The sequence below is a fragment of the Telopea speciosissima genome, chromosome 7 (assembly GCF_018873765.1).
Source record: "Telopea speciosissima isolate NSW1024214 ecotype Mountain lineage chromosome 7, Tspe_v1, whole genome shotgun sequence".
Taxonomy (NCBI): Eukaryota; Viridiplantae; Streptophyta; class Magnoliopsida; order Proteales; family Proteaceae; genus Telopea; species Telopea speciosissima.
In genome coordinates, this window is record NC_057922.1 from 25,675,939 (window position 1) to 25,747,854 (window position 71,916).

The 71,916-nt window shown below is 43.8% G+C and overlaps 3 protein-coding genes and 2 pseudogenes across 4 annotated transcripts; 1 reads left to right on the forward strand and 4 right to left on the reverse strand.

Annotated features, from left to right (window-relative positions):
* Nucleotides 1-360: 360 nt before the first annotated feature.
* LOC122669805 (cytochrome P450 CYP82D47-like) lies at nt 361-7,487 on the reverse strand. 2 transcript variants are annotated; one of them, XM_043866658.1, is made up of 2 exons: nt 6,499-7,487; nt 361-1,047 (listed from the first exon to the last, which is right to left on the reverse strand). In XM_043866658.1, exons 1-2 carry the CDS (start codon nt 7,465-7,467, stop codon nt 424-426), a joined length of 1,593 nt encoding a protein of 530 aa, XP_043722593.1. In that variant the 5' UTR covers nt 7,468-7,487; the 3' UTR covers nt 361-423. The 2 variants fall into 2 exon arrangements, with proteins under 2 accessions (XP_043722593.1, XP_043722592.1); XM_043866657.1 differs by lacking the exon at nt 361-1,047 and adding an exon at nt 4,703-5,326.
* Nucleotides 7,488-23,546: 16,059 nt separating this feature from the next.
* LOC122669806 (cytochrome P450 CYP82D47-like) lies at nt 23,547-46,776 on the forward strand. Its single transcript, XM_043866659.1, has 4 exons — nt 23,547-24,542; nt 25,513-26,141; nt 46,670-46,676; nt 46,765-46,776. Exons 1-2 carry the CDS (start codon nt 23,595-23,597, stop codon nt 26,134-26,136), a joined length of 1,572 nt encoding a protein of 523 aa, XP_043722594.1. The 5' UTR covers nt 23,547-23,594; the 3' UTR covers nt 26,137-26,141; nt 46,670-46,676; nt 46,765-46,776.
* Nucleotides 27,399-38,302, reverse strand: LOC122669807 (annotated as a pseudogene).
* LOC122669804 (cytochrome P450 CYP82D47-like) lies at nt 40,945-43,711 on the reverse strand. The gene is made up of 2 exons (XM_043866656.1): nt 42,740-43,711; nt 40,945-41,568 (listed from the first exon to the last, which is right to left on the reverse strand). The coding sequence occupies exons 1-2, from the start codon at nt 43,709-43,711 to the stop codon at nt 40,945-40,947; spliced, it is 1,596 nt and encodes a 531-aa protein (XP_043722591.1).
* A 17,710-nt stretch (nt 46,777-64,486) lies between the features above and the next one.
* On the reverse strand, nt 64,487-67,176 carry LOC122667027 (annotated as a pseudogene).
* Nucleotides 67,177-71,916: the final 4,740 nt, after the last annotated feature.

Below are 71,916 nucleotides of genomic sequence, written 5' to 3' on the forward strand. Positions count from 1 at the left end.
TGACACCCCTAGAACCAGCTTTTTGGTTTTTTAAAAATTGACTAAACTCGTCGAGTTTGATATGACTCGGGTAAAAGTACTGAGTCTTATTTGACTCGAACGATTTATGACCAAGTCTCGTCATTTTTTACCCTGACCTAGTTTACATGACTCTTGACCAGATTTTTCACAATTTTGACTCGACTTGGGCGACTCGCCCCTAATCAAAACCCGTTTTCCAATTATGATGTGTACTTGAAAATTATACAAGACATTTACAATTTTTGATAAGGAGCTCAACAAACGTGAGCAGCCCCTCAACCATGGGCAAGCTTGGCTGCAAAGTTATTAACTAGTAACATGCAATATTGTATGTATAAACCATCAAAGTCATACACCGATAGATTGCACCACGCCCATCATCATAATAAGAACTACAAGCAACTATTCATAAAGCTTAGATGGAAGGCGTGGGGAGAGCAGGACTTCTAGAGGAGTTTTCTTGGGCAGGGTGAGCCCTAAGCCTTCACTCATGTCTATTGGTTCACATGAAGGGGTCTCTAAATTGAACCCATGAAGCAAACGAGCCAGTGTCAAGTGTAAGACCTGCATTGCGAAAGTGATACCTGGGCAAGATCGCACTCCAGAGCCAAAAGGAATGAACTCAAATTGCTGACCCCTCACATCAACATTAGCATGTGTAGTGAGAAATCTCTCCGGTTTGAATTCGTGAGGGTCTAACCAAACACGAGGATCTCTCTGCAATTTCCAAATGTTCACCAGTAACTGTGTGCCTTTGGGTACATCATATCCACCCACTTTACAGTCTTCCGTGGCTTGATGTGGTATTGCTAATGGTGCAGCAGGGTATAGACGCAATGTTTCCTTGACGATTGCATGCAAGTATACCAGATTTTTTATATCTGATTCGTCCACGTGTCTCTCTCTACTAACATGGTTATCCAACTCATCTTGGGCTTTTTTTAATACTTGGCGGTTGTTTAGTAGTAAGGAGAGGGCCCATGTCAAGGTGACTGATGTTGTATCCGAGCTAGCTGTTATCAATGCCTGTGGATTGTGAAAAAGAGAAGGAAACGAAATGCTATTAGTATTTTTATTATTCGAGAATGTGATATCGACTTAGAATGTATTCTAAGAATGCATACTAAACGCTGCCATAGTTTCTGAGCCAGTATTTTTTGTTAAATTATGTGAACAATTGCATATAACTACTCTTAAGTCCAACGAATGGTGAGAGAAAAATGAAAAAGTAATAAAAACAATGCAGACAAACTCAAGCAACCCTTGAGAAAGGGAACTGAAAGATTAAAAAAAACAAAATTATACATGAGAAACTAAAACCACCTTGAAAAGATTTGACTTGCTCAAGTCACCAAGTTTTGCTGATGCGAATGGAATAAAAATTTTTTGTTTTCCAATAATGCTCTTAATGTCAAAGAGAAAAGGCGAGAGGAATAAGCACATTGCTCGGATGCACCAATGGGGGCACAAGATGATGTATCATACATGAGGGGCATGGTGTCATTTCAAGGGAAAGAGAGAGATAGACACATCAGACACAACTTAAGAAACACCGGTGGTGTGCCCAGCCGATCTCAAGTGCAGTGCATTGCCCAACGCACCACACTTAAGAATTCAACCTTAAAAACATGGGCAATGTATTATAAAAAAAAAGGTAATTGGGCTTGGAACAATATTGTCTCAGTCATTCCCATTCTGAAACAGATAATTTTTGTTAAAATTGGTAAGGGGAACAAAGCCTCCTTCTGGTTTGACCCTTGGATTCCTTCAATCCTGGGATTTTTAATCCCATCGGAGACTAAAATTGTTCAATCTATTCATCTGGTTAGGGATATCATCTCTCATTCTGAGTGGACCATTGAATTGCTCACTAATTTTTGGCCATCTGCTTTTATTGGTGAAATTCTAAAGATCACACTTACATAATTTGATGATCAATGGAGTGGCTCCCTATCTAAAAATGGGTGTTTTACTACTCAGCAGGTTGCAAAGTTCATTACTACACCTATTTAGTCTAGCCCTAGCCACTCAAAACAGTGGCGGTTTTTCAGGAAACTTAATATTCATCCGAAATTTAAAATATTCTTTTGGCATGTTTTAAAGGACTATCTGTCAAAGCGACTCTCTCGGAATGGATGTCAACCGAGCCTACATGTGTTTTATGTGGTACTTGTGATGAATCCATTTAGCATATTTTCTTATCAAGTGATTGGACTAGCGTATATGGGTAATAGGCCCTCTCGGAATGAAAATAGAGCTTCTCTCCAGCCCCACCATGGTATACCGGTGTGCTTCCTTCTTTCTCTCAAGAGCCTTGGATAAACAATCTTTTATTTGGTTTTTCTCAGTTTTTATTATTTGTTATTATGTCTGACATGTTAGAAAAAGTTGTTAAAGGATTGACTAAGGCTAATCCTCGCTTGGTGTTCCGGTATGTAACTAAGTGGCTCTCAAAGCTGAACTTACTCCCTCACCCCTAGTTCCCACAAAATCTATATCCCCTATGCTCACCCCCTCCCAATCTTATGGCACATGCTTCTAACCAAGAATTCAACTTCCTTGTTTTAATGATCCTCAACCTAGATTAACCGATTGGACTTTTTGCATTTTACTAGATGGACATGGTGTTTTAACAACTACAGGTTATCTCACAACAAAAGATAAAATGGAAGCAAAACTATTCGAGATCTAGTAGGGGTGGAAACATGTTGCAAACCGGGCCCGTCCTACCATGTTGCATAGACACAAGGCGGCGTGCATTGACTGCCTTTCCCCTGCCCGAGCGGGGATAAGGTGGTCATTGCACGAGGCCCTATGTCTACGCAGCACAGGGCAGAACACCGTAGAAGATCTGCGTTGGCTAACTTAACCAAATTTTTTATTAATATTAAGTTCTCAATGCTAATGATAATTTCTACAGCAAGGTTAGGTTTTTGCCCTCCAAGGCCGTAATGGAACATTGTAGTACTCTTCAACATAGCCATGGTGTACTTTCTTCTTCCTAGTTATAATATTTTGCTTTTCAATAAAAAATTAAAAAAAAAAAAACAAAAAAACATGGGCCATCTTTTATCCTTTCAAGTGTTGGGTGGACGGTTGTATTCTTAAATCTTAAGTATGATGCAGTGGACAATACACCGCACTTGAGAGGATAAATTTCCTAGGTTAAATTGTGGTAAAATAGACATCATCATAATAAAGAAGAAGGAACATACCATTACAGTTGCCTTGATGATGGTATCTCCATCGTAACTGGACTTCAACAAATCATTATCATCAACATGAATGATCGATAGCATCACATCTATGAAGTCATGCTCTTCATCTCCTTCCTTCTTACCAAAAGATAGTGCCTTGCTACGATGTTCTTTTACCCAATTTCCCAATATAGAGTCTACTTCCTTTGCAACACACTTCATGGATCTCAAATATCCCCCCAAGTCTAACCATTTGAGATAAGGGAGCGCATCCGATATCACAAATTCCCCACTCAGATGTGCTATCTCATCAATCGCTTTTCGGAATCTCCGGGCCTCATCTTCATATCCAGAACCGACGTTGCCGAAATATCGTTTTCCGGCGATCATTTTGGTGATGACATTGAAGCTTAGATGCTCAAACCACTGCTTCATCTCCATTTTAACAAAATGGGTACCTTTCTTGTGCTTGGCCCAAAGAGAGTACAACTCTTTAATTGAATTACTAACCTTGGTGGTGAGACCATTAGGAGAAGAAAAAGGGTGATATTTTATTTTTAACATGAAATTACTAGTTTAACCATCAAATTAATCATATGCTCATAATAATAATAATAAACATAATAATAATTTATTATTATTATTATTAAAAATAAAGGAAATCTGTAACTTGCCTCACTTTCGTTTAGCTTGTTAATGGAGGAAAGATCAAACCACACCAGCATCAAATTAGAGGTAGGGAAAGGAACAGAGTCCCAATTATGACCATCAAGATGCATCAAATTAGAGGTGGAGGATGGAATGGAGTCCCAATGACCATCAAGATAGACTGGACAGTCGCCATAAATCGATTGAGTTACTGACTTCAAAAGTTGATTCATGGGCAATTTAAAGCGTATCTTTCCAATGGTAAAGGGAGAGAGAGAGAACCACTGCTGGGAATGGGCGAAGGCTGGGAGTGTAGCCCTCTCAACCATGGGCGAGTTTGGCTGCAAGTTGAAATGTTGGGGATACGATGTCTTGTATTCCTTGCTTGGATTTTTGTATTGATGGATCCCAAAGGGCCATTAAGAGGCCATATGCCTCAATGTCCGTAATCAACCCACTAATTTTTAGAGTTATATGGGGATTTTTGTAAAATTCCTGTATAAAATTTTGCTCTAAATTTGTAACGAAGTGTTTTTTTTTTTTTTTTTAATTTTTTTTTTTTTTTTTGTGTGTGTAAATGAAATCTGAGAGAGGTGTAATTAAGGAAGAAAATCCATAACCCTATTCTCCATTGATAGTGAAACAGATCTCATCTCACTGTCGACATATACTATCTTACCAAACCACGTAAATCCTTGTGTTGGATTATGTTTACTAGCAACATGCATTGTATATATAAATCATCAAAGTCATACCATGATAGATTGCACCCCTCCCACCATCATAATAAAAAGTTAAAAACTACAAGCAACTTCAATTCTTTCTGTGGACAAAGTCTATTCATAAAGCTTAGATGGAAGACGTGGGGAGAGCAGGACATCCAGAGGAGTTTTCTTGGGCAGGGTGAGCCCTAAGCCTTCACTCATGTCTATTGGTTCACATGAAGGGGTCTCTAAATTGAACCCATGAAGCAAACGAGCCAGTGTCAAGTGTAAGACCTGCATAGCGAAAGTGATACCTGGGCAAGATCGCACTCCAGAGCCAAAAGGAATGAACTCAAATTGCTGACCCCTCACATCAACATTAGCATGTGTAGTGAGAAATCTGTCCGGTTTGAATTCGTGAGGGTCTAGCCAAACACGAGAATCTCTCTGCAATTTCCAAATGTTCACCAGTAACTGTGTGCCTTTGGGTACATCATATCCACCCACTTTACAGTCTTCCATGGCTTGATGTGGTATTGCTAATGGTGCAGCAGGGTATAGCCGCAATGTTTCCTTGACGATTGCATGTAAGTATACCAGATTTTTTATATCTGATTCGTCCACGTGTCTCTCTCTACCAACATGGTTGTCCAACTCATCTTGGGCTTTTTTTAATACGTGGCGGTTGTTTAGTAGTAAGGAGAGGGCCCACGTCAGGGTGACTGATGATGTTTCCGAGCCAGCTGCTATCAGTGCCTGCATGTGGATTGTAAAGAAGATAACACAAAGAAATGCTATTAGTGCCGGGCTCAGAGATGTAGGCTGTGTTTGGTATACATTCTCAATCGCTAAAAATAATTATTTTATATCATCTGAGAATGTGAATAAACATAGACTGTATTTCAAAAATACATACCAAACGCTATCTATATAATTTCTGAGCCAGTAGTTTTGTTAAATTATGTGAACAATTGCTTATAACTATCCTTTTAAGTCCCACCAATGCATGGGAAAAGAAAAATAAATAAATAAAAAAAATAGAAACAATGGAGACAAATTCAAACGACCCTCAAGAAAGAGATCTGAAAGATTAAGAAAAAAACTATACCCCACACACTCAAACCACCCTGAAAAGATTTGACTTGCTCAAGTTTTTTTGTTTTTAATGCAAAGACTACATTGGAGCCAGAGAGAGACCCAAAAGCCGCCAGACAAGAGACCCACTAGGGCCACTAAGGGGCACTAGACCCACTTATATATTGATAAGTACCTAGCTACAAGTCTACAACTACTACTGCCATAGTCAAGAAGATGGCCCGGGGGGATAGGAGTGGTTGGATTTTTATCCTCTCAAGTATAATGCCGTGCCTAGTACACCTCACTTAGAAATCTAATATATCGTACACCCAACATTTGAGAAGATAAAAAGATGCCATTGCCCATGTTTTAACGGTTGGATTCTCCAATGTAATACACTAGACAGTGCACCACACTTGAGAGGATAAAAATCCGGAGTGGATCACTCGACCAACTAGACATACACCACTCCCACTAGGTGGAGACCTACCACTGAACTAGAAGCTCATCTCCAAGTTTTGTTGACGTGAATAGAATCAAGATTTTGGATTTACCAATAATGCTCTTAATATCAAAGAGAAAAGGAAAGAGGCATAGGCACATGGCTCGTGTGCGATAAACTAACGGGTGCACCAATGGGCCAGGACGCAAGATGAGGTATCATACATGAGGAGCATGGGGTCATTTCTGGAGGAAAGTGAGAGAGAGACATAGTGGGTGCTAATTTAAGGAACATTGGCGGTGTGCCCAGCCTTTTTCCAGGAGAAAGGGAGAGAGGAGAGGCACACTGCAGGCATGCGATAAACAAAGGGTAAAATAGACATTATCATAATAAAGAACAAGGAACATACCAATACAGTTGCCTTGATGATGGTATCTCCATCGTAACTAGACTTCAACAAATCATTATCATTAATATGAATGATCGATAGCATCACATCTATGAAGTCTAGCTCTTCACCTTTTCTCTTAACAGAAGATAGTGCGTTGCTACGATGTTCTTCTACCCAATTTCCAATTATAGAGTCTACTTCCTTAGCAACACACTTCATGGATCTCAAATATCCCCCCAAGTCTAACCATTTGAGATAAGGGAGTGCATCCGATATCACAAATTCCCCACTTAGATGTGCTATCTCATCAATCGCTTTTCGGAATCTCCGGGCCTCATCTTCATATCCGGCATCGACGTTGCCAAAATATCGTTTTCCGGCGATCATTTTGGTGATGACATTGAAGCTTAGATGCTCAAACCACTGCTTCATCTCTATTTTAACAAATTGAGTACCCTTGTTAGCATGCTTGACCCAAAGAGAGTACAACTCTTTAATTGAAACATCTATTTCATTGATTCTAACATGTTTGAGCATCTCAAGCCTTGTTTTGGAGAGGAGTTCAATTGTGGCTATCTTTCTAATCTCACGCCAGTATGGTCCGTAAGGGGCGAACCCGATATTCGCGTAATCGTAGCCGATATGCTTCCCAACTGCGGTGAGAGGGCGTGTGGCCAAAACTCGATCATTGATAGTGAAGCAGTCCTTCATCATCTCCCAACTACTTACCACTAAAGTAAGATTTGCACCAAGCCGAAGCATAAAGGCTGGCCCGTATTTATCGGCTATGGCACCAAGGGTTCGAGTAACTGTCTCTTGTCCTCCAAGCAAAAGCAGGTGACCAAGAATTGGGAAGGCACCGGATGGTTCAGGGGCCAACCTCCACTTGCTTTTGTGAGTGTTCGACTTTACTCTCCATTGTCTGTAGATCAAGATTAGGGCAACAAAAACTGCAACTGCTTGTATTTGAATAGCAGCAATCTCCATGGTTTAATTGATTGTGGGAATTGTTGGAAGCTAGGAAAGCTTTCTTTGTATTAAAATTAAGCCTTTTTCCTTGTCCATCTCTGCTTCTTTTGCTTTTTTTTTTGTCCAAGTGCATCTGTGTGTGGTACTGTGTCTACCTGCTTCCCTATTATAATAGTCCAATTCGTTGGCTCATGGGGTAAGATTTGTGAGGTAATAGAGACAAGTGATTTGTCTCTTCATGACTTTTAGGCTTTCGTCGGTGGAAAACTGTGCACAAAAAAATATTCGGTAGAACAGTGATACAAGTTATCTATGTATTTAAAATTAAAGATATATGAAGCAAGATAGGATTGAGAGAATGCGACTTATGTGGATTTATTATATGATATATATATATATATGGAGAGCATGAAATGATTTTATAATTGTGAGAAAGAGTTAGACCCCTTTTGATGTTATAGAAGCTACTCCTCACAAGGCTTATTTGAAATTTCTTCAAGCCCTCTAGGGCTTCTTTTATCTAGTTTAGATCTGTGATCATTTTAATACCAACTCTAATATTCAGCTTGGATTCCTCTTCCTTCTCCCTTTCAAAAACTAATTTTCAACTTAAATCATGCATGCCTAATGGACTAAGTGAAGATCGAGTCTCCAAATTGAATTCTATGTATCAGAACAGAAAGTGTCAACTTCAAGCCAAAACGGCAACAGCATACTGATACCCACCCACTTTGCCCAGCCTAGTCTATTTCTCTCCCAACCCAACCCCTATGAAAATGACCCTGTTTTTCTCATACCACCCCTTTCATTGGGTACAATTATTGATTGTACGTATAAATAGGAAAAAATAACTTTGTCCGGGAGTGTGACTTACGTCAACACTCATTATTCTATCTCTCTTCCTATATGAAAAGATACATCAATTCTTTTGTTCTGAGGAGGAGAGAGATAGACAAGTGGGAGTGCTGACGTAGGCCACGTTCTTGGGCAGAAAAATACTTTTATAAACCTTAACTTGTTTTTGTCTATTTTTGTTAACTCAAACATAAGGTGGACAGTTTTGTAAATGAAAATCCAAAAATAACTAATCATGTAATTTTTCCAAAGATTTTTGTGGAGGAGTGACCACCACGCCCAGACGCAATGAGGGTAAAATTACTACCCCACCCCTATAAAAGGTGAAAATCTGATCCCACCCTTCAAGATGCTTATGCGTGCTCTCTCATTAGTCCTGTGCACACAAGGGCCACGCTTCCCATATATATAATTCATCCACGTGGCTATCTCTGCCAACATGGATGTCCAGCTCATAAGCAAGGCCCTCTTCAAGAAATGGTTGGGTTGCTCAGCAGAAAGGAGAGGGGTCCATGTCAGGTTGAGGGATGTGGTTTCCAAATCACAGCTGCAATTAGTATTTTGTGTTTTCTTCACCACACCTCAAGTTGCATAGCTACACACTTCATGGCCATAGAAAAGATTAATTATAGCAACAAAGAGTCCGATCCCTAGTAATATTGGACCAATGAGGTGCAATGACAGGTTAGATTTTTGTAAGTTATTTTATTTATATCTGTGAGTTTTAGTCAGCTGCCGGTTAACCCATGTGGGTTGACCCTCGCCTATTGATCCATAAGGCCAATAGGTGGCTTAAAATCATTAATATTAAGAGCTCTAATCTCTTCAAATGTTGTCTATTACCGAAGTTAAAAGATGGTAGCCCTAAGGACCTACAAACATAGCAAATAGAAATACACCCATCTAAGGTCATAAATGCTCAGTCTATTGGGTTTTATGTTTTGTATTCTGTAAGTGGTCCACATAATTATTATTGTCGGGTTTATACATGTTTCAGATCCATTACCTATGCAAGTGTAAAATTATGATTGATTGGGATTAAGGTTTTTAGCGTTTCTTATGTCTTGTCTCCATGGAAAAACCCGAGACACAAGTAGAGATGATCTTTGTGAGGTGGAGAGTGGTATAGAAATTTTTTTTCTAGTTAGTGAAAAATTCTATGGTACTCTTTGGTGGATATAGGCATTCATCCCAAACCACATTAAATTTCACATGTTGTGTGTGGGATATAATTGTTTGTTTGGTTTCTTCCTAACACTTGCACATTCATGTCCAACAAATGGTATCAGAATGGTGTGTGATAGATTGTCGCAAGTGGTGCATGGAGTTCTAGAGAACAGATAATACGCAAGGAGAGCGGAAGAATGTATGATTCTAATATTTGGATATGTGGAGAGAAGAGTATTTACATAGTACGATTCGGATACATAAAGAAAAAGAGTTTCGAGATATGATTCCAACATGTGAAGGAGAGGGAAGAGGTTCCAAGGTACAATTCCAATACGTGAAGGAGAGGTAAGAAGGTTTTTGTGTGGGACAAAGGAAAGAATAAAACAAAAGAGGTAAGAAGGCAAAAGTGAGCCACACACAACCATAGGAAGGAGAGAAAGTGAAGAAGGAAAATTGCTTCATCATGTGGAAGGGATTAAAGAGGAAGAAAAAAAGTGAAAAGATCGTGTGGCGCCTGGTAGACCCCAGGAAAAAAGAAGAGGATTGAGGTGGACTTCAAGGCATGAAGAGTTTTTTCATGGGTGAAATTCAGTATCCTTAAGTTTTCTAGTACTACATGCGTAGTTGATGATGCAATCAGATAGATCGATCTTGTTCCGTTAGTATAGATCGTGCGAATTCGTGCAAAGATCAACAATGATCAGGTTTGCAGAGATTGATGACAAGTACCGGGGGGCAATGATCATGTAAATTGAATGGTTGTGAAGAGTTCAATATTCTCCATCGAACCTTTCAATGACCATAATGACTTTACTCTATAGAGCAATAGGTGAAGAATATTCCTACGCGGGAGGGGACAGTCAAGGCTCTTAGGAATAAATCAGAAAAGTCAAAGAATATAAAGAAAGATGAGTAGCTAGAGTTGAGGAATCCAGCAAACAAGATGATCAAATTGTATCCTAGGAAGGAAGTTTGGGCAAAGCAAACGAGCCAGTGTTAAGTGTAAGACTTGCATGGCGAAAGTGATACCTGGGCATGATCTCACCCCAGAGGTGAAAGGAATGAACTCAAATTGCTGACCCCTTACATCTACATTAGCATGTGTAGTGAGAAATCTCTCTAGTTTGAATTCGTGAGGGTCTAACCAAACACGAGGATCTCTATGCAATTTCCACATGTTCACCAGTAATTGCGTGCCTTTGGGAACATCATATCCACCCACATACATCTCAATGGCCAAATTTTAGTTCAACGTAACGAAAGTTGTGCAAACTCTGATTCAAAATTTTAAGAGAACTCTACTCCCTGGCTAGGAGGGCTCTGTCGATTACGTGTACGACAGTATGACCTAATTTCGATCCTTGGATTGTGGATTTGTGTTCCCAATCTTTGTGTACAACATGTTGATTATAATAAAGTCTCCTCTTATTACCAAAAAAGAAAAACAGAAAAGAAAAAGAAGATCAATGAAATCACTCCGGCAACCAATCGGAGCGCAATTGACCTACTCTTTCGTGATCAAAATTTCACAAAAACCATCATCATCCAAGCAAACGACCATATAAAAAGGTGATTATTAGGGAGAATGTTCTCTGTGCCGCAATGCAGGCTGCGCCCAGGCATATGGGTCTGCCACTCAGGGGGACAGGGTGGTCATTGCGCCTACCCCCATGTGCCTGAGCGCAGCCTGTGCTGCTGCGGCATAGAGAACAGTGCCCCTTAATACAGATAAGGCAAGCAAGAGAGATATGCTTCAATTGAAGTACAGTTCCAAGAATCTCTTCACCAGGGCTGAAGAAAACAAAAAAAATTCTTCTTTAACCCTGTGAAGTGTGAAGTGTGAAGTGTGAAGTGTGAACTCGTACTACCAGTATTTTACAACTGACTAAGGGCGTCGTTAACCTGTTACCCCATGAACAAAGTGTTGAACTGAGGTTTTCTACCATACGGACCAAGTCCACCAGTGACAGTCACAAGTCACCGGTCACCGGTCCACGGGTGACGGGGTGTGGTTCAAAGTTGAACAAAATAGAAACAGAGTCAAGCACTAGAAAAAAACAATGGAATGCTTACAACAGCAATTGATCTTTAAGTCCTTTTTTATCAAACGCGTAGAAATTATGAATTTTGGTAGCACTAGTACTAGTACTGTCGTCTGTCGTGGGGCTGTGAAATCATATTGCTGCGTCAAGAAATCGTCGAGCGGTCCTGCGAGTGCCGTCACCTGCAAGTGGACCAAAGGGGTCAACAGAGAGAACCGGTGTGGTCCCGGCCTAGGGCTCTCCGATGCCAAAGTTAGATCTCCTGGCGCAAACAGATGAATAGTGATTATTCAGTATGAGTTTAGCTGTCCCCTATGGGGTTGTGTACCTTGCCTTTTGTAGTAGCGTATGGCGGTGTGGAGAGTCCCAGTTTGATGGCGATTGTGCCGTTGAGTGGATAGAGACCCTAGGTGACGGGGCTCTATCTTGATTGATCATCTCCCTGCGGGGGGAGTGTCCTAGTGGTATCAAGATCCTTGGTGGATAGATACCGCGTATGGTGATAACGTCCTTGGTGCTTGAATCGCCGGATGACGTGACTTCTAAGCGGTGGCCTAGAGTCCTGGTGGTGACATGAGTCTTGTAGCGATACGATCGGGTCATAGGTGAGTGGCCCCCACCTCACGTTTGTGCCACGATCTTTGCGCTGGTGAGAGGTCGCTCTGGATGTGGCCGCGCCTGGGTGGTGGCCTCGCCGGAGTGGTGGCGCGCTGGGTGAGGCCGCGCTGAGTGGTGGCCGCGCTGGGTGTGGCGCGCTGGGTGAGGCCGTGCCTGGGTGAGAGGCCGCGCTGGGTGTGGCCGCGCCTGGGTGTGGCCGCGCCTGGGTGTGGCCGCGCCTGGGTGTAGGCCGCGGCTGGGTGTGGCCGCGCCTGGGTGAGAGGCCTCCTGGGTGTGGCCACGCCTAGGTGAGGCTGCGCCCGAGTGGAGGCCACGCCTTGGTGCTGGCCGCGCCCGGGTATTGGGACCCTGGTTCGTTTCCCTTGGTTCTGGAGCGGGTCGCCCTGTGACACGTGGCGGCCACTGATTGGCCCGATAAATATTGGATGTATCATTTGCCCCCCACTCTCTTGGGATAGGATGTCCAAGAGAGTAGATGCCTTTACATAGTGAGGGGTCCGCTGCAAACAGACTTTCCTTGCAGGGCTTGCCTGTAACTCTAGTAATGAGGTAGGAGAGGTTGGGGGTTCAAACCTTACCTCCTACACTTTTTCTTTTTGTTTTTTGTAGGTATATGTTCCTTTCTCTCCCTTCTTCTTTCACTTCTCATTTCTCTTTCTTACTTCTTGTCTCCCCTTTTGCTCTCCTTTAATTCCCCCTTTTTGTCTTTTGTCTTCTCTTTGGTGCCCACCATGTGCTTGTTTTTGGGTCACCTCCACTAGTATCTATTTTGCTTGATTTTGGGTCCTTGTGTTGAGGTTGTGTTGTCTTGGTGCCTTGGTTTGCTTGGAAAGCTTGGGTGGTGCTTGGCTTGAGTGCCTTCCCTCTTGTGATCTCTGTTACTTGACCGTGCCCCAGTGGTGTGGCCGCGTCGTCGTGTGCCTGTCTCCCAGTGCGATCGCCTTCCCCTTGAGGTAAGTTCGGGCCCCTTCTCTTTCTTTTTTCTTTTTTTTTTTTTCTTTATGCAGGGCTGCGCCTAGGTGAGGCCGCGCCTGGGGTGGCCGCACCTGCGGGCGTGAGGCCGCTGGGTCACCGCGCCTGCGTGAGGTAGCGCCTGGGTGGCCGCCGCCTGCGGGTGTGAGGTTGCGTCTGGGATGGCTGTGCCTGTGGGTGTGAGGCCGCGCCTATGGTGGCCACGGCGTGGGTGTGGGACCCTCATGCTTGTCCACTCCCCTTCTTCTTGTCTGTGATGGATCTGCTGTTTATACTTTGCAGGTGGTCTTCATTTCATTTTTCTTGCTGGCTTCTTGTCTGGGAGATCGTTGCTCTGAGCAAGTAGCTAGTCTGCTTCATTATTTTATCCATGTCATCACCTAATGACTCTGATCTGACTGCGGTCGTGGTTGGATCCCTTGAGGAGTCTTCTTTCCCCGCGGATACTTTTTCTTCTTTACCTTCCCCTGTTGGTAGTGAAGGGGAGGAGGAGGTTTCTGGAGATTCCACCCCTAGTAGGGGTCGTAGGGCCTCAGAGCTTCTATTTCTGTTGGTGACCTTAGGAGTAAGTTGGCTTTCATTCCTAGCGTCTTGACTTCTTCGGACTTGGCGGTTCGCATCTGGAGAAGACCGTGATTATGACTTCTCAAGGTTCCCGAGGTCACTCGTTGCTACCGAGACCGCTATAGTGGCTCGTGTCTCTCCTGAGGATGATGTTGTGGTGACAGAGGAGGGTGCGGTCTTACCAGAGGAGAGTGTTGCTTGTCCGACTGAGGCTGATATGATGTCTCCTTCTGGATCAGAGGCTGCTCCTCCATTAGATGCCCCCTGATTTTATAGATGTTCTTTCTGGATGTTGACTTTTTTGATGATAACTTTTGGATTGTGATGCTTACTTTTGTATGTACTTGACTCTTTCTTTAGATGTTGATATGGTTTGATCCTTGTCGTCTTGATATTGATTGCATTGTCTCCTGGTGATCGTTTGCGCGTTGATGCTTTCTGACCCTTGATAGTCACAGGATTTTGGTAGTGGCGTCGTGCCTTGGTGATCCTTGGACCTTGGTGGGTTAACGTCTTAGGCGTAGAGCCTCAGTGTTGGTATGACGCCTTAGGCATACAGCCTCAGTGGTGGCACGTCGCCTTAGGCATGAAGCCTTGGTGTTGGCATGTTGCCTTAGGCATAAAGCCTCAATGTTGGCATGTCGCCTTAGGCATGAAGCCTCGATGTTGGCATGTTGCCTTAGGCATAAAGCCTCAATGTTGGCATGTCGCCTTAGGCATGAAGCCTCAGTGTTGGCATATCGCCTTAGGCATGAAGCCTCAGTGTTGGCATGTCGCCTTAGGCATAAAGCCTCAGTGTTGGCATATCGCCTTAGGCACGAAGCCTCAGTGTTGGCATATCGCCTTAGGCACGAAGCCTCGATGTTGGCATACCGCCTCAGGCACGAAGCCTCGATGTTGGCATACCGCCTTAGGCACGAAGCCTCGATGTTGGCATACCGCCTTAGGCACGAAGCCTCGATGTTGGCATACCGCCTTAGGCACGAAGCCTCAATGTTGGCATATCGCCTTAGGCACGAAGCCTCAGTTGAGTAGTAGAAGAAGCCGAGTGTTCCCGAATTTTTTTCAATTCATCCTTGAAGCGTAATGCCATCACTGCTCTGTTGGTGGTGCCAAACTCATTGTTACTTGCCGATAGTACTTCTTCAAGTATAGTGAGTTCCAGTGCACGGTCTACCTTCTTGCCCCCGGAGTCTTCAAGCGGTAGGTCCCTGGGCGTATTTGCTTGGAGACTATGTAGGGTCCTTCCCGGTTGGGTGACGACTTTGCCCGTGGTGTGATGCACTTGCCCTCCGTAGTACTAAATCTCCCTGGTGGAATAGCCTTTCCTTGACCTGTTGCGTCATGGTACCTGGCGACGTTCTTCTGGTAGGCGGCGTTCCTTAGTAGTGCTCTTTCGCGGACCTCATCTATAAAGTCTAGGTTCGCCGCGATCGCGTCGACATAGGTGCGTTCATTGAAGTGCGAGAACCCTATGGGACATGGAGCGAGACTTCTACCGGCACCAATGTTTCGAGTGCCATATGCTAGGCGGAATGGGCTCTCTCCTGTGGGCGTCCGTACTGTTAGTTTGGTATGCCCACAGGACGCTTGGTAGCTCTTCTACCCACTTGCCTTTGGCTCCTTCTAGCCTTTTCTTGACTCCTTCGATAGCGTTACATTGGTGACCTCCACCGACCATTGGCTCGTGGGTATGCTACCGACACAGCCGATAGTCGATGTTGTAGCTGTGATGAATGCTTGGAATTTAGGGTTGTTGAATTGTTTTCCATTGTGAAGTAGTCGATCGCGACGACCAGTGTACTTTCTGTTTCCTGGTGCTGCGGTGAAGTTGCCTAAGATGTCTAGTTCCCACATGGCAAAAGGTATGGGGTTGAGGATTGATGTCGGCTTGGTGGCGGGTAGATGGGGTCTTGGGGTGAACAACCGACATTGCTCGCACTTCTTGGCATATTGGATGGCCTCCTCTTGCATTCGTGGCCAGTATAGTCCCTGGCGGAGGATTTTGTAGGCTAGGGCTCGTCCCCCCATGTGGCTTCCACCTATCCCCTCATGGACTTCGGCTAGGGCATACTCTGCCCCCTTGGGTCCTAGGCACCGGAGTAGTGGTGCTGTTGCCCCCGCTTGTACGATGCCCCGTCTAGGACGGTGTACTTTGCAGCTCTCATCCTGACCTTCCTTGCCCTCGGCCTTGTCTTCTGGTAAGACGTCGTCCTGTAGGTAGTTGAGTATAGGGTCCATCTAGCTAGGCCCCTCCTCAATCTCATTATCTTGCTTCTCCGGCATGTTAGCTCATGTAATATTTCCACGTACCTTTGCATTGGCCAGGTTTCAGAGTTCATCATTGGCTAGCCTGGGACGAGTGCATCAACGATTGCATTCTCGATCCTTAGAACTCGAACCATCTCGAACTTCCCGACCTCGGACCTCGAACCTCGAACCTCGAACCTTGAACTTCTACCATGGTTTTTCGATTGTGGTCCTTGGCCATGGCCAAAGACCCCCATTTTATTTTTCTTTCTTCTCTCTTTTCTTCTTTGCTTTTGGGCAGCGGCCTTTGACGGATGGCACCCAAAAAATTAAATTTTTTTTTTTTTCTTGATAGGTGACGACCATAGCCCTTTGGCCGTGGCCTCTTGGTCGTGGTCTTTTGGCCATGGCCTCTTGGCCGTAGCCACTTGGCCTCTCTCTTTTGATAGGTGACGTCCATTGATGACGACCATAGCCCTTTGGCCGTGGCCCCTTGGTCGTGGTCTTTTGGCCATGGCCTCTTGGCTGTAGCCACTTGGCCTCTCTCTCTTCCTTTTTTTTTTTTTTCCTGGCTCTGTCTCTGGTAAGGTGCATTCAACGACGAAGTCTGCCAAGGCTTGGCCTTTGATGGTAGTCCTGGGTTGGAACCTGATGTCATGCTCACTTAACTCCACCGCCCATGCTATCAATCTCCCGGAGACGTCCGGCTTGTGTAGTATCTTCTTCAGGGGTAGGTCTGTGAGGACTATGATGGTATGGGCTTGGAAGTATGGTCGTAGCTTCCTGGCTGCCATTACCAATGCATAGGCTACCTTCTCGATCCTAGTGTACCTGGTCTCTGCATCGATCAGGACATGGCTGACGTAGTAGATGGGCCTCTGGACTTTGTCCTCTTCCTTCAGCAGTACTGCGCTGACCGCGACAGGGGTGGCGGCCAGGTATAGCTGCAACTCTTCGTTAGGTTCCGGTCGCCCAAGCAGGGGTGGGCTCTCTAGGTACTCCTTCAATTCTCCGAACGCCTTTTGGCACTCTTCCGTCCATGTGAAGTCCTTAGGGCTTCGGAGGTTCTTCAATGTTTTGAAGAATGGTAAGCACTTATCACCTGATCGTGACACGAACCTGGAAAGGGCGGCGACCCTCCCATTCAACCTCTGCACTTCCCTGACCGTTCGAGGAGGTGCCATCTCTTGGATGGCCTTGATCTTGGATGGGTTAGCTTCTATTCCACGGACTGAGACCATGAACCCCAGGAATTTTCCTGACGTTACACCGAAGGCGCACTTTGCAGGGTTTAGCTTCATCTGGTTCCTCCTCAGTACTGCGAAGGCTTCCTCTAGGTCGGTCAGGTGTTGGTTGGTGTGGACGCTTTTCACAAGCATGTCATCCACATATACCTCCATGTTGCGCCCGATCTGCTCCTCGAACATCTTGTTGACCATTCTCTGGTAGGTGGCCCCTGCATTCTTTAACCCGAACGGCATGACGTTGTAGCAGTAGTTCTCTTTGTCCGTCCGGAATGCGGTGTAAGACTCGTCATCCTCATACATGAGGATCTGGTTGTATCCGGAGTAGGCGTCCATGAAACTCAGCATCTCATGGCCGGCGGTGGCGTCGATCAGTAGGTCGATCCGGGGCAGTGGGTACTCATCTTTTGGGCATGCCTTGTTCAGGTCGGTGTAGTCGACACACATCCTCCACTTCCCACTTGGCTTTGGTACCATGACCACGTTGGCGAGCCATGTTGGGAACTTCTCCTTTCTGATGAACCCTGATCGGCTTAACTTCTCGACCTCCTCCTTGATTGCTGCTTGTCGGTCAAGGGCGAAGTTACGCCGCTTCTGTTGAATGGGCTTCCTGGTTGGGTCGACATGTAGTCGGTGTTCCACTATGGAACGTGGTATTCCTGGCATGTCGGAGGTCGACCATGCGAAGACATCCATGTTCGCTTGGAGGAGGTGTCCAAGCCCTTCTTCTCGTTTCCTTGCTTAGCAATGAGCCGACCGAACGACCTTGGAGGGGTCATCCGGGTGAGGGGCCATGGGATGAGGTCTTCCACTGGCCTTCCCCTTCTCTCTGTCAGTTCATCTCTCTGGTCACTGATCATGCTCTCTAGGCAGAGTGCCATTCCACGGGTGTTGCCATTATTCTTTTTCATGAAGGTGGCGTAGCACTCCCTTGCTTTCTTCTGATCTCCTCGGACTTCGCCTACCCCATTCTCGGTGGGGAACTTCATCTTCAGGTGAAGTGGTGATATGACTCCTCTAAGGGCTGTCAGTGATGGTCGCCCTAAGAGGCCGTTGAAGGACACCACGGACTTGACTACCATGAAATTTACCATGATGGTTACTTGTTGAGGGTGTACCCCGAAGGTGACGGGTAGCTCTATGGTACCTCTGATGGAGGCGGTGGCACCTGAGAATCCATGGAGATAAGTGGGCTCTGGTTTGAGCTGGTCGTCCCCGAACCCGAACTGTCGATAGGCGTCCAAGGAGAGTACGTCAACGGACGCCCCTGTGTCTATCAATACCCTGTGTACAGGTCGATTGGCTACCTCCACCTGTACTACCAGGGCATCTTCATGCGGGAAGTTTAGTCCTTCCAAGTCTTCATCTGAGAAGGAGATCACCGCCTCAGTCTTGGCTATCTTGCTGGGCTTCTCTGCCACTCCCACGAACCTGGCATGGGCTTTAGCTTTTCTGGTGGACTCTTGCCCTGGTCCTCCAAGTATGGTGAGGATGGGAGGTCCCTTGGTGCCACCAGGTTCTGTGGCATCTCTCCGCTCTTCTGGGCGGTCTCTCTCTCGATCTGTTCTTCTTTCTTCTCGTCTCGGCTCCACTCTGTCTCCGTCGCGACCTCTCTCTCCTTGGCCTGAGCGGTTGTCACGTCTCCCCTTCACATACTTGTTCAAGCTTCCTGCTTTTACCAGTTGTTCTATCTCTCTCTTCAATTGATAGCACTCCTCGTGTCGTGCCCATTCTCTTTGTGGAAGAGACAATATTTGTTAGGGTTTCGCTTCTCGGCGCCGCTAGCATGGGTCGTGGCCAATGGAGTAGGTCACGATCCGGATCCGCATGAGTATCCGGGACCTGGTGGTGTTTAGTGGTGTGAACTCAGGGGTGCTTGCCCTCTCACTTCTCTCTGGGCGGCGGTCTGTCCTCCTAGATGGGCGGTCGCTCTTCTCTTGTCGACGCTCTGTCCTCGACCTCTTACCCTCTTTATGGTCATCAGGTGCTGACCTCTTGTTGTCCTGTGGCTTGGCCTCGATTATTTTTGTTCTTGCTTGTAGTACTTCGGCCATATTTGCAAACTCGTTGCACCGCTCCAGGAGCTCTTTCATGGTCCTGGTCTCATGACGCGCCAGGTCCTTGATCAAGTCCAGGTCCCTAATACCTCCTGCTAGGGCTGCATGTTGTGTCTGGTCATCCAAGTCTCGAACCTCCAGGGACTCCTTGGTGAACCTGGTAACGTATTCCCTGAGAGATTCCCCAGGGTTTTGTACCACGTTTAGTAGATTGACGGTGGTCTTCTTCTGCTTGACGCTGCTTTGGAAACGGGTGACGAACTGTTCACATAGCTCTGCAAACGAGCATATAGATCTCGGTCGTAGCCTGGAGAACCATGATGTGGCTGCTCCCTTAAGGGACGCGAGGAATGCCCGACAGGATACCACGTCCGACCCCCATACAGCGTCATCATGCCATTAAAGTAGTTGATGTGGTCATTAGGGTCGGTGGTACCACCGTAGAGTTCAAAGGTGGGTAGTCGAAACGGAAGGTAGTGTGGGTGACATGATCTCTGCCGAGAAGGGGTGTTGTCGGGTATGGAATGTGTCTCGCCTTTGGTTTGCTTCTTCAACCCTTCCACTTCTCATCCAGGTCGCGGAGTCTTTGATCGAGCTCCTCGTCCCGTGTCCGCCCCCACCTGGCCGGACATTCGCTGCGACCTCGTTCACGCTCTCTCTGGATGTCCCCTCCCGCCTTGAGTGTTGGTGGGATGGGGAATGGTCACGCCGTGATGAATCCCGCCGTGAAGGTGAGGGGCTTTCTTCTCTGTAGGTCCGCCGTCGTGGTATGTGACTTTCTTCCGATCGTCCGTCGAACACGGACCTCCGGACCGATCTCTGCGGGCTAGACACCCTCGCCCTGGGTGTTGGCGTCCTCCCACGTTCTGACCGTGGTGAGAGGTCTCTTGTTCTCCTGGGATGCTGGGAAGGCTCCCCCGCTGCGGAGTGGGGGGTTGCCTGTCGCGCAAGTCTCTCTGATCTCGCGCCCCTGGGAGATGATCTCCTAGGGTTTGGCTCTTGTTGAGGTATGGACTCCACCCTTCTGCCGGTGAAGTCCTCCGACGGTGAGATGTCGCACGCCGCATCGGTATTCTCGAAAGAGTCATTGTTCATCGAGGATCGTCGTTGCGGTCGTTGATCGACCCACATGGCTGGAGCATTGGGGTCAGGTGTCACCTCCACCACCACATCGTTGGCCTCGTCATTGTTGGGCTCGGCGATCACGAACTGGTCATTAAGGGGGATCTCCTCCTCCAGAGGGACATGGTCCTGGTCGTTGGCTCGCGGCGAGAGCCCTCCTGGGGTGGTGATCCATTCCTTGCTCCGTTGTTGGTGGTGGTAGTCTTCCTTCGTGCCATTGAATGAGTATGGAAGCGAGCTAGTAGTCGATAATGGCTAGCGTCGTTCCCGCAGACGGCGCCAATCATGCGTCAAGAAATCGTCGAGCGGTCCTGCGAGTGCCGTCACCGCAAGTGGACCAAAGGGGTCAACAGAGAGAACCGGTGTGGTCCCGGCCTAGGGCTCTCCGATGCCAAAGTTAGATCTCCTGGCGCAAATAGATGAATAGTGATTATTCAGTATGAGTTTAGCTGTCCCCTATGGGGTTGTGTACCTTGCCTTTTGTAGTAGCGTATGGCGGTGTGGAGAGTCCCGTTTGATGGCGATTGTGCCGTTGAGTGGATAGAGACCCTAGGTGACGGGGCTCTATCTTGATTGATCATCTCCCCTCGGGGAGTGTCCTAGTGGTATCAAGATCCTTGGTGGATAGATACCCGCGTATGGTGATAACGCCTTGGTGCTTGAATCCGCCGGATGACGTGACTTCTAAGCGGTGGCCTAGAGTCCTGGTGGTGACATGAGTCTTGTAGCGATACGATCGGGTCATAGGTGAGTGGCCCCCACCTCACGTTTGTGCCCACGATGTTGCGCCGGGTGAGAGGTCGCTCCTGGATGTGGCGCGCCCGGGTGGTGGCCGCGCGGAGTGGTGGCCGCGCCGGGTGAGGCGCGCCGAGTGGTGGCCGCTCGGGTGTGGCGCGCTGGGTGAGGCCGTGCTCGGGTGAGAGGCCGCGCTGGGTGCAAGCGCGCTCGGGTGCAAGCCGCGCGCTGTGTGGCCGCGCTGGGTGCAAAGCCGCGCTAGGTGCAAAGCCGCGCTCGGGTGCAGCCGCGCCGGGTGTGGCCGCGCTTAGAGTGCGAGCCGCGCTCGGGTGTGGCTGCGCTGGGTGCGGGCCGCGCTCGGGTGCGGGGCGCGCTGGGTGCAAAGCCGCGCTGAGTGCAGAGCCGCGCGCTGGGTGTGGCCGCGCTGGGTGCAGCAGCGCCGGGTGTAGGCCGCGGGCCGGGTGTGGCCGCGCCTGGGTGAGAGGCCTCCCGGGTGTGGCCACGCCTAGGTGAGGTCGCGCCGAGTGGAGGCCACGCCTTGGTGCTGGCCGCGCCCGGGTATTGGGACCCTGGTTCGTTTCCCTTGGTTCTGGAGCGGGTCGCCCTGTGACACGTGGCGGCCACTGATTGGCCCGATAAATATTGGATGTATCACATATATTTCCACTCTTAAAATTAAAGTTTACATTCCAAACCATGACGCAACGCAGAGGCAGCACCATGACCAGGACCAGGACCATTACAAACCTACCTTCAAAGTCCAAACCCTTCTAATTCTAAACCCTTTCTCATTTCAATATATCATAACGAAAGTTGTATTTTCTTTTCCTCAACCCTACAAATTTCATTTTTCATTTAAGGGTTATCATCTTTCCACTCTTAACTCTTCAAGAGTTTGTTGCTGGTCTCAAATCCGAATAAAGGAGGAGGATTGGTTCAATAGGTCAGCAGCCAACTAAAAAAAAACATCATAGTTAAACCCTTTTTACATGGATCCTAGAACGTTATATTTTTTCAATGTTATGCTAGGGTATTCACCGCATGCGAATATATAACATTTTGATATGGATGTCAAAATGGAATCGGAAAAATCGCACCACAAAAAAAATGATCCGTTTTGATTTTATAGGTTCTCTTTCCTGTTTGGTTTTGATTTGTACCGTGAAACTGCGGTTCTAAATCAAATAGAAACCAGAAAAATCGAATAGAAATTGGTACCTCTTATTCGAATACTAGCCTATGCATCAATTGGATTAATTAATAACATAATAATTAATTTAATAAACAATAATTATTGCATCATACTTGAAACTTGAAGAAATTGAAAATGATGGATGATGTTAAAATGGATTAACAAAACCCTACTTGCTAATAGAAGAAATAGTTTGTTTATCATGTGAGAGTGGAGAAGAAAAAAATAGAAAAACATAGAATAGAAAAGGAAAAGTAGGACGGATGAAGATGGGATTTTTTTTTAAATCACATAGGCACGTGAAATATGATGAGTGAGGGAGACCAGGATAGAATGGGAAAACACGAGAATATAAAGGCTTTGAAAACCGAGGTTGATCTTCATTAATGTTCCCAAAATCAACACTACACAAACCACATGTAAATTGGTTGTGAATCGAATAACAAAAATCGAATAGAAATCGATAAAATCGAACCGTATGCAAAACGGTTCTGATTTTGATCAATTCTTATCCGGTTCGATTTTGATTTCACCTTATTAGAATGTAAACCGCACGACAACCGAATCGAATAACCAGAACCACACCAATTGACACCCTTACATTTTGACCGGTTGTAGTAAACAATGAGCAAAGATTAGCTAGCACTTTCTCCACAAGCGATACACTACACTTTGACCTGGGTGTAATGAATAGCGAGCAAGGGTTAACTAAGACATCTCATGTAAGTGACACTTCATCTCGATGCCCAAATTAAGTGATAAAAAGACAATAATTCTTGCAATGTGGACGAATTCATGTAAAGAAACTAGTCAAAAAAATAAGTAAGATTAGATTACCATCACGAAACATTGAATCTTTAACGGGTAAGAATTTTGAATTGATAGTTGTAGCTCAAATATTTTTATGTTATTTTGTCAAAACTGACAAAAGCATTACAAATTCACTAGGAATTTCTGCTACCACATAACTAAAGTGTTTTGTCTCTTTATAAGTGGGGTTTTCGGTTACCACAAATGAAAGTGTTTTGTCTCTTCTACAAGATTTTCTTTGTATGATCATTAATAAAACTCCATTAGAACCTGAGCCATATATAAGAGTCTTAAAGCATTAATGGTTGGAAACTAAGCAGAAACCTGAATTCCCACCTTATCCTACTTTGAAAATAACGAATAGTATCAGCCGCCGGAGAAGAAAATAATCTTAACTCTTTAAGGTGCAAAGTCAAGCTTTCAATGAATTGAAACCATGAAGCAGCTAGCACTGCAACAAAACTCTTATAAATACCAAACAGACCCCTCTACTTCTATATTCCACCATTCAACAATGGAGGATCTTCTTCTACAATCCCAATCAATTCTAGCCATTGTTGCCCTAATCTTCCTCTACCATCTATGGAGAGGAACAAGGTCCATAACTCATAAACCCCAAGCCCCTGAACCATCTGGTGCCTTACCCATTATAGGTCATCTCCATCTACTAATGGGTCAAGTTCCCCTGGCCCGAACACTCGGCGACATCGCCGACAAGTACGGCCAGGCCGTGACACTTCGTCTCGGCGTTCATAAAGCCCTTCTTATCAGTGGACGTGAGGTGATCAAAGAATGTTTCACCACTCATGACAAGATCTTAGCTACAAGACCAGCAGTAGCTGCAGGGAAGTACTTGGGCTATAACTATGCTGTCTTTGGATTTGCACCTCAAGGGCCCTACTGGCGTGAGCTTAAGAAGATAAGTTCTATTGAGCTTCTCTCCAAAACCCGGCTTGAAATGCTCAAACATGTAAGAACCAAAGAAGTAAACACATGCATCAAAGAGTTGTATTCTTATTGGGTACTCAAGAACAAAGATGGAGGTCCAGTTATTGTGGAGATGAATAAATGGTTTCGTCACCTTACTTTCAATACCATTACCAAACTTATTTCTGGGAAACGATTTTTTGGTACTGTAGATGTTGGTGGAGATGATGATGATGATGAAGCTAGAAGATTCGAGAAAGGTTTAGAAGAACTTGCAAGGTTAACTGTGATTTTTGTTGTATCAGATGCATTACCTTATCTTGAATGGATGGATTTGCAAGGACACCTGAAAGCTATGAAATGTGTTGCTAAGGAAATGGATTGTTTAATTGGGAATTGGTTGGAAGAACACAAGAAGAAACTATCAGGTGATCATGAACAAGACTTTATTGATGTGATGCTGTCAAGCTTTCCTGATAAGGATAAGTTAATTTATGGTTATGATCGTGATACTGTCATCAAGGCAACTGTACTGGTATGTCTCGAGTGTCTCTCCCTTATTTAAGTATGGCTTCACCATTATAGTGTTTGTCTCATTATACTGTGGAGATAAGCATGTCTTAATGGCATTGTCCACTCGTTTGGACTTGTTGGAGACAGGGTTTAAGATATCTGTATTAGGGCTGCAACAGGGTGGGTTGGGCCGGGTTTTATATAACCATAGTCCAACCCTGATTCCCATTAGCTCAGCGCAGGCTTGATCCGAACCTGACTCAGGGTCTGAAAATCCAACCCTGGACTACCCTTGGGGTCGGAGCGGGCTGACCCTGATAGGCCTTGATCATGGGGAGGGAGAAGGAAATGCATGGGTTGGACTGGATCGGGGAGAAAATTATCAAATTTACGTAAAATAACACTATATTATATCACTTATTATCTTCATATATAATATATTATATAACAAAATGTATGTGGGTGACCTTTAAAGTTTATAATATATATTATATTCATATATATATTTTATAATATAACTTAAAATAAGGTCGGGCCAGACTAGACTAGGCTCAGCCTGAGGCCTTAACCCTGGCCCAACCCGACCCTAATTCAAGGCCAGAAAATTCTAGCCTTGACCTGCCCTCAGGGCCAAATATCTCAGCTGAGGAAATGGCAGGTTCGAGCCGATAGGGCCAAACTTACACCCCTAATTTGTATCAATCTTTGTCGATATCAATCCAAAACCAATCTAGGTCAGCCCGTATCGGTCCAGATCTATTGTTTTATTAGGTTTTATTAAAAAATAAGTTTTTTTTAACGATTTTACCCTTATCCCAAATGACCCATCACCTACTAGATTTTCTTCTTTTTTAATTTATTTCTAATTATCGAATTATAAAGCTTTATTTTGTCACTTGACGAACTCCAATTAAACTAAAACTTGGCATATGATGAATTTCCTACTAATTTCTGACAATCTGTTGTTGTTTGTTTGGGTTTTCTATTTGCAGACACTTATTGTAGGTGGCTCTGAAACCACATTCCTCTCCTTAACATGGGCGCTTTCCTTACTATTAAATCATCCTCACGAGTTAAAAAAGGCCCAAGATGAGTTGGATGTCCATGTTGGTAAAGACAGACACGTGGACGAGTCAGATATAAAGAACCTTGTGTACCTCCAAGCCATTGTCAAGGAAACATTACGCTTATACCCACCTGGACCAGTATTGCCACGTCAAGCCATGGAAGACTGCCAATTGGGTGGGTATCATGTTCCAAAAGGCACACGTTTACTAGTGAACATATGGAAGCTACACAGAGACCCTAACATATGGTCAGACCCTAATGAGTTTCGACCAAAGAGATTTCTCACAACCCATGCTGACTTAGACTTCAGGGCTCAGCAACACGAGTATATACCGTTTAGTGCCGGTAGACGGCCATGCCCTGGTATTGCCTTGGCCACACAAGTCTTCCACTTGGCCCTTGCTCGTGTTCTTCATGGGTTTGATGCGATGAACCCTTTGAATACATCGGTGGACATGAGTGAAGGTGCAAGCATCACCTTACCCAAAGCAACCCCTCTTGAAGTTCTTCTCACGCCACGTCTTCCTTCTAAGTTGTATGAAGACTAGATTTCATATAGATGTATAAATAGAAAGGTTTGGATAGATAATTGATTAAGCATTACTTCATATTTGTTGCAAAATGTCTCAAATACATAGTTTGTAATTTTACTTTTGCCCTTTAGTTTAATGCACAATTTTTTAAATGAGGATGAATCCTGTCATTTCACGTGTACCATAGTTGAAAAATATATCAGGTTTTCTGACTTGACTTGTCTTTAAGAAAAACCCGGTGACTCGGCCTTGTCAAACCCGGTCAAGGCGAATCAAGTTTTTTAATTTTTATAATACAATAAATATGTATAAATTAGTAAACAATTAGAAAAATACAGAAAAAATATGGGGGGAAATCAGATAAAATAATGAATTTCATATCAATAAATTTTGAGTTTATACCATTACACAAGAGAAGGGAGTCGAAAAGTTGAGGTTTTCTTACTGTTTTAGAATACGGATTTACTATTTTACTCAACTCAAATTCTAAGTGAACCGACTAGGGGTGCAAAAAAACCCGACCATCCCGATTTGGCCCTAACCAGTCCTGAGCCTGGACAGGGCTGGGCCAGGCCTGTGTTCTAGATAGGGTCAGGCTGGGTTTAGTATTTTGTTGGTCCTAGAAGGGCCGGGTGGGCCTGGGTTGAGGCCTTTGCCCGGGTAGGGCCAATCCGACCCTGTATACATAATATATTATCTGTATAATGGGCTTTGTTAAGTGGGTTGGGGCTATGCAATCATATATATGATACGTACAATGGGCTTTGTTAAGTGGGCTGGGGCTATATGTATACATAAGATGTATGTTAAGTGGGCTCACAAGCTGTTATGGGTTGTTCACTATTTAGGGCCAATCAGGGCTGGGCTTGGGTTTAGGTTAAGGCAGCCAGGGTTGGGTTAGGGTTAAAGGCCAAGCCCGGCCCAGCCCGACCCATTGACACCCCTAGAACCGGCTTTATGGTTTTTTAAACATTGACTAAACTCGTTGAGGTTGACATAACTCGGGTAAAAGTACTGAGTCTTATTTGACTCGAACGATTTATGACATAGTCTTGTCATTTTTTACCCTGACCTAGTTTTCATGATTCTTGACTAGATTTTTCACAATTTTGACTCGACTTGGGAGACTCGCCCCTAATCAAAACCCGTTTCCCAATTATGATGTGTACTTGAAAATTATACAAGACAATTACAATTTTTGATAAGGAGCTCAACAAACGTGAGCAGCCCCTGAGCCATGGGCAAGCTTGGCTGCAAAGTTATTTACTAGTAACATGCGATATTGTATATATAAACCATCAAAGTCATACACCGATAGATTGCACCACGCCCATCATCATAATAAGAACTACAAGCAACTATTCATAAAGCTTAGATGGAAGGCGTGGGGAGAGCAGGACTTCCAGAGGAGTTTTCTTGGGAAGGATGAGGCCTAAGCCTTCGCTCATATCTATTGGTTCACATGAAGGGGTCTCTAGATTGAACCCATGTAGCAAACGAGCTAGTGTTAAGTGTAAGACCTGCAGCGCGAAAGTGATACCTGGGCAAGATCGCACCCCAGACCCAAAAGGAATGAACTCAAATTGCTGACCCCTCACATCAACATTAGCATGTGTAGTGAGAAATCACTCCGGTTTGAATTCGTGCGGGTCTAACCAAACACGAGGATCTCTCTGCAATTTCCAAATGTTCACCAATAACTGTGTGCCTTTGGGAACATCATATCCACCCACTTTGCAGTCTTCCATGGCTTGATGTGGTATTGCTAATGGTGCAGCATTTCTTTGACGATTGCATGCAAGTATACCAGATTTTTTATATCTGATTCGTCCACGTGTCTCTCTCTACCAACATGGTTATCCAACTCATCTTGGGCTTTTTTTAATACTTGGCGGTTGTTTAGTAGTAAGGAGAGGGCCCATGTCAGGGTGACTAATGCTGTTTCCGAGCCACCTGCTATCAGTGTCTGTGGATTGTGAAGAAGAGAAGGAAAAGAAATGCTATTAGTATTTTTATTATCCGAGAATGTGAAATCGACTTAGAATGTATTTTAACTAAGAATGCATATTAAACGCTGTCATAGTTTCTGAGCCAGTATTTTTTGTTAAATTATGCGAACAATTGCATGTAACTACTCTTAAGTCCCACGAGTAGTGAGAGAAAAATAAAAAAAGTAATAAAAACAAAGCAGACAAACTCAAGCAACCCTTGAGAAAGGGAACTGAAAGATTTTAAAAAAAAAACAAAATTATACATGAGAAACTAAAACCACCCTAAAAAGATTTGACTTGCTCAAGTCACCAAGTTTTGTTGACGCGAATGGAATCAATTTTTTTTGTTTTCCAATAATACTTTTAATATCAAAGAGAAAAGGCGAGAGGAATAGGCACATTGCTCGGATGCACCAATGGGGGCACAAGATGATGTATCATACATGAGGGGCATGGTGTCATTTCAAGGGGAAGAGAGAGATAGACACATCAGACACAACTTAAGAAACACTGGTGGTGTGCCCAACCGATCTCAAGTGCAGTGCATTGCCCAACGCACCACACTTAAGAATCCAACCTTAAAAACATGGGCAATGTATTATCAAAAAAAGGGTAATTGGGCTTGGAACAATATTGTCTCAGTCATTCCCATTCTGAAACAAATAATTTTTGTTAAAATTGGTAAAGGGAACAAAGCCTCCTTTTGGTTTGACCCTTGGATTCCTTCAATCGTAGGATTTTTAATCCCATCGGAGACTAAACCTGTTCAATCTATTCATTTGGTTAGGGATATCATCTCTCATTCTGAGTGGAACATTGAATTGCTCACTAATTTTTGGCCATTTGCTTTTATTGGTGAAATTCTAAAGATCACACTTACATAATTTGATGATCAATGGAGTTGCTCCCTATCTAAAAATGAGTGTTTTACTACTCAACAGGCTGCAAAGTTCATTACTACACCTATTTAGTCTAGCCCTAGCCACTCAAAATGCTGGCGGTTTTCCTAGAAACTTAATATTCATCCGAAATTTAAAATATTCTTTTGGCATGTTTTAAATGCAGGACTATCTGTCAAAGCGACTCTATCGGAATGGATGTCGACCGAGCCTACATGTGTTTTATGTGGTTCTCGTGATGAATCCATTTGGCATCTTTTCTTATCATGTGATTGGACTAAGCGTATCTGGGCAATAGGCCCTCTCAGATTGAGAATAGAGCTTCTCTCCAGCCCCACCATGGAATACCTGTGTGCTTCATTCTTTCTCTCAAGAGCCTTGGATAAACAATCTTTTATTTGGTTTTTCTCAGTTTTTATTATTTGTTATTGTGTCTGACATTTTAGAAATAAAGTTGTTAAAGGATTGACTAAGGCTAATCCTCGCTTGGTGTTGCAGTATGTAACTAAGTGGCTCTCAAAGTTGAACTTACTCCCTCACCCCTAGTTCCCACAAAATCTGTAACCCCTATGCTCACCCCCTCCCAATCTTATGGCACGTGCTTCTAACCAAGAATTCAACTTCCTTGTTTTAATGATCCTCAACTAAGATTAACCGATTGGACTTTTTGCATTTTACTAGGTGGACATGGTGTTTTAACAACTGCAGGTTATCTCACAACAAAAGATAAAATGGAAGCAAAACTATTCGAGATCTAGTAGGGCTGGAAACATGTTGCAAAATCGATGTTTAGGCTCCAAAAAATATGGTGCAACAATAGAGATCTATGCGATCTGCTACATCCTTCTGAAGATGCATATCTACCTTGGATCATAGTTAACCTCTTTCTTGAGCTTGCTGACTTAGGGATCTAGATCTTCTACGATGCGGGCTGCCCGTCCTGCGTAGACACAAGGCGACGCACATTGACTGCCTTACCCCTGCCCGAGCACCTGGCCCGAGTGGGGGTGTTGCGTCAAGAAATCATCCGATGGTCCTTCGAGTGCCGTAACCTGCAAAGGAACCTGGGTGACAAAGGAGAACCGGTGTGGTTCTGGCCTAGGAATCTCCGATGCCTAAGTTAGATCTCTCTGAGCAAACAGATGAATGATTAGAATTCAAGATGGCTTTATGGGGTAGAGTACCTTCCTTTTTATAGTAGAGTATGGCGGGGTGGAGAGTCTCAGTTGGTGATGACTAATCTTCGTGATTGATAGAGTCCCCGGATAGCAGGGCTCTTCCTTGGCTGGTTGCTTCTCCTCTGGTGACAGTGTCCCAGTTGGGTTGTCGTTCTTAGCGGATAGATGTTGATATGTTGTCAGATATGGTGCTTAGTATTTATGTCCATCTGGGATTGTACAGTTGATAGGCGGTGTTCTAGAGTCCTTGAGGCGGTGTACGTCTAGTTGACGATGACAGTGACGATGGTGTTGGTCCCCTATCAGGATCCACGTCCGCTCTTGTATCCACGTGTGTCTGAGGTCTGCATCTGCGTGTGCATGGAAGTCCACGCCCCAAGGGGTTGGCCCCCAAGGGTGGCCATACTCCAAGGGATTGGCGCCCAAGGGTGGCCGTACCCCAAGGGGTTGGCGCCCAAGGGAAGCTGTACCCTAAGGGGTTGGCGCCCCAGGGGTGTGGGTGGTCCGCACCCATGCTAGCTCCTCCTTTGGTCCCGTTACGATCCACCTCCTTGGACCAAACATGTGGCAGCCTCCAGTTGGTCTTCATGAATTTGGGTTTATCATTTGGGTACCTTGTACCCATGAGATGATGTATATCTTGTTGTTGGCGGTAGTAGCTTGCGTGTAGTACCTAGACTTGGTCCTTTCCTATCTGGGTTACCAGGAGAGACATAAGGTGGCCGACCTTGGGATGGTCTCTCTGCTTGGGCCGGGACACGTGGTGGCTCACGATTAGCCGATGTGATTTTGGGTTTATCATTTGCCCCCACTCTCTTGGATCAGAATGTCCAAGAGAGTAGACTTTGCATTTTTGCTTTGAAGCTTTATCTCCTTTGCTCTCTTGTAGTCTCTTCCTTTCTTGGCTATTGGCCCTTGGCCTTTCTGATGGCTTGCCTAGCCTTGGCCTATTTTGTGTCGCTTCCTACTTTTGATGTTTACAGTTGAATTCTTGCCTCCCTTCTGGGTGCTATTGTTCCTCGTCCTTTGTATGTGGCAGATGGGCCTTGATAGTCGTTCAACCTTAGTGGCCTTGAGCCTTGGTGGTCGTCAAACCTTGGTGGCCTTGAGTCTTGGGGGTCTGTGGACCTTGGTGGCCTTACGCCTTGGTGGTCCATAGACCTTGGGGGCCTTGTGCCTTGATGGTTCTTGGACCTTGGTGGTCTGTGGACCTTGGTATCATTGCGCCTTGGTGGTCTATAGACCTTAGTGGCATTGCGTTTGTGTGGTCTACGAGCCTTGGTAGCATTACACCTTGGTGGCCTACGGGCCTTGGTGGTCTACGGACCTTGGTGGCCAATGGGCCTTGGTGGCATTACACCTTGGTGGTCTATGGACCTTGGTGGCATTACGCCTTGGTGGCCTACGGGCCTTGGTGGCATTACGCCTTGGTGGTTTGTACAGACTTTGGTGGCATTACGCCTTGGTGGTCTGTACGGGCTTTGGTGGCATTACGCCTTGGTGGTCTACGGACCTTGGTGGCCTACGAGCCTTGGTGGCATTACGTCTTGGGGGTCTACGAACCTTGGTGGCCTACGGGCCTTGGTGGCATTACGCCTTGGTGGCCAATGGGCCTTTGTGGCATTACGCCTTAGGGGTCTCGAACCTTGGTGGCCAACGGGCCTTTGTGGCATTGATGAGTAGTAGGAGTAGACGAGTATATCCAAAATCAACTATTTACTTCCAATAAAATTTCAAATTATCCTTGAAAACTGTAATGCGATCTACTGTGTACCATGGCCGACATCTGACTACGCTACTGCCACTGCTGTTACTGCTACTACTACTACTGGTGACTTTGCTGCTACTACTGGTTGTACTGCTGTTGCTATTCTTACTGGTGGTGCTTCCAGGCATGGTCTACCTTCTTGCCCCCCAAAATTTTCAAGCGGTAAGTCCCTGGGCATATCTGCTTGGAAATTATGTAGTTTGGTCGTCAGCTTGCCCTCCTTCCTTGGTTGTCATGCTCTAGGTTCCCTTTATTCCTCCAAGCAGTGTTTTGTTTGTCATCTCCACCAGACCATTGGCCTGTGGGTAGGTTATTGATGCCGATAGTCAATGTTGTAAAAAAAATCTTGAACTTTGGATGTCAATTTGGTGGTGGGTAGATGGGGTACTGGGGTGAACAATTGACATTGCTCGCAAGTCTTGGCATACTGTATGGCTTCTTCTTGCATCCGTGGTCAGTAGAACCTTGGTAGAGGACTTTGTAGGCTAGCGCTCGCCTTCTCATGTGGCTTCCGCATACCCCCTCATGGACCTCTACCAGGGCGTACTTGGTTCCCTTGGGTCCTAGGCACCTGAGTAGTGGTGCAGTGACTCCTCTCTTGTATAGTACCCCGTCCACGACCGTGTACTTTGTAGCTCTCATCCTTATCTTCCTTGCCTCAATCTTGTCCTCTGATAGGACGTCGTTCTGTAGGTAGTTAAGTATAGGGTCCATCCAGCTTGGCCCATCCTCAATCTCGACCCTGAGTACTCGATCCTTGGTCACAGACACATCTTTACTCAAACCTCGACCTCGAACCCTCGCAAACTCTGACCTCGGACCTCGACCTCGAACCTTCGTGAACTCCAACCTCGGACTTTGAACCTCGAACCTCGACCTTGAACTTCAAACCTCGTCCATGTCCATGGCCCACGGCCCTTCTCTTTTTTTTTTCTTTTTTTTTTTTGTGACTTGATTTGATCTTTGGCCACAAACACATCTTTGCTCGAACCTTGATCTCGAACCCTCGGGAACTTCGACCTCGGACCTCGATCCTCATCCTTGGACCTCGACCTCGAATCTCAAACCTCGTCCATGCCCATGGCCTGTCGCCTACGGGTCTTAGCCGTGGCCTTACTTATTTTGCTCCTCTCTCTCTTACTTTTTCACTCTTTTTTTTCTTGGACTCTTCTCCCTTCTTTGCATTGGCATTTGCTTTTTTGGTGCCCCCCAAGTGTTTGTTCTTGGGTTGCAATGAACAGTAGTGCTTTGCTTGCTTTCTATATGGTCTCTTGGTCCCACTAGGCAATTAACCTTGCTTTGGGGGTTGTCCTTCCCTTGTGCTTGCTACTTTTGTGCCACTAGCCACCCCTAGCCTACCTGCAATAGGCGATCAATGTCCACCATCTTCAACCCACGTCCGTGCATTGGATCCGCGTCTATTCGGGTTACGTTGGGCCGTACCCGACGATCCGCGCCCATTGGTCGATTAGCGCCCTCTTGTGTCCGCGGTCCTACGACGCCCGTCTATCGATCCGCACCTGTGGTCGATTCAGCGCCCATTTGTGTCTGCGATCCTTCGACCCCTGCCTATCGATCCGCGCTTGCGATTGATCAGCGCCTCATTGTCGTCTGCGGTCCTTCGACGCCCTTCTACCGATCCGCGCCTACTGTCGATTCAACGTCCATTTGTCGTCCGTGGTCCTTCGACGCCCGTTTATCGATCCGCGCCCATAGGTGATCAGCGCCCTTTTGTGTCCGCGGTCCTTCAACGTCCGTCTATCGATCCGTGCCCATAGGTGATCAACGCCCCTTTGTCGTCCGCAGTCCTTCGACGCCGGCCTATCGATTTGTGCCTGTGATCGATCAACGCCCATTTGTCATCCGCGGTCCTTCGACGCCCGTCTATCGATCCGCGCTCATAGGTGATCAGCGCCATTTTGTGTCCGCGGTCCGTGCCTACGATCCGTTCATCGACCTGCGCCTGTGTATGTCTTTATTCTCTTGTTCTCCTTTTTCCTCCCTTTTTTGTTTTCTCTTACTTTTTTGTTTTCTTTTCTCTTTCCTACTTTTTCTTCTTCTCTCACCTACTTTTCTTCCTTCTCTCTCCTCTCTTTCTTCTCTCGCCCATTGATGGGTGGCGCCTATTCATTGATTTTTTTTTCACTCTTTCTTCTCTCTTAATAGGTGACGCCCATTGTTGGATGGCGCCTATTGAATTTTTTTCTTCTCTCTTCTTTTTTCTCATTCAAGAGTCGACGCCCATGGGTGTGGACCCTTGGCTTTCTTTTTTTTTTTTTTTTTTTTTTTTTTTTTTGTATTAAGTCGAATGGGTCTTTGGCCATAGACACACCTTTACTCAAACCTTGACCTCGACCCCTCGTGAACTTTGACCTAGGACCTCGAACCTCACCCTCGGACCTCGACCTCGAACCTCGCCCATGTCCATGGCTTATCGTCTTATGGGTTCACTTATTGGTCGTTGTAGCTCGCTTTCTATTCTCCCGGGTCAACGGCTTAACGTTGGGGAAGTACCGCCCAAGTAATTAGTCTCCCTTTTGGGTGTCGACCCTCAATCCTCGACCTCTTGCTTTCTTTGTGGTCATCCGGCGTCGACCTCTTATTATCCTGTGGCTTAGCTTCAATCACCTTCTTTCAAGCTTGTAGTACCTCGGCTATGTTGGCGAACTCGTTACACCGCTCCAGAAGCTCTTTCGTGGTCCTGGTCTCATGACGTGCCAGGTCTTTGATCAAGTCAAGGTCCCTGATACCCCCAGCCAAGGCTGCATGCTGGGTCTGGTCGTCTAAGTCTCGGACCTCCAGGGACTCCTTAGTGAACCTGTTGACATACTCCCTGAGGGACTCCCCAGGGTTCTGTATCACATTCAGGAGATTGACCGTGGTCTTCTTCTGCTTAACACTGCTCTGGAAGCGGGTGAAGAACTGCTCGCATAATTCTACGAACGAACCTATCGACCTCTGTCGTAGTCTGGAGAACCATGATGTAGCTGCACCCTTGAGAGATGCAGGGAATGCTCGGCAGGAGACCACATCCGATCCCCCATATAGGGTCATCATCCCGTTAAAGTAGTTGATATGGTCGTTGGGGTCCGTGGTACCATTGTAGAGTTCGAAGGTGGGTAACTTGAACCTGGAGGGGAGTGAGGCTGTCATGATTTCTTCTGAGAAGGGATGTTGTCCGGGGATCAAGTGTGTCTCCCCCCTGGTCTGCTTCTTTAATCCTTCCAGCTTCTCATCTAGATCTCAGAGTCTCTTGTCTAGATCCTCATCTAGTGACGGTCCCTCCCGCCTGGTTGGACCCTCACTGCGACCTTGTTCTCGTCCTCTCGTTGAAGTCTCCTCCCGCCTTGAGTGTTGGCGGGATGGTGAGTGACCATGTCATGATGAGCCCTGGCGTGAACGTGTGGGGCTTTCTTCTCTGTAGGACTGGCTCCGCCCTGGTGCATAACTCCCCCCTAGTCAACCGTGGAACACCGACCACCTGATAGACCCTTTTGGGTTGGGTACCACAGATCGATGTGATGGCGTTCTCCCACAGTCTGACGGTATTGGGAGGTCCGCTGTTCTCTTAGGATGCTAGGAGGGATCTCCCCGCTGTCTGGTGTGCCTCTCTGACCTGTCACCCCTGGGAGGTGACCTCTTAAGGCTCTGCTCCTGTGACGGTGGGATGTTGCACGCTGCCTCAGGTAGTCATGAAAGAGTTGTTGGTCATGGAGGATCTGTTGCTGCAAGTCATTGATCTGACCTACAATCGTTGTTGTATTGGGATCAGGTACTGGCTCCACGGCGGCTTCAATGACTACTTCAGGGTTGAGGTTGACTACCTCAACCTGTTGGTTAGCTGGGACCTCCCTCTCCTAAGAGACATGGTCAGTGGCTCTGCGTCGTGAGCTCTCTAGAGGAGGTGATCCGTTCCCCTCCCTCACAGCGTTGTTGGTAGAGGGAACGGTCTTCTTGCCTCGTGATGCCATTGAGTGTTTATGAGAACAAGCTAGTAGGTACAATGGCTAGCATCGTTCCCACAGACGGCGCCAATCTGTTGTATCAAGAAATTATCCGATGGTCCTTCGAGTATCGTAACCTACAAAAGAACCTGGGTGACAAAGGAGAACCGGTGTGGTTCCGGCCTAGGACTCTCCAATGCCTAAGTTAGATCTCTCTAAGCAAACAGATGAATGATTAGAATTCAAGATGGCTTTATGGGGTAGAGTACCTTCCTTTTTATAGTAGAGTATGGCGGGGTGGAGAGTTTCAGTCGGTAATGAGTAATCTTCGTGATTGATAGAGTCCCCGGATAGCAGGGCTCTTCCTTGGCTGGTTGCTTCTCCTCTGGTGACAGTGTCCCAGTTGGGTTGTCGTTCTTAGCGGATAGATGTTGATATGTTGTCAGAGATGGTGCTTAGTGTTTATGTCCATCTGGGATTGTACAGTTGATAGGCAGTGTTCTAGAGTCCTTGGGGCGGTGTACGTCCAGTTGACGACGACAGTGACGATGGTGTTGGTCCCCTATCAGGATCCACGTTCGCGCTTGTATCCTTGTGTGTCTGAGGTCCGCGTCTGCGTGTGCATGGAAGTCCGCACCCCTAGCGGTTGGCGCCCAAGGGTGGCAGTACCCCAAGGGGTTGGCGCCCAAGGGAAGCTGTACCCCAAGGGGTTGGCGCCCCAGGGGTGTGGGTGGTCTGCGCCCATACTAGCTCCTCCTTTGGTCCCGTTACGATCCACCTCTTTGGACCAGACATGTGGCAGCCTCCAATTGGTCTTCATGAATCTGGGTTTATCATTTGGGTACGTACCCTATACCCATGAGATGATGTATATCTTGTTGTTGGCGGTAGTAGCTTGCGTGTAGTACCTGGACTTGGTCCTTTCCTATCTGGGTTACCAGGCGAGACGTAAGGTGGCTGACCTTGGGATGGTCTCCCTGCTTGGCCGGGACACATGGCGGCTCACGATTGGCTGGTGTGATTTTGGGTTTATCAGGGGGTAAGGCGGTCATTGCATGTGGTCCTATGTCTGCGTAGCACAGGGCACCGTGCCGTAGAAGATCTGCGTTGGCTAACTTAACCAAAAATTTTATTAATATTAAGTTCTTGTGGAATGCTAATGATAATTTCTACAGCAGGGTTAGGTTTTTGCCCTCCAAGGCCGTAATGGAACATTGTAGTACTCTTCAACATAGCCATGATGTACTTTCTTCTTCCTAGTTATAATATTTTGCTTTTCACCACAAAAAAAAAAACATGGGCCGTCTTTTATCCTTTCAAGTGTTGGGTGGATGATTGTATTCTTAAGTGTGGTGCAGTGGGCAATACACTTGAGAGAATAAATTTCTTAGGTTAAACTGTGGTAAAATAGACATCATCATAACAAAGAAGAAGGAACATACCATTATAGTTGCCTTGATGATGGTATCTCCATCGTAACTGGACTTCAACAAATCATTATCATCAACATGAATGATGGATAGCATCACATCTATGAAGTCATGCTCTTCATCACCTTCCTTCTTACTAGAAGATAGTGCCTTGCTACGATGTTCTTTTACCCAATTTCCCAATAGAGAGTCTACTTCCTTTGCAACACACTTCATGGATCTCAAATATCCCCCCAAGTCTAACCATTTGAGATAAGGGAGTGCATCCGATATCACAAATTCCCCACTTAGATGTGCTATCTCATCAAGAATCTCCGGGCCTCATCTTCATATCTGGCATCGACGTTGCCGAAATATCGTTTTCCGACGATCATTTTGGTGATGGCATTGAAGCTTAGATGCTCAAACCACTGTTTCATCTCCATTTTAACAAAATGGGTACCCTTGTTATGGTTGGCCCAAAGGGAGTACAACTCTTTAATGCAAACATCTATTTCATTGATTCTAACATGTTTGAGCATCTCAAGCCTTGTTTTGGAGAGGAGCTCAATTGGGGCTATCTTTCTAATCTCACGCCAGTATGGTCCATAAGGGGTGAACCCGATCATCGCGTAATTGTAGCCGAGATGCTTCCCGGCTGCGCTGAGAGGGCGTGTGGCTAAAACCCTGTCATTGATAGTGAAGCAATCTTTCATCATCTCACAATTGCTTACCACTAAGGTACGATGTACACCAAGGCGAAGCATACAGGCCGGGCCGTATTTATCGGCCATGGCACCAAGGGTTCGTGAAACTGTGTCTTGCCCTCCAAGCAAACGCAGGTGCCCAAGAATTGGGAAGGCACCGGATGGTTCAGGGGCCAACCTCCACTTGTTTTTGTGAGTGTTGGACTTGATTCTCCATTGGGTGTAGAGAAAGATTAGAGCAACAAAAACTGCAACTGCTTGTATTTGAATAGCAGCAATCTCCATGGTTTAATTGATTGTGGGAATTGTTGGAAGCTAGGAAAGCTTCCTTTGTATTAAGATTAAGCCTTTTTCCTTGTGCATTTAGTCCAATTCGATGGCTAATGTGATAAGATTTGGGAGGTAATAAGCAAGTGAGTTGTCTCTTCATGACTTCTTAGGCTTTCATCACAAACTTATCTATGTATGAATTATTAGGGATCAATGAATAAAAAAACGACAAGTTTTTGTTAAATATATAATTCACCCACGTGGTTATTTCTACCAACATAGATGTCCAGCTCATCAAAGGCCCTCTTCATGGGAAAATTTTTTGCTGCTACAATTATAGCAGGGATGTTCCTGCTAAGAAGTTAACAGCAGCCAAGGAAATGGAATAATTCACTTTCCCTTTGGGTTTACCAATACCTCCTAGGTTTTAGTATTTTCTAAAATACCCTTTTAAATTCCATTTTCTTGGCTGCCAGCCTTATAGCAGGAACATTCCTACTACAAGTGCAGCAGCAAAATTTCGTTCCTCTTCAAGTAATGCAAGGGTTGCTCAGCAGTAAGGAGTAGAGGGCCCATGTTGGTCTGAGGGTTGTGGTTTCCGAGTCAGCTGCAATTAGTGTTTTGTGTTTTCTTCCCCACAACCAATTTTCAATAACAGAGAGTCAAGTTGCCTCCCAACTACCAAGGGGGAGAGGAGGGAGAGGAGGGAGAGGGGGGGGGGGGGGGAATGAGAAAGGGTGCCTAAGACAAACCAACATAACCTCCAACTACCAAGAGGGAGAGGGGGGAATGAGAAAGGCTGCCTTTTAATGGCATAAATTAATGTGATCAAGAGAGTTGAACCAACAGAACTAATCGCTGTTTACTAACTACTCATGGCTATATTTTCGAGAATAGATTCTCTCTAATTCTTCGAGAAGTGTGATGGTGGTGGTGGGATGGTAGTGGTGTGGTGGGAGGTGGTGGCGGTGGTAGAGACGGTGGTGGTGGTGGTAGTAGTGGCAGTGGCAGTGGCGGTGGTGGGTAACAATGGTGGTGGTGGTAGTCATGGGTTAGTGGTGGTGGTGCTGGTAGCAGTGGCAGGGTGGGGGTGGTACTGGTGGCAGTAGGATGGTGGTGAGCATGGTTCGTAATCTTGGATTGGATCGATCGATATCGACCAGATCGGATCGGTATCAATCGTAGCCGATCCCAATATTAGAGCAATCCTCACTAGGCTTTGTGAATCGGTAATTGGATCAGATAACCGTTTGAATCAAGCGATCCGATTCAATATGCATGCATGACTTGCAAAGAAGAGTTTTAAAACCCATATTTTTACCTTCGTTTTTCGTCCCGAGCCTTTCAAGTCACGATTTGCAAATTTGGGTGACTCAAATCTGCAAGACAAAAGGGAGGGGGGGAGGGGATCTTACCCTTTTTGAATGGGAAATTGAGTAAGAGATGATCGCAACACAAAAATAGGGATTAGATAAACGTAGCAGAAAATTAGGGATTCGGGAAGCCGTAAAAACAATGATTACTATTTTTTAGAATTGTTTTTTATTTATTTTTTATTCTTTTAATATTTTTTTATCGTTACAATAAGCGATCCCATAAAGCCTGGATTTTGGTCATTTTTGGCCGATCTAAGATAATTTTGATCGATCCGGATTGGTATCGGCCTGGACCGATCCTGAGTCTAATACCTGGATTACTAACCTTGGTGGTGAGACCATTAGGAGAAGAAAAAGGGTGATATTTTATTTTTAACATGAAATTACTAGTTTAACCATCAAATTAATCATATGCTCATAATAATAATAATAAACATAATAATAATTTATTATTATTATTATTATTAAAAATAAAGGAAATCTGTAACTTGCCTCACTTTCGTTTAGCTTGTTAATGGAGGAAAGATCAAACCACACCAGCATCAAATTAGAGGTAGGGAAAGGAACAGAATCCCAATTATGACCATCAAGATGCATCAAATTAGAGGTGGAGGAAGGAATGGAGTCCCAATGACCATCAAGATAGACTGGACAGTCGCCATAAATCGATTGAGTTACTGACTTCAAAAGTTGATTCATGGGCAATTTAAAGCGTATCTTTCCAATGGTAAAGGGAGAGAGAGAGAACCACTGCTGGGAATGGGCGAAGGCTGGGAGTGTAGCCCTCTCAACCATGGGCGAGTTTGGCTGCAAGTTGAAATGTTGGGGATACGATGTCTTGTATTCCTTGCTTGGATTTTTGTATTGATGGATCCCAAAGGGCCATTAAGAGGCCATATGCCTCAATGTCCGTAATCAACCCACTAATTTTTAGAGTTATATGGGTATTTTTGTAAAATTTCTGTATAAAATTTTGCTCTAAATTTGTAACGAAGTGTTTTTTTTTTTTTTTTTCTCTGTAAATGAAATCTGAGAGAGATGTAATTAAGGACGAAAATCTATAACCCTATTCTCCATTGATAGTGAAACAGATCTCATCTCACTGTCGACATATACTATCTTACCAAACCACGTAAATCCTTGTGTTGGATTATATTTACTAGCAACATGCATTGTATATATAAATCATCAAAGTCATACCATGATAGATTGCACCCCTCCCACCATCATAATAAAAAGTTAAAAACTACAAGCAACTTCAATTCTCTCTGTGGACAAAGTCTATTCATAAAGCTTAGATGGAAGACGTGGGGAGAGCAGGACATCCAGAGGAGTTTTCTTGGGCAGGGTGAGCCCTAAGCCTTCACTCATGTCTATTGGTTCACATGAAGGGGTCTCTAAATTGAACCCATGAAGCAAACGAGCCAGTGTCAAGTGTAAGACCTGCATAGCGAAAGTGATACCTGGGCAAGATCGCACTCCAGAGCCAAAAGGAATGAACTCAAATTGCTGACCCCTCACATCAACATTAGCATGTTTAGTGAGAAATCTCTCCGGTTTGAATTCGTGAGGGTCTAACCAAACACGAGGATCTCTTTGCAATTTCCAAATGTTCACCAGTAACTGTGTGCCTTTGGGTACATCATATCCACCCACTTTACAGTCTTCCGTGGCTTGATGTGGTATTGCTAATGGTGCAGCAGGGTACAGCCGCAATGTTTCCTTGACGATTGCATGTAAGTATACCAGATTTTTTATATCTGATTCGTCCACATGTCTCTCTCTACCAACATGATTGTCCAACTCATCTTGGGCTTTTTTTAATACGTGGCGGTTGTTTAGTAGTAAGGAGAGGGCCCACGTCAGGGTGACTGATGATGTTTCCGAGCCAGCTGCTATCAGTGCCTGCATGTGGATTGTAAAGAAGAGAACACAAAGAAATGCTATTAGTGCCGGGCTCAGAGATGTAGGTTGTGTTTGATATACATTTTCAGTCGCTAAAAACAATTATTTTTATATCATCCGAGAATGTGAATAAACATAGAATGTATTCTAAAAATACATACCAAACGCTATCTATATAATTTCTGAGCCAGTAGTTTTGTTAAATTATGTGAACAATTGCTTATAACTGTCCTTTAAGTCCCACCAATGCATGGGAAGAGAAAAATAAATAAATAAAAAAAATAGAAACAATGCAGACAAATTCGAACGACCCTTAAGAAAGAGAACTGAAAGATTAAGAAAAAACCTATACCCCACACACTCAAACCACCCTGAAAAGATTTGACTTGCTCAAGTTTTTTTGTTTTTAATGCAAAGACTACATTGGAGCCAGAGAGAGACCCAAAAGCCGCCAGACAAGGGACCCACTAGGGCCACTAAGGGGCACTAGACCCACTTATATATTGACAAGGACCTAGCTACAAGTCTACAACTACTACTGCCATAGTCAAGAAGGTGATCCGGGAGGATAGGAGTGGTTGGATTTTTATCCTCTCAAGTATAATGCAGTGCCTAGTGCACCTCACTTAAAAATCTAATATATCGTACACCCAACATTTGAGAAGATAAAAAGATGTCACTGCCCATGTTTTAATGGTTGGATTCTCCAATGTAATACACTAGACAGTGCACCACACTTGAGAGGATAAAAATCCAGAGTGGATCACTCGACCAACTAGACATACACCACTCCCACTAGGTGGAGACCTACCACTGAACTAGAAGCTCATCCCCAAGTTTTGTTGACATGAATAGAATCAAGATTTTGGATTTACCAATAATGCTCTTAATATCAAAGAGAAAAGGAAAGAGGCATAGGCACATGGCTCGTGTGCGATAAACTAACGGGTGCACCAATGGGCCAGGACGCAAGATGAGGTATCATACATGAGGAGCATGGGGTCATTTCTGGAGGAAAGTGAGAGAGAGACATAGTGGGTGCTAATTTAAGGAACATTGGCGGTGTGCCCAGCCTTTTTCCAGGAGAAAGGGAGAGGGAGAGGCACACTGCAGGCATGCGATAAACAAAGGGTAAAATAGACATTATCATAATAAAGAACAAGGAACATACCAATACAGTTGCCTTGATGATGGTATCCCCATCGTAACTAGACTTCAACAAATCATTATCATTAATATGAATGATCGATAGCATCACATCTATGAAGTCTAGCTCTTCACCTTTTCTCTTAACAGAAGATAGTGCGTTGCTACGATGTTCTTCTACCCAATTTCCAATTATAGAGTCTACTTCCTTAGCAACACACTTCATGGATCTCAAATATCCCCCCAAGTCTAACCATTTGAGATAAGGGACTGCATCCGATATCACAAATTCCCCACTTAGATGTGCTATCTCATCAATCGCTTTTCGGAATCTCCGGGCCTCATCTTCATATCCGGCATCGACGTTGCCAAAATATCGTTTTCCGGCGATCATTTTGGTGATGACATTGAAGCTTAGATGCTCAAACCACTGCTTCATCTCTATTTTAACAAATTGAGTACCCTTGTTAGCATGCTTGACCCAAAGAGAGTACAACTCTTTAATGCAAACATCTATTTCATTGATTCTAACATGTTTGAGCATCTCAAGCCTTGTTTTGGAGAGGAGTTCAATTGTGGCTATCTTTCTAATCTCACGCCAGTATGGTCCGTAAGGGGTGAACCCGATAATCGCGTAATCGTAGCCGATATGCTTCCCAACTGCGCCGAGAGGGCGTGTGGCCAAAACTCTATCATTGATAGTGAAGCAGTCCTTCATCATCTCCCAACTACTAACCACTAAAGTACGATTTAAACCAAGGCGAAGCATAAAGGCCGGTCCATATTTATCGGCCATGGCACCAAGGGTTCGAGAAACTGTGTCTTGCCCTCCAAGCAAACGCAGGTGACCAAGAATTGGGAAGGCACCGGATGGTTCAGGGGCCAACCTCCCCTTGGTTTTGTGACTGTTTTTGGCCTTTACTCTCCATTGATTGTAGAGAAAGATTAGGGCAAGAAAAACTGCAACAGCTTGTATTTGAATAGCAGAAATCTCCATGGTTTAATTGATTGTGGGAATTATTGAAGTTAGGTAAGCTTTGGTTGATATTTATATGATTTAATTCCTTAAAATGGAAAATTGTTATAGTGATCGATCTCTGCTTCTTTTGTAATTTTTTCAAAGTGCATCTTTTTTTGACTGTGATTACTAGCTACTAAATTTAGTCCAATTCGATGGCTAATGTGATAAGATTTGTGAGGTGATAGAGTCAAGTGATTTTATCTTAAATCATGACTTCGTAGGCTTTAATCGGTGGAAAAGTGAATACAAACTTATCTCTGTATTGGAAAAGTGATCTATTCATCATGAGGAGGTGCAGGTGTGGCAACTCACCTAGCATCAGCGCGAGGAAGCAAACATGGAAACAAACCAGATTTGCTAACGTATGCCAGAGGCTATACAAACTTAAATATATATAATTCATCCACGGGGCTATCCCTACCAACATAGATGTCCAGCTCATCAAAGGACCTCTTCAAGTAATGTGTTAGAAATCTGAACAAAAAGGAGAGGATAGAAAGAAGGCCTGAGTCGAACGAAATCGTTCTGTCCTTAAGACAGTATTTGCACCCTCCTAATCCTGCAAAGGGTTGCAGCAAACCTGCCTCCCAAGATAAATCAGGCGGACTGTTACTGGTTGCAGGGACAGTAACACTGTGAAGCTATCAGAGATTTTTTGATCATCTGGACTGAGAGAATTCGTGGCCCATTTATAGGCCCACAAGGCCTGTTCGGATGGGTCACACCCATTGGCTCATATGGCTTGACCTGACAGGTCATGACTATTGGGCTGGGCTCCCTTGGCTGTTCGTGTGGGCTGCAACTCTTGGGGTCAATGTTAAACCAAGGGTTGCACTCCCTCTTTGATCAGCCACCGATCCAACGGTCGGATCGATCCTAAGCACCCTTTGATCAGACACCGTCGATCCCGAAAAGATTAAGGCGACATACTGCGACGATGCGCAAGTGCGAAGTGCAAAGTGCGCCATCAAAGCGCCACATTGCGTCTCACGCATGCGCACGCGCACGCGTAGGCTCTCGGATGGGTACCGTCCTCGCTCGCAAGTGCATCGTACAATCTTTTCTAGCATTACATGTGATAATAATAACTACTTACTACTAACACATATAAACCCAATGAGCTTTCCTTTCATAGCCGATGTGGGACTAAAAGTCCACATCAATATTTTGAAAAATTCCAACAATTTCCCCCAATTTTTAAAATAATTGAGCCTCAGTCAATAAACTCTCTGTACTTCTAAATCATACTTACATAAAGGTGTCTTTCGACTTGAACCTTTATGTTGTCAAAATACATTAGTACTTGTCAAAAACGAAGTAGCCGTAGCCTTGAACTTAGAATTTTATAGCGACAAATCTAATATACTAGACGTATGACTTACTTGAACATAGTTTCAATAACACCCGCACATTTATGGCCTTGTGCTTTCATCTTAAGTTTTCATAAGTGCCTTAGAGACAAGCTTTGAATCTCGCAGAAGCGGCCCCACTTCCTGCACTTATATAGGTGAATCTAATAAAATGCAATTATATGACTTGCATTTCCTATAAGACATAGACTCATTGAAGGACTGATCCTACCCTCTGTCGGTTTCTCCATACAAACATGCACTACCTTGAGATGTCAAGAGATCTTATCTCTACTAGTTGAGTGCATAACCGGTTATTACTACAAGTGTTTTTCCATTGAACTAGTTGACTAGATGTTGGTCTAGTGTCTAGTTGGTTTCCACTTGCAGGTTACCTCTCATTTAAAAGCTTTAAACCCATCTCCCTGGAAGTCTTCCATACCACATCCCTACCCAGGCCTTTTGTAAAGGGATCAGCCAAATTTTCCTTTGACTTTACATAACTAATAGTCACAACTCCTTTGATGAGTTGTTCTCTTACATAGCTATGTCTTAAACTGATATGCCTTGACTTTCCATTGTAGACTTTATTATAAGCCCTTGATAATGTTGCTTCATTATCACAAGATATTGATATAGCAGGTATTGGCTTAGACCACAGAGGAATCTCTGTTAAGAGGTCCTTAAGCCATTCTGCTTCCTTTACTGCCATTGCTAAAGCGATAAATTCAGACTCCATAGTGGAGTGTGAAACTATAGTCTGTTTCTTGGATCCCCAAGAAATTGATCCTCCACCCAAGGTAAATATCCAACCACTTGTGGACTTTGATTCATCGGATCCTGTGATCCAATTAGCATCTGTGTATCCTTCTAGTACTGCGGAAAAATCCTTATAACTTAATGCATAATTCATTGTGCCCTTTAAGTACTTAAGTACTCTAGAAACTGCATTCCAATGAATTTGTCCAGGGTTATGAGTAAACCTACTCAAAACACCAACTGCAAAAGCTATATCAGGACGAGTGCACTGCATGGCATACATTAAGCTGCCAATGATACTAGCGTATTCCAATTGAGATATACAATTTCCTTCATTAGAAATTAATCTAATAGAATGATCATATGGGGTAGCAACTGGTTTACAGTCCTCATGATTGAATTTCTTTAATATTTTCTTTATGTAATGAGACTGTGTTAAAGAAATACAATCAGAGGATCTAACAATTTTGATTCCCAAAATTATATTTGCTTCACCCATATCTTTCATATCAAAACACGAAGATAGGAAAGCCTTTGTCTCCAAAACAGTGCTTGTATTAGTACCAAAGATTAACATATCATCAACATATAAACATATTATAACACCATGTCCATTCTTGAATTTAGAATAAACACATTTATCAGATTCATTTATTCTAAAGCCATTTGCTACAACCTTTTGGTCAAATTTATCATGCCATTGCTTAGGAGCTTGTTTTAGACCATATAAAGATTTGACTAGTTTACAAACCTTACTTTCCTGGCCTTTCAAAACAAACCCTTCAGGTTGTTCCATGTAAACTTCTTCTTCTAAATCTCCATTTAGAAAAGCAGTTTTAACATCCATTTGGTGTATAACAAGTTTATTAATCGATGCTAAAGCAATTAACAATCTAACTGTACTAATTCTAGCAACAGGAGCATATGTATCGAAATAATCAATGCCTTCTTTTTGCTTAAAGCCCTTTGCTACAAGCCTAGCTTTAAACTTATCAATGGTTCCATCAGCTTTAAGCTTTCGCTTAAAAATCCACTTACAACCAATAGATTTAAATCCAGGAGGTAAATCTGTTAAAACCCATGTTTTATTACCCATGAGAGAATCCATTTCATCATTTATAGCTTCTTGCCAAAAAGCAGAATCTTGAGAATTCATGGCTTCTTGAAAAGTCAATGAATCATGTTCAACATTATACACACAAGAATATGTAACTTCATTTCTGTTTCCTTCTACCAAGAATTGATAGAAATCTGGACCAAAGGATTTTTCCACTCTAACTCTTTTACTTCTTCTAAGTTCAACACTCTCATTATTCTCAGAATTTGATTGAACAATATCTTGATCCTCCTTGTTTGTATTTTCATTCTTCTGTTTCCTAGAGAATGAATCCTCAAAGAACTCAGCATCTCTAGATTCCAAAATTGTATTTTGGCTAACGGTCTCTGTAGATTCCATCGTTAGAAATCTATAGGCCTTGTTATGTTGGGCATAGCCAATGAAAATACATTCAATTGCCTTTTCACCTAATTTAGGTCTTTTAGGATCAATTAATCTTACCAATGCTCTACATCCCCATATTTTGAAATATCCAAAAGAAGGTTTTCTCTTCATCCAATATTCATAGGGAGTGATATTAGTCTTTTTATGGGGTATACGGTTAAGTATATGACAAGTAGTCATTAATGCTTCCCCCCATAAATTCTTTGGTAAGTCAGAAGTAAGTAAAAGTGTATTCACCATTTCTGTTAGAGTCCTATTTTTCCTTTCTGCTACTCTATTCTGTTGAGGACTATAAGGTGCCGTTGTTTGATGGATAATTTCATAAACTTCACAAAAATCATCAGTGGAGAAGTATTCTCTTCCCCTATCAGTTCGTAAGATTTTAATCTTACGATCCAATTGGTTTTCCACTTCGGCTTTGTAGATTTTGAATTTCTCCAAAGCCTCATCTTTAGTCCTTAACAGATATACATATGTGTATTTTGAACAGTCATCTATAAATGTGATGAAATATCTTTTACCACCTTTAGTTAGAATACCTTCTAACTCACACAAATCAGAATGTACTAATTCTAAGAGTTGTGTATTCCTTTCTACTTTCTTAAAAGATTTCCTAGCAATTTTAGACTTGATGCATACAGAACATTTGTCATGACTAGAAGATGTGCATTCTGATAATAAACCTAATTTAACCATATTTCTCATGCACTTATAATTAACATGCCCAAGTCTAGAATGCCATGTATCAAAAGTAGAAACAATGTAAGCAGAAGATGAGTTTTCATTAATCATATTAAATTTATACATCCCGTTCGATGCATATCCTTTCCCAACATAAACTCCCCCTTTGGACACTATGATGTTCCCTGACTCAAACAGGATTTTAAATCCATGTTTGTCAAGCAAGCTTACAGACATTAAGTTCTTCCTAATATCAGGAACATGAAGTACATCATTCAAAGTAAGCTTTTTTCCGGATGTGAGTTTCGGAACCCTTTGTGCCTTTACCTATGACCTTAGCGAGTTGAAGAATTTCCCATAAAGAGATCTTGTCCATTTGCTATAGGTTCATAAACTTTGAACAAATTTTTGTTCTTGGCAACATGTTTGGTTGCACCGGAATCGATCCACCATTCCTCATCATCACCCACTGCATATACCTCAGATATCATAGCAGCCTAGTCATCATTGTCAACCATGTTGGCTTGGTCTTTTTGTTGCTTCTCCTTGATATAAACTCTGCACTGTTTCTTGAAATGACCGGCTTTTCCGCATTTTCAGTAAGCCGCTTTGGGGTTAATAAATGTACCTTTTTTCTTCTCAGAAACAGTGCCTTTCCCATCATACTTTCTCTTCTTGCCCTTAGAAGATGCATTTTCTATGACATGAGCCTTTGGAGATTTTTCCTCCAATTCAAGTTTATCCAGTTTGCGAGAATTCTCTTCAACTTGGATATACTTAATCAACTCTTGCATAGTCATTGCATCCTTCTTCTGTTTCAACTCTTTCCGACAATCTTTCCAAGCAAAAGGTAACTTTGAAATAATAGATGACACTTGGAAAGATTCGTCAAGAGAATGGCCCTCAGAGATGATTTGATTCATGAGACCTTGCAACTCATAGGTTTGTGAAATAATAGACTTATCTCCTACCATCCTGTAATCAAACAACTTACTTATAAGAAACTTCTTGTTGCCAGCATCCTCAATTTTATACTTTTTGTCGAGATCCTCCCATAGTTCTCTCGACGTGCTGTCTGCAAATTTGGGCTCATACACATCATAAAGTGTGTTTGATAACCCATTGAGGATGTAGCCCTTGCACATGAAGTCGTCTTGCTCCCATCTCTGGCGCTGCTGTTTCTGCACCGGTGTCTCTCCACTTGAAGCTTCTGCAGTGGTGTCTGTCGGTGTCGGTGCTACTGGCTACTCTTCGTTCAGGACATGAGCAAGTTTCAAAGCAGTGAGGAAGAAATACATCTTCCCTTTCCAACGTTTGAAAAATGACCCATCAAACTTCTCAAGTTTGCTTATCTCGTTCCCAGGTATCTTCATGATTGCAGTCTCCTCCATTGAACAAATACTGTCTTAAGATTGTTAGAAATCTGAACAAAAAGGAGAGGACAGAAAGAAGGCCTGAGTCGAACGAAATTGTTCTGTCCTTAAGACAGTATTTGCACCCTCCTAATCCTGCAAAGGGTTGCAGCAAACCTGCCTCCCAAGATAAATCAGGCGGACTGTTACTGGTTGCAGGGACAGTAACACTGTGAAGCTATCAGAGATTTTTTGATCATCTGGACTGAGAGAATTCGTGGCCCATTTATAGGCCCACAAGGCCTGTTCGGATGGGTCACACCCATTGGCTCATATGGCTTGACCTGACAGGTCATGACTATTGGGCTGGGCTCCCTTGGCTGTTCGTGTGGGCTGCAACTCTTGGGGTCAATGTTAAACCAAGGGTTGCACTCCCTCTTTGATCAGCCACCGATCCAACGGTCGGATCGATCCTAAGCACCCTTTGATCAGACACCGTCGATCCCGAAAAGATTAAGGCGACATACTGCGATGATGCGCACGTGCGAAGTGCAAAGTGCGCCATCAAAGCGCCACATTGCGCCTCATGCACGCGCACGCGCACGCGTACGCACTCGGATGGGTACCGTCCTCACTCGTAAGTGCATCGTACAATCTCTTCTAGCATTACATGTGATAATAATAACTACTTACTACTAACACATATAAACCCAATGAGCTTTCCTTTCATAGCCGATGTGGGACTAAAAGTCCACATCAATATTTTGAAAAATTCCAACATAATGGAAGGGTTACACAACAGTAAGAGTAGAGGGCTCATGTCAGTCTGAGGGATGTGGTTTCCGCAGCTGGAGGATCAGCCCAGCAAAAACGCCAAAGGGAGGGGGGAGGGGGGAGGGCGGAGGGGGGGTGGTGTTTGGTCATTTCATAGGGGGCCGTCACGCATGAAGGCTCTGCCTTGCTCGCCACCCCTACTTCTGACGCCTCCATTAATGTTGCCACACGTCCTCGGTCAGGCGTTCAACGTGATAAGATGGGAAATCTTTGAGAGACCGTTGAGGTAAAAACTTGATTGATTATGCTAAGAACCATTGTGTGGTTATATACAGAAATTACAAAGAATCCTCGAAGGAAATCTCTCTAAGATAAAATCTATCTTCCTAAAATGGGGAAGGGATAAGAAGGAAAGATTAAAGAACTGCCTATACAGATACAGATATACAAGATTAAAGGGAGAGAAAAATAAGGAGAAGATAAGGTGGGTGAGCTGGTGCTGCGTGCGCTAATACAACGCCCCAAATCAAGGGATCGTTGTGCCTATTGCCATATTCTTGGTCACACTCGTGACACTTGTTACAAACTCAATGGTTATCCGCCAAATTATCGGACTGCCCATCACTCTCAGCCTCGTGATACTACATCATCGGCTTCCTCTACTATACAAGCGGCAACTTCTTTATCACCAGACCAATACCGACAGGTTCTTCACCTTCTGAATGAGGTAACTATGCAACCAACTGCAAATCTCACAGGTACTTCTCTTTGCCTTAATTCTAATGCTCATGACGCTACCACTTGGATTTTAGACACAGGGGCAACTAATCATGTTACTTCCATTCATCAGTTATTACATAACACACACAACCCCTCTTTCACTTCCATTGGCATACCCAATGGCAGCTCTATTCCCATCAATACGATGGGTTCCCTCAACCTCACACCCAATATAACTCTCCCTAATGTTCTTCATGCCCCCGCATTTAAACATAACCTCATTTCAGTTCATCAACTTGCAACTCATTTGGATGCTATTGTGACTTTTTACCCTTCTTATTGTCTTATCCAGGACCGCTTGACGGGGAAGGAGATTGGGCGGGGCCATGAATGTGGATGTCTCTACTACCTTCACATTGAACCGCCACCCACCATTTTAGCCACTACCACCGCCACATCGGAGTTATGGCACCAACGGCTCGGTCATTTGTCACATGACACCATCAAAACTTTAAAAAGTTTTTTAATTTTTTCATCCACCCCACCCAATAACATTTGTGATGTCTGCCCTCTTGCAAAACAATACCGTTTAGCTTTTCCTCTTAGTTCTATTTCTACTACTATTCCTTTTGAATTATTGCATTGTGACATTTGGGGTCCATATTCCCCAATGGACAATGGTGCTCATTATTTCTTGACTATTGTTGATGATTTTTCAAGATGCACATAGACATTCTCAATGGTTTTTAAATCTGATACATATAGTGTTTTGTGTAATTTCTTTACCCATGTTCAAACACAATATAATCACACCATTAAGACCATACGCACCGACAATGGCCTTGAATTCTTTTCACGACCAATGCAATCCCTTTTCAACACTAATGGTGTTTCTCATCAACATAGCATGGTTGCCAACCCTCAACAAAATGGCGTGGTCGAACGCAAGCATCGCCACCTTCTCAATGTGGCTCGTGCTCTGCGTTTCCATGCCAATCTTCCCATTCCTTTTTGGGGTGACTACCTCCTTACAGGTACATATCTCATAAACCGCCTTCCCACAACCCTTCTAAAAGGTCTCACGCCTTATCACATAGTTGTTCAAAAACCACCCACATATGATCACATTAAAGTTTTTGGTTGCCTATGCCATGCATCTTGTGGTCATTTGCATCATGATAAATTTGGGCCACGTGCCAAACGTTGTCTTTTCCTTGGTTATCCACAAGGCAAGAAAGGTTATCGCTTGTATGACCTCGAAACTCAAAAATATTTTTGTAGTCAGGATGTTGTTTTCCATGAATCAATTTTTCCATACAAACAACAGCCCACCCCACCAATTCCACATGATTCATCCATCGTTTACCACTACCTCTATCCGACCACATGCCGTTGGATGTTTTAACTCCCAACTTACCAGAGTCTCAACCAAACCACCATTCACCTAATCCGGTTTCCCCAATACAACAACCTTCCTCACCTACCCCGGCCTCACAAACCCCGGCCTCAACCATGCAGCCTTCCTCACCTAGCCCTGCCTCCCAAACCTCGGCCTCAACCCTAGGGTCACCTACCCCGGCCTTAAATGGACAATTACCCGCCCCACCAACTGCCTTGGTGCCTACCGTAGTCCCAACCCGAGTTTCAACTCGCACTTGCCAACAACCTGTTAAATTAAGGGATTTTTACTACGGTCATGTACACCACTAGCCCTCTTCTCCATCAAGCAACAAGTCCATTCCAGAAGGTTCGGCTTACCCTCTCTCAGATTATTTATCTTATTCTCGTTTTAGTGCACCCCATTTTTCTTTCCTTTGTTCCCTTACACATGGTCACGAACCTACATCTTTTACTGTGGCTAACAAAAATCCACAATGGAAGCAAGCCATGGTTGCAAAAATTAAGGCTTTAGAGCAAAACCAAACAAGGTCTATCACAGATTTACCACCAGACAAAGTACCAATTGGCTATAAGTGGGTCTATAAGATCAAGAGAAAATCTGATGGCACGATTGAGCGCTTCAAGGCCCGACTTGTTGCAAAAGGATTCACCCAAACTGAAGGCATAGATTACAATGAAACATTTGCCCTGGTAGCGAAGCTTGTTATAGTTTGGTGCCTCCTTGCTGTTGCCGCCATCCGTGGTTGGACATTATATCAAATGGATGTAAACAACGCTTTCCTTCATGGAGACCTCGATGAAGAAGTTTACATGACAATACCACCCGGTTTTGCCAAACAGGGGGAGCGACGTGTTTGTCGCCTACATAAATCTCTATATGGTATAAAACAGGCGTCTCGCAAATGGTTCTCCAAGCTCTCACAGGCTCTCATCAAGGCTGGATTCACTCAATCCAAGGCAGATTATTCATTGTTCACCGCATGTTGCCCATCCTTATTTACTGCTGTGCTCGTCTATGTTGATGACATAGTCATCACCGGTGATGATCCCATTGCCATTAATGTTTTAAAATGCCATCTCCACTCTCAATTCCAGATGAAGGATCTTAGCATTTTGAAATACTTCTTAGGCATTGAAGTTGCTCATGCAAAATAAGGAATCTATATTTTCCAACGCAAGTATGCATTGGACATCATTAATGATGTAGGATTTCTGGGAGGACGACCTTGTGATTTTCCAATGGAAACCAATCTCAAGCTCACACCTGATGATGGCACTCTACTAAGTAATCCCACCATTTATAGGCGTTTAATCGGCTGTCTTTTGTATCTTACTATAACACGGCCTGACATCACTTATTGTGTCAACATTTTAAGTCAGTTTATGAGCACTCCAAGGGAACCTCATTGGCAAGCTGCACTTCGGGTCGTTCGTTATCTCAAGGCACATCCCAACACTGGAATTTTATTCTCTTCCACTAGCAAGCTTCAATTACAGGCTTACTGTGACTCTGATTGGGGAGCTTGTTCTACAACCAGATGATCACTAACTGGTTATTGCACTTTCCTTGGTAGTAGTCCTATATCTTGGAAGTCCAAAAAGCAGCATACAGTTTCCCGATCTTTCGGTGAAGCAGAATATAGGGCTATGGCATCTGCATCTTGTGAAATTACTTGGCTCCAGGCTCTACTTTAGGACCTCAAAGTACCATGCCCTACAGCCACCTTATACTGTGACAATCAAGCAGCACTTCATATAGCTTCTAACCCCGTGTTTCACGAGCGAACGAAGCATATCGAAATTGATTGCCACCTCATCCGTGACAAACTTCAATCAAGCAGCCTCATCACAGCCTACGTTCCCTCCAAACTACAAGTTGCAGATGTCCTCACCAAAGCGTTGGGAAAGGACACTTTCAACTCCTTAATTGGCAAGTTGGTTTGTGATCTCCAGTCTCCTTAATTGGCAAGTTGGTTTGTGATCTCCCCCCCCCCCCCAATAGCTTAGTCAAAGGAGAAATTCTCTCCATATCTTTGTACAAATATTCCTTCTATCCATACATTCCAATCACTGGATTTTGAATATCAAATTCAAATTTTACACAAACACCCTTATTTTTTCTGGGCTGGATCCTTCAGCTCCCGCCACAGCTGGAGGAGAGCCGAATACTGGTGTCTGAGTTACAGCTGGAATTAGAGTTTTCACAACCTATTTCCAATAATAGAGAATCAAGTTGCTTGTAACTACTCTTTTTTCTAGGGCCCATAACAGTATCTACAACTACCAAGGGGGAGGGCCGGAGGGGGGAGGGTGCCATTTTAATGGCATAAATTAAAGGAATCAAAACCATCCAGGATCTCAATTGTGTCAGATCTTTGGGCCTGACTACTCATAACATTGGATCTAGAGGAATCATAGAGGTTTTTTGGAGCAAACCACCTCCAAACTGGGTCAAGCTCAATATCGACGGTAGCTCTCTTGGTGACCCCGGCAGGGCGGGGGGCTGGAGGAGTGCTCCAAAACCATCACTCCCAAGTGATAGCTTCTTACAGCAAGTTTTTGGGGGTGTCTACTAGCTTTATGGCTGAATTTGAAGCTCTCTTGGATGGCCTTTATATGGCCAAGGAGTTGAGGCTCAGAGAAATATGGATTGAAACTGATTCGGCTTCGGTATTAATGTCTATTCAATCCCTAAATATTCCTTGGTGGGTCCAGCAAAAGTGGCTGGTGATTAAACCATACCTGATGGCCTGTAACTGGAAAATCACTCACTGCTTCAGAGAAGTTAATCCCATAGCGGATTACTTAGCGAAGTGCGCGGCTAGGACTGGCGACTCAGTGTCCAATTGTACCCTCCCGAGTCATATTGTTGACCACTTAGCTTAGGATGCCATGGGTTTACCCAAGTACAGATTTTTATCATGGTGTGAGGGGGTTTAGTCCGCCTGGGGTGGTGGCGAGTCTATTTTTGCTCTTTGTTTTCTTTGTTCCTTTTTATTAATACATTGACCCTTTAGCGGAAAAAAAAATCCTTGACCTCCTTGGGTGGGGGGGGGGAGGCATGTAATTCAATTGGTAAGCCTCCAACCTACTGAGCTAGTGGGCTGTTCACTAACTACTCACTTCATGACTATATTTATGAAAATAGATTCTCTATATTTCTTTGGGAAAGGTGATGGTGGTGGTGGGATGGTAGTGGTGCCAGCGGTGGCAATGGTGATGGCGTTGAAGAGGTGGCGATGGCTTTGGTGGTGGTGGTAGCCGTGGCATGAAGAAATGTTTTTGATGTCTAAAATTGCAATTGCAGCTGACAGAGGAGGGTAAGCCTGATTTGAAATTAGCTTCATGAAGAGATGTATTTCAAAATGGGAATTTAAGCCTCAAGATTTGAGGCTAATAGGAGCAGATCTAAGAGAGATCGATGCCTGTCTTAATACAACTAGAACTTGTGTCAGAAATAGGAGAGGTTTCAAGCGACAGAACCAGAGTAAACAGTAATAGAAATCTGAAGAAATTGACTCAGAATAGCAATACTAGAACAAGGTATCAAACTGGGAAAAAGAAGAAACTGAAGCAAAGGGTGAAGTTTTTTGACCTTTTGATAGCCTCTAGAAACAGACCAAAAACAGAAAAGAAGAAGATAGAGGAATTGGAAAACCCCAGATAAGCCAAGGAATCCACCTCAAGCACACATGCGATGAATCCACTGTTAGAATTTTAGTTCTAATAAAACTCTATTAGACATAATTAAATCCCTAAACCAGGCTAATTAGGGTTTTGGTCTAATAAAGTGGGGTCATTAAGTTATATTAGAAGTCTAATGTGGACTGGCTTAGTGTGGGCCAGATAGATTCGCATTGGGACTGTGATGAGTCAGACCCTATAGGGATTACTATATAAGGAGAGCTAGGTCCCCCCTCTACCCATCACAACTTATTATTCTCAATTACTATTGAGGAGTGCATTCTTGAAAGAGAGGGAGATATTCAGTGTTCGTCGTCCCTACGCATTCGGTATTCTCATCAGGCCAGTTACTTTGGGAATAGAGGGGAAGCACCTAGATCTTTGTTCTTTATTTTCCGCTGCAATCATCATCACTATGGATGCGAAACAAGGTCAGTGGTTCTATCCCTATTTTCTATTATTTATTTGATTGTGTTCTTGAACGCCCTATGGAGATTCTGGCTTTTGGGATTTTGTCCCTATTCGGATCGATTCATTCTAACATGTGGTATCAGAGCCTCCATAGATCCATTCTTGAACCTATATGGATTCAAAATAATAGAACATAATAAGGGAATAAAAAATTTTTCGATTCGAATCAAGGTTTTTAGGGTTTTTTCCAGTTTTCTAAAAACCCGTACAAACACTGGCATTCTGTCGATTTTTTTAGCCGGCGAAAACAGAATATGATCACATGGGGGAATAGAGCTCCAAAAATCAGATTTTTTGGTGGGTGGATCACCGTCGACGGCTGCCGGACGCACTCTCACACGCTGGCGGCAGCCGCGGGTGATCTTCACTCGCCGGCAGAAGGTTTAAAAAAAAAAAAAAAAAAAGGGAATCTGGGTTTTGCTATCGTGCGCCTGATGCTATTTATAGGCGATGCTAACATGCGCCGCTCGGGTTGGGTCGACCCGATTTCTGACCCGAAAACCCTACCCGTTAACCCGGGCACTGACCCATTTTGGGTTGACCCGAACCCGATTGGACCGGGTCTGAACTGGTTCACTCGAACCGGGGGGTTGAGCCAAATTGATTTGGTTTGCCTTTTCGGACCGGTTTGACCAGTACAGTCAATCGGATTTGGACCTGAAAACTTTGACCGAACTTTTTGGGGGCTACGAGACTCCATTTGGGGTCCCGTTTTTTACGTTGGCTCTGTTTTTCTGTGCTCTACATAGTGATGCCCTCTGTTTTGATCAGATATGAATATTTTAAATATTTTTGGTATTCTTTTGATGCATGCCCTTTATGTAATTTATCGGTTCTTTCTATTGGGAACCGAACCAATTTCTGAATTGCTGGAATACCTACCTTGATTAACAGTATTATTATTATTTTTGTGTTAATTTTAAGACATTTAAAGCCCCTTGTCATAAAGTATAAAATAACACAATTTGTTTAAGGATGTAAGTAATTTTGGAATATCCCAAGAGAGGGTTCCATGGGTTCGACAGGATGCAGCCGTCAAAGCGACCTTCCTTGTTGGATTTGTGAAACACCGGTCTCATACAGTTGTGGGATGTCTTTCAACTCTAATGTGTGGTCATACACCCAAAGGTGGTGGTCATGTATTGGTACTTGAAGAGGTACATATACAGTATGCATATGAATAGGCTGACCCTAGAATTCTGCACACCCAAAGGTGGTGGATTTTGAAAGTTGAGCTGTATTCCCATGGCCACTGGTATGTAGGGATTTTTACAATTGCATGTTGGGAATTCAGCCCAAAAGTGTTTTCACAATGATGTGTGTAAAATTCTCATTAGCTTATAAGGTTTCAAGCTATACTTGCATCATGCTGATTATTGTACTGTTCATTGTTTAAATTTTCAGTTACCTTTTCTGTCAATAATAACATGGTCACTATTGAGATTCTTACTGGGTCAAATTTTAAGAAGTGGAAAGAGGACATTATGTTTGCCATGGAGATGGCAAATGTGCATACGTCCCTTGTTACAGATAAACCAATGGACCTAACAGCTGATAGTACTGAGGATGAAAAATTTGTGCATTCTGCATGGGAAAAGAGTAATCGCTTAGCTGTACTATCTATAAAGAGGTCGATACCGGAACACCTTAAGAGTGGTCTACCTAATAAATGTACTGCCAGAGTATTGCTGGATGCAATTTCCAAGAGATACCAAATTTCATCGAATGCTAAGATTGGGAGACTTCTGCAAGGGCTATTTAATATGGAATACCATGGTTCTGGGGGTGTTAGGGATTATATTGTTTGGATGATTGACTATCAAACCAAAATCAAAGCCTTGAATATTGTTCTTCCTGATGCCTTGATTGTTCATCAAGTTCTTAATACCCTACCTTCTGATTTTGACATCATCAAAACCAACTACCTTTCCCAGGACGGTGTCTGGAGTATCGATGACCTTATTTCTAGGGTTGTATCCAAGGAAGAGAAACTACTTGTTATTTCCAAATCCCATGAGAGTGAAAAGTCTAAAAACCATACTCATAAGTCTGCCAATAAAGAGTGCGATCGGATTAACAATTTGGGACCTAAGAAAGACTCTTTCAAGAAAGAGAGTGATCGCTGCTTCTTTTGTAAGAAGAAGGGTCACATAAAGAAGGATTGCAACAAATACAAGACTTGGTTATCAAAACCCAGGCCATCAGGTAACGATTCTTTGGCTTTTGTTTGTGAGTCCAATCTATCATAAGCCTCATCCAGTACTTGGAGGCTAGACGGCGGGGCAACTAACTAAGTTGCTTTTACCATATGGGATTCATAAACCGGAAGAGGCCAAATCAGGATGAATCAAGACTTGTCATAGGGAATGATGGATATGATTGACGTAAAGTTCGTGGGAGATATCATTTTATTACTAGTTTCTAGTTTTAATCTGACTGTAAAGAATACTTTTTATGTACCATCCTTCAGGGAGAATTTAATTTCGATTTCAGTGTTGGACATTGGTAGTTACCATTTTGAAATAAAGAACAGTATGATAAATTTGTTTCAAATAAAGTTGGTTCCTGCATTACGTCCAATGGATTGTACAAACTGTGTTTATCTCCCAATGATATCTACGCCTTCCATAATATTGAAAACGTTGTTTCCAAAAGACCCTTACCTAAAGAACTGTCTTTCACATTGTGGCATAAGATGTTAGGTCATATTTCTAAGGCAAGAGTGGAAAGACTGATAAAGTCTGACATCCTACCTACTCTCGAAAGTGATCTAGAAACTTATGTAGACTGATGTAAGGGAAAGATGACTAAGATAAAGAAGAAAACTGTAGTCTATAGTTCTGACCTGTTGGAGGTCATTTACATTGACATCAGTGGTCCCTATTCAGCCACATTGTGTAGGAATTTTTTATTTCATCACTTTTAACAGGCGACTACTCCCGATATGGCTATCTGTTCTTAATTAAAGAAAAGTCTGAATTTCTTGACAAGTTCAAGATTTTTGGGACTAAAGTTGAGAAACAGTTGGGGAAAGTTATTAAAATTGTTAAATCCGATTGTGGGGGTGAGTATTATGGCAGACATGGCGATGCTGGATAGCTTAAGGGCCTGTTTTCCAAATACTAAGAGGACTCTGCGATAGTTGGTCAATTTACTATGCCAGGAAGTCCTGAGAAAAATGGTGTCGCCGAAAGGCATAACCGCACTGGTGAAGAGTACTAAATTTTACCTAAGTTCTTATGGGAGAAGTTTTTTGAAAACTACTCCTTGTATCCTTAACCATGTAGTTACTAAACCCAGAAATCATCTTAGAGTTTGGGGGTGCCCTGCAGAAGTAAAACTATATTATCCGACTTTGAACAAGTTGGATCCCAGGACTACTCATTACTATTTTGTTAGCTACCCAGATCATTTGAAGGGATATAAATTTTATAACCCCTGCGGAGACACTAGAATTATGGACTTATAGGCAGCGAAGTTTTTGGAATTTAATATGGCCAAAAGGAATGATTGTTCTCAGACTGTTCGAGATAGTGACATGGTTGGTACATTGGTACATGTTCTTCTACCTATTCAGACGGATGTGGGGCATACCACGCCATTAGTTACACCTGCTGGAGTTCAGGAGCTTGATATTGATAACGATTCTTGACATTCATGTAGCACCTGATGAGATTCCTCTCAATCAGGATGCGATTGAGGATCCTATCATTGATGCAGTTCCAGCTGAGATTTCTCAGATTCAGGGTGAGGCAGTGGTAGCACCATCACGGAAATCCATCAAGGGGAGAAATTCAAAAATACCATCTATCTATGAGGTCTATCTGAGAGAACATGACTACGACATTGGTTGTGTGGTTGATCCAGTTACTTATTCAGGCGTTGTTTCTAGTTCTCAGTTAGATTTGTGGTTAGATGTAATGAGAGATGATATGGAATCGATGAAACATAATGATGTTTGGGAGCTTGTTGAATTAAACTTGAGGGTCTTGCGGTGGATGGTTCAGACCATCTTGTGTGGACTCAAGAAGTCTACTTACGATCTTAAACAAGTTTCCAGGCAGTGGTATTTGAAGTTTGACAGTGTCGTGACTTCATTCAGTTTTGTGGAAAACAAAGCAGATCAGTGTATATATCACAAGGTCAGTGGGAGCAAATTCTGTTTTCTCATTTTTTATATGGATGACATCCTGCTTGCTAGCGGTGACCTAGGGATGTTGCATAAATGAAAGCAACTATTATCTAGGGAATTTGACATGAAGGACCTTGGTGAGGTTTCTTTTGTCCTTGGCATTGAGATCCATAGGGATCATTCTCGTCGTTTACTAAGTTTTTCTCAGAGGACTTATGTTGATCGTATTCAGGAGAGGTTCAGTATGCTGGATTGCAAACCTGGGAATGTTCCTGTTCTCAAACTGAGCTCGACACAGTGCCCGAAAAATGAAGCTGAGAAGGATTACATAATGAGGTGCCTTATACTAGCGCACTAAGTAGTATCATGTATGCTCAGGTCTGTACCAGACTGGATATTACTTTTGTGATGGGTATTCTTAGCAGATATCAGTCAGATCCTGGTCTTAGCCACTGGGTTGCTACCAAGAAAGTATTATGGTACTTGTAGGGGACAAAAGATTATATGTAACATAAAGACACATTCCTGAACTCAAGCTAGTGGGTCATACAGATTCCGACCTTGCTAGCTGTGAGAATGATAGGAGATCCACATCTGGTTATATTTTTCTAATAACAGAAAGGGTAGTATTATGGAACAGTACAAAACAAACATTGATAACCACATTGACTATACAGGTAAAGTTTGTAGCATGCCATGGGGTTGCTACTCAGGTTATTTGACTCAGGAATCTCATAAAGTAGTTGACCATTGTAGATTTTGTGGATAGACCCATCCAGATATACTGTGATAACAGCTCTGCTGTGTTGGTTATAAACAACAATAAAGGACTTAGAGGGTCTAAACACATGGAGGTCAAGTATTTGACCATAAAGGAGAGAGTAAAGGAAGGTGACATTGCAGTGGAGCATATTGGTACAGATGATATGGTTATAGATCCCCTAACCTAAGGTCTTCGCCCTTGTGTTTTGAAAGACATGTCATAAGCATGGGTTTAGAAGCATCATGGGATGCAGTTGGTTAGTGGGAGTTGTTTTGCTCCATTGTAAAATAAAGTTTATTTTCATCTGTAATTTTTACCTTATGGTAAACCTTGATTTATATATATATCAGGTGTCATTGCATGCAGTTTCTTTTAAACACATGAGTGTTTTATTTATTGACATGATGTATATATTTCTGTTTTTAAAGTCTTAAGGAATGTGTTAACCTTAAGCAAGGCTGGGGCATTAAGTTGTTAGCCTAAAGGTATGTCTTGTAATACATAAAGTATAACTCGAGTTATTTCTGATGAGACATACAGATTCGTTAGAATCACAAAGTTTATTTCTCTAGTGAGCCTGTGCCACTTAAAGAAGAGAAATTTTGGACTGATAAACGGATAATACATAAGGAATTACTACGTGAGTATTATCTCGTTGCCACACTAACACATTGTATCCATGTTAGTAGAGTTGAGGGCTCTCGTGACCATGGAAGGCTCTGTGTCGCTTGATCATAGATGCAGTTACCGCCATGATTCGGTGTCTAAAACTCTATGGGATAGGATTGACTTTCTAATATGACCTCTAGACCAATTTATTTTAAAAATAAGGAATTTAATGTAAGTCCAAGTGGGAGAATGTTAGAATTTTAGTTCTAATAAAACTCTATATGGACATAATTAAATCCCTAAACCAGGCTAATTAGTGTTTTGGTCTAATAAAGTGGGGTCATTAAGTTATATTAGAAGTCTAATGTGGACTGGCTTAGTGTGGGCCAAATAGATTCCTATTGGGACTGTGATGAGTCAGACCCTATAGGGATTACTATATAAGGAGAGCTAGGTCCCCCCTCTACCCATCACAACTTATTATTCTCAATTACTATTGAGGAGTGCATTCTTGAAAGATAGGGAGATATTCAGTGTTCGTCGTCCCTACGCATTCGGTATTCTCATCAGGCCAGTTACTTTGGGAATAGAGGGGAAGCACCTAGATCTTTGTTCTTTATTTTCCCCTGCAATCATCATCACTATGGATGCGAAACAAGGTCAGTGGTTCTATCCCTATTTTCTATTATTTATTTAATTGTATTCTTGAACGCCCTATGGAGATCCTGGCTTTTGGGATTTTGTCCCTATTCGGATCGATTCATTCTAACATCCACAAAGTTGGAGGTGGGGTGGGGGGAGAATTGCATTGCTGAAATTGTTATATTTAAACTTAAATCAAGGTTTGAGCCTTCGGAGAGAATGGTAGTTGCCTGGACACTTAAACCCAGGTCAGTGACCTGCAAATTCTTTCCAAAAATCAAGGTTTGAGCCATTCTCTCCGATGACCTGCAAATTTTTCCAAAAATCAATGTTTGATCCATTCTTTTGAATGACCTGCAAATTCTTTCCAAAAATCAAGGTTTGAGTCTTCAATTGTTATATTTGAACTTCAACTAGTACATCACGACCTCATTATTAAATCTGTCCTAAGGAGCATAAGTCTGGAGATGGCACTCCCAGATCTGTGCTATTGTCAGCTATAGGCTTTACAACCTGACCAGGAAACATCTTTTAGAGGCCTTGGTTCTAATTACAAAACCTTAATTAGTTGAGCTACAAGACATTGTTTAATTTTTTGCCAGAGGTTGGGTAAGTGTAGAGTCTAGAGATGGGCTTTGCCAAAAGGTATATGCTACTGTGGTCAGTTGCAGGTCATCAGAGAGAATGGTGATTGCCTGAAATGGAGTTGCAGGTAATCGGAAGGGTCTACTACACTGCGGTTCCTTTGTTTCCAAGTGGTTTGAATCCTCTACAGTCAAGAGCATGAAGTTGCAATTAGCATTGAATTCATTTAGAAGAAAGGGCAATTTGGTCATATGGACATTCATTCTAACGTTTATCTAATGTTTTGGGTCCCAGCTTCCCAGGGGTACTAGGGTTTGCAGATGTAATTTTTGGAAACACAGAGGGTAAAGTGTAACTTAGTAATTCATCAGGGGAGGTCCGTGTTTTGTCTCAGTAAATAAAATCAAAGAGAGGTGTGACGACGAACAAATGTAACCCTATTCTCCATTGATAGTGAAGTTCTTACCATATGAACGACGAGTCTAACCCTATTCCCCACACCCCTGATGAGCCCAACCCGGTTCTCCCTGTAGCCACTACACGACCTCAGCGTAATCGGACTATCTGATCAATTGGCTGACCTCTTCACCAAGTCACTTGGTCGCGAGTAATTTCATCATCTCAATTCCAAGTTGGGCGTTTGTGACCTTCACGCTCCAACTTGAGAGAGAGTCTTACCATGTGAGTTTTCAAAGATTGTATATATGGCTGACTAGGATAATTGATTTTTATTGATCCTAATTTAATTCTTTCCTATATAATTACATAATCATAGGATGTAATTAGTCTCTGATTTGGGATGATTGAGCCCTTGTAAATCTGTATATATTTACCCCTTTACCTCAATGAAAAACACACACGTATCCACTCAATCTAAGATTGTCATATCACCATATCACATGCTTAACAGAAGTAGATCTCTTCTCACCGTGGACATAGGCTATTTTACCAAACCACGTAAATCCTTGTATTCAACTATCTTTACTAGTAACATGCCTTGTATATATAAATCATGGATAAAATTTGGCTGCTGCCCGGTTGCAGCCATGTTCTTGCTGCTCCAATCATATGGGCTAATTTGGAATCCCTTAAGATATTTTCGAAAATACTAAAACCTAAGGGAGTATTTGTGAACCCAAAGGGAAAGGGAATTATTCCAAGTTGGAGCCTACAATTGGGGGCAACAGGAACATAGTTGCAGCCAAATTTTTTCCATAAATCATCTAAGTCATATAATGATAGATTGCAGCCCTCCCATCATCATAATAAGAACTACAATTAAGCAACTTTAATTCTTTATGTCGACAACATACTCTTCTGATCATACACTATTCATAAAGCTTAGATGGAAGGCGTGGGGAGAGCAGGACTTCCAGAGGAGTTTTCTTGGGAAGGGTGAGGCCTAAGCCTTCACTCATGTCTATTGGTTCACATGAAGGGGTCTCTAAATTGAACCCATGAAGCAAACGAGCCAGTGTCAAGTGTAAGACCTGCATAGCGAAAGTGATAGCTGGGCAAGAGCGCACCCCAGACCCAAAAGGAATGAACTCAAATTGTTGACCCCTCACATCTACATTAGCATGTGTAGTGAGAAATCTCTCCGGTTTAAATTCATGAGGGTCTAACCAAACACGAGGATCTCTGTGCAATTTCCATATATTCACCATTAACTGTGTGCCTTTGAGTACATCATATCCACCCACTTTGCAGTCTTCCATTGCTTGATGTGGTATTGCTAAGGGTGTATCAGGGTATAGACGAAATGTTTCCTTGACGATAGCATGCAAATATACCAGATTTTTTATATCTGATTCGTCCACGTGTCTCTCTCTACCAACATGGTTGTCCAGCTCATCTTGGGCTTTTTTTAACACGTGGCAGTTGTTTAGTAGTAAGGAGAGGGCCCACGTCAGGGTGACTGATGTTGTTTCTGAGCCAGCTGCTATTAGAGACTGTGGATTGTCAATAAGAGAAAGGAAATTAAGAATAGAATCAAAATTCCTGATTTTCCAAATATGCTCTTGATATCACAAAGAAAATTGGATTTGGATTTGGATCCTCTATGTAAGGGTGTCAAAATCAAATCAAATCGTTTATTGAAACCGAATCAAGTTGTTTACATCGAAACCGTGAAATCATTTATTTAATGGTTCGATTTTGGTTTTGAAGAATTAAGACCGTTTAGTCACGGTTTAAATCAAATCGAACCGTTTAAACCGTTGATAAACCGTTTAAGAAATCATTTAAACCGAAACAAATATTAGTAAATGTAATGGCAATAATTAACTATCAGTGCCTTAATATAATAGGTTTTTGCTAAATTTAAAAATAATGAGAGTCAAACATGGATTGGTAGAAGTGCATATGTGAAATTTGTAATAAAATAATTGGCTTGAGTTCATTCTTTTTTGTTTGTTTTTTTGAGTTCATTCAAATACATGAGTATAATAGTGTTTAATGTTACAATGAATATTTCTATAAATTAAAATCATATCCTTTTCAATGTGGCTTGTTAAGTACATCCAACAAGCATTAAATTCAGTGTAAAACAGGCAAACCGTTTAGGAACTAAGTATCTAAAACCGTGATAAAAACCATTTAGGGCTAATAAACCGAAACCGTTCAGAAATCGTAAAATCGAAACCATTTAGTAAATGATTTTGGTTTCGATAAGTGAAACCGTTTAATAAACGATTTGATTCTAGTTTCATCCAAAAATTCTTTCACCGAACCGAACCGTTTAACACCCTTACCTCTACGGTCTAGGGTTCTGCAGCCATCGTGTTGTGTGCAACTCCTAGGTCGCCACCTTAGCACATATGCACATCCAATGGTTGGGCATGGAGCTCCTTTCTAGTTTGAATTTTGAGCGATATTTTTTGGGAACTCAATGCCCAATCATTGGATGGATATATGTGCTGAGGTGGCGATAAAGGAATTGCACATAGCACGATGGTCGTACAACCCTAGAGGATCCAAGTCCAAAAAAATAATAGACATCTTAAAAAAGAACAAGAAACATACCAATAGAGTTGCCTTGATGATGGTATCTCCATCATAACTAGACTTCAAATCATTATCATCAACATCAATGATCGATAGCATCACATCTATAAAGTCTAGCTCTTCACCTTCCTTCTTATCAGAAGATAGTGCCTTGCTACGATGTTCTTTTACCCAATTTCCCAATATAGAGTCTACTTCCTTAGCAAAACACTTCATGGATCTCAAATGTCCTCCCAAGTCCAACCATTTGAGATAAGGAAGCGCATCCGATATCACAAATTTCCCAAATAGATGTGCCATCTCATCAATCGCTTTTCGGAATCTCCGGGCCTCATCCTCATATCCGGCATCGGTGTTGCCGAAATATCGTTTTCCGGCGATCATTTTGGTGATGACATTGAAGCTTAGATGCTCAAACCACTGCTTCATCTCTATTTTAACAAATTGAGTACCCTTGTTAGATGCTTGGCCCAAAGGGAGTACAACTCTTTAATACTAAAGTCTATTTCATTGATTCTTACATGTTTGAGCATCTCAAGCCTTGTTTTGGAGAGGAGTTCAATTGTGGCTATCTTTCTAATCTCACGCCAGTATGGTCCATAAGGGGTGAACCCGATCATCGCGTAATTGTAGCCGAGATGCTTCCCGGCTGCGCTGAGAGGGCGTGTGGCTAAAACCCTGTCATTGATAGTGAAGCAATCTTTCATCATCTCCCAATTGCTTACCACTAAGGTACGATGTACACCAAGGCGAAGCATAAAGGCCGGGCCATATTTATCGGCCATGGCACCAAGGGTTCGTGAAACTGTGTCTTGCCCTCCAAGCAAACGCAGGTGACCAAGAATTGGGAAGGCACCGGATGGTTCAGGGGCGGCCAACCTCTCCTTGCTTTTGTGACTGTTGTTGGCCTTTACTCTCCATTGGATGTAGAGCAAGATTAGGGCAACAAAAACTGCTACTGCTTGTATTTGAATAGCAGCAATCTCCATGGTTTAATTGAGTGTGGGAATTGTTGAAGCTAGCTAGGCAAGCTTCGTTGATATTTATATGGTTTATTTTCATTATAGTTATCCATCTCTGCTTCTTTTGCCTTTTTTTTCCTAGTGCATGACTGGGTCTACCTGCTTCCCTATTATATTAGTCCAATTCGTTGAGGAAATATCATGACTTTTAGGCTTTCTTCGGTGGAAAACTTTGCACAAAAAAACAAATGGTAGAAAAGTGATACAAGTTATCTATGTATTTAAAATTAAGGATATATGAAGCAAGCAAGGGTGAGAGAATGCGACTTACTTGGATTTATTGTACGATATATATATGGAGAACATGAAATGATATTATAGTTGTGAGAAAGAGTTGGATCCCTTTTGATGTTATAGAAGCTACTTCTCACAAGGCTTATTTGAAATTTCTTCAAGCAAGCTAGTTTAGATCTATGATCATTAACTCCAACTCTGATAGTCAGCTTGGATTCCTCTTCCTTTTCCCCTTTTAAAAACTTAAGGTTAAATTACATGTCATCCCCTGGTTTTCAAACAAAACTCAAATCATCTTTTAGTTTTTTAAAATACTCATCCGTCTCCTTCTACAGTAACAGTGTTAGTTTGTTGTTAGTTATTGATGTGAAAGGACTATTTTATCCTTGTACTAAAATGATAGAATTAAATTTATAATACTACCCTTCAAAATCTATGTTTGGATGTCAAGGATAGTTTAAGGATTTAAATTAATTTAACTTACTGACATCATCACTTAACAACATAAAACTAACGGTGGGGACTAATTTGTCATATTGAGGTCTAATATAAGAGATGATTTAAGTATTTAAAAAAATCAGGAGATAGATTTGAGTTTCATTTGAAAACCAAAGAGTGACGTGTAATTTATCCAAAACTAAATATTGATGCATCTTGGAAAAAGGGGGATTGAGAATAGTGATGCCTACTGGGCTATTATTCAGCTTAAATCATGCATGCCTACTGGACTAAGTGAAGATCGAGTCTCCAAATTGAATTCTATGTATCAGAACAGAAAGTGTCAACTTCAAGACAAAAGGGTACCTTGATGTAGATACCCACCCACTTGAACAAGTCTTAATTAATTATTCCATGGTCTCATGTGGTATTATAATTAATGTATGCAAGTGGGTATACAAAACAGATTTATATATAGACTAAATGCTGGCATGTCGGCACTTTGCCCAGCCTTGTCTATTTCTCTCCCAACCCAACCCCTACGAAAATGACCCTGTTTTTCTCATGTCACCCTGGAGTGTGGTTTACGTCAACACCCATGATTTTATCTCTTCTCCGTATATGAAAAGATTCCTCAGCCTTTTTGTTTTAAAGAGGAGAGAGATAGACAAATGGAAGTGTTGATGTAGACCATGTTCTTGGACAGAAAACTATTTCCCATATATATATATATATATGAGAAAAGTTCTTTGTAGGGGAGTGTCATGATATATGAAGATTCAAAATCGGTTCATGGTCAAGACCATGGAATCGTGTTACAAAGAGGGATGATTGTCAACCCCTAAATCAAGGATTGTGTTCTTACCCTTTTTCTCAAGATAAATCCATCGGTTATGGCAAGGATGAGTTTAAAAAACTGTAAAGATAAATGAGAAAGGAAGGAAGAATAAGAATTAATCTCTCTCATAAGGAGAGTCCTTGGACGTAGGTAATTCATACCGAACCAAGTAAACCGTTTGTGTGCTTCTCTTCTTATCTCTCAATCTAGCTTCTTCAACTCTCCTCTCAAGTCTCTCCTTTCTCAAACTTTATCAGGGAGTGACCGCCACACACAAACACAGTAGGGGTAAAATTACTATCCCACCCTGTTGCGTGTGGAAATCTCCGACGCTTGGTTCGCCCACGGAGGAGCCTGCAAGGACCAAGAGATGAGCACAAGAGGGCCGGTGTGGGTCCGGCCTAGGACTCTCCGATGCTCAAGTTAGATCACCAGTACAACAGCGTAACAGCTAACAAAAAGCGAGATGAGGAATGGAGCTCCATACCTGGGTATTTATAGAGTGAGGATGAGATGAGGCGATTGGGAGAGTCCTAGTATGGTAGGAGTCCTTCTTTTGGAAGGCTCTCTCGCGTAGAGCGGAGTAGAGAGCTATTTTCGGGGTCGGGCTCTTATTAAGGTAAGAGTCCATGTAAAGTGTGATTTCGTATTGCGCTGGGATCGTGGTTCGATCCTTATCCCGTGATTCTCGGGATGTGCTGACGTAGCCCCGTGATCCCCGGTGGGGCACTATGGTAGCTTCTGTGGAGGAGGGCTCGGCCTCGAAGGTCGGCCTGGTCGATCGGCCTTGACAGTCACCTCGGCCTGGGAGGTCGGCCCGAGAGGTTGGTCTTGGCAGTCAGCTCGGCCAGGGGTTTATGGCTAACCTGTGTGAGCTCGGCCTCAGCCACCGGCTAGCTTGCGCGAGTCTGGCCCTGTCAGGTGCCTTATCGGAGATGGGGTCGGCCTGGTTTCCTGCTCGGCTCAATTCGGTTCTCGGACTGAGGTCAGGTCGGCCATGTGGCAACCTCTAATAGGTGGGGTGTTTTATGCCTCATCATAGGCCCCCCCACTCATCAGGGGTCGGCTCGGCACTGATGAGTGGAGTTTCCAGGTCTACTTGTCTGGAAGATTTTTGCGGTCGAGCTGAGCTTATTTTTTGTCGTGGATTTGACGTTGCACGGTCTGTCGGTTGGGCGTCAGTGCCACGTCAGCAGAGTCATTATGGCAGGCTCGAGAATTCGAAACATCCTTTGATCTGGGCCGTTGAATTATGCTGAGCTCTGCTCGGCCGTTGGATCAGTTCAACCCAAGAGTTATAAATAGGCGACTCCTAACTATTCATTCTTCACTGGTCTAAGTTATTGACTTCTCGGCAAGCTCGGATTCTTCAGCTCTGTAGCGCTCGGTGCTTACTGGTTCGTGATCAGCTCGGCCTTTGCTTCATCCGCACTCAGCTCACCCTCAGCTCTTCTTCAACCAGTAAGTCTTCTCCGCCCAGTATGTCAGTTGGTAGTAGTCTCATGGGTGAGCTGTTCGTTGGGGCGACAGAGGGCGCGAGTCCGAGCCAAGAGCTCCCCGCTCGTTCTCCCACCATAAACTTGTTGGGCTCGACTTAGGATGAGCCCGATGTAGTGGAGCCTCATCAGGCCAAGGTGGCCAAGCCTCCGTTGCTCCTGGAGTTCTACCACGCGGCCCAGCCAATTGCCACGGACTGAGCCGAGAACTCTGGGCTGTCCTCATCCGATGAGGAGTCAAGTGAGGGAGATTCTTCCGAAATGGGGGTTGGTTCGATCAACTCATCCGCTGACACCCCTGAGCTCGAAGAAGGGAGTGTCAGCACTGTTCCGAGCAAGATCACGGATGCCGACTTCGACTATCTGAGGATGACCTATGCCATCCCCGAGGACATTCAGCTCCGAGCTCCTAACCCAGGGGAGATGGCCTGCTACATCAGGCCCGACGAGGTGGCTTTGTACGAGCTGCCCTTCAAGTATGCGTTCAGGCTCCCCGTCCTCGGCCAGGTGGACCAGATCTTAGACCATTTCCATCTATCCCCGGGTCAGCTGGTGCTGAACTCTTGGCTGGCCGTGTACGGCTTCTACGCCTTATTTTACGAGATGGGCCGAGGTGTAAGCGTGGCGCTTTTCTCTCAGCTCTTCTTCTTGAAGAAGTCTCCAAAAAAGGGGTGGTATTATTTCAGCTGCCGATCTGGGAAGAGTGCATCCCTGGGTGGCCACAAGATTTTGGTCGGCACGCCGAGCTTCAATAAGCATTGGAAGCCCCATTTTTTCTTTGCTTCGATCCCAAACAACCCTCTCAGAGCCAAGTGGAAGGAGATCCATCTGAATTATGTCAATAGGGTACTACCCCTGACCGAGAATGAGCTGACCTCGCTTGACTTGATCCCCCAGCGTCCGCCCTCGATGTCCTCCAGCTTTAGGACGAGGGGTTTCTGCAGAGGTGGTATATAACCCCTGGTAGGAGCTCAAGCTGAGCCCGTCTCTGTTACCCGAGCTAGCCCCTTGACTTAGTCTTCTTTTCTTTTTCGATTTATTTTTTATGTTTGGTTTCTCTTGCAATGGTCGGCCATATTCCCCCTATGGATACCGCTCGGCTAAGGGCCGAAACCCTTGCGGATCGAAAGAAGAAAAACACTGAGAAGAAGTCCCGGGGCAAGTCCTCTAAGGCCCCCAAGGGCAAGGCCATGATGCCGGGCCCGCCAGACGCTGTGGTCGGCCTTGAGGCTAAGAAGAGTACGGGCCCAGCGGGGTCTCCGAGGAAAGGGAAGGGTCGAAAAGCTGAGAGGAGCCCCTGAAAGATACCAAGCGTCAGAAGCTCTCGGTTAATCTGACGAGTGGTGGCCTTCCGCCCGAGGCTTCACCCCCCAACATCTCCCGATATGTCTTGGGGAGGGCCTCGGCCAGCAACGTTCCTATGAGGCCGACCTGGTGCCTCTTCCCCCGAGACTCAACATTGACGTCGATCGCACATGCCAAGGAATGGCTGGACGCAGGTCGGCTTTCGGCTGACAGGGAGAAGCTCGAGGCGCTGTCTGACCCTCAGGTCCTCTCCACCCTGTTTCAGGATTTCAACAGGGTAAGTTTCCTGGTCGGCACTTGTGATTAGGTCCGACCTGTGTAATCTATCCTGACTTTTATTCTCATACTTTTTTGCAGGGCTTTGCCAAGGCAGTGGAGACCATGCTTCGTTTTGAGCGGCTCATGACCGAGAACCACTC

Coding starts and splice junctions, on each gene's coding strand:
- LOC122669805 (XM_043866658.1), bottom strand. CDS start 7,467: ATGGAGATTGCTGCTATTCAAATACAAGCAGTTGCAGTTTTTGTTGCC. Junction 1,048..6,498: donor TCATCAAGGCAACTGTATTG/GTATGTTCCTTG, acceptor CACAATCCACAG/GCATTGATAACAGCTAGCTC.
- LOC122669806 (XM_043866659.1), top strand. CDS start 23,595: ATGGAGGATCTTCTTCTACAATCCCAATCAATTCTAGCCATTGTTGCC. Junction 24,543..25,512: donor TCATCAAGGCAACTGTACTG/GTATGTCTCGAG, acceptor TTCTATTTGCAG/ACACTTATTGTAGGTGGCTC.
- LOC122669804 (XM_043866656.1), bottom strand. CDS start 43,711: ATGGAGATTTCTGCTATTCAAATACAAGCTGTTGCAGTTTTTCTTGCC. Junction 41,569..42,739: donor TCATCAAGGCAACTGTATTG/GTATGTTCCTTG, acceptor ATCCACATGCAG/GCACTGATAGCAGCTGGCTC.